The 72,089-nt window shown below is 44.8% G+C and overlaps 2 protein-coding genes and 1 long non-coding RNA gene across 3 annotated transcripts in view; 2 read left to right on the top strand and 1 right to left on the bottom strand.

The window, feature by feature from the left end:
- The window catches only part of LOC141121604 (von Willebrand factor A domain-containing protein 5A-like), a 116,657-nt gene extending 93,794 nt beyond the window's left edge, over positions 1 to 22,863 (top strand). Inside the window, exons 16-20 of the mRNA XM_073611257.1 lie at positions 2,545 to 2,595; positions 3,475 to 3,525; positions 6,277 to 6,404; positions 9,234 to 9,360; positions 20,939 to 22,863. Of these exons, the coding sequence (XP_073467358.1) occupies positions 2,545 to 2,595; positions 3,475 to 3,525; positions 6,277 to 6,404; positions 9,234 to 9,360; positions 20,939 to 21,018 (437 nt within the window). The 3' untranslated portion in view covers positions 21,019 to 22,863. The remainder of the gene's footprint in view (positions 1 to 2,544; positions 2,596 to 3,474; positions 3,526 to 6,276; positions 6,405 to 9,233; positions 9,361 to 20,938) is intronic.
- A 3,867-nt stretch (positions 22,864 to 26,730) lies between these two features.
- LOC141121610 (uncharacterized) lies at positions 26,731 to 45,749 on the bottom strand. Its single transcript, XR_012240583.1, has 3 exons — positions 45,334 to 45,749; positions 27,808 to 27,937; positions 26,731 to 27,598 (listed from the first exon to the last, which is right to left on the bottom strand). It is a non-coding gene; the product is annotated as an uncharacterized lncRNA (long non-coding RNA).
- Positions 45,750 to 46,509: 760 nt separating this feature from the next.
- Positions 46,510 to 64,135, top strand: LOC141128281 (uncharacterized). The gene is made up of 5 exons (XM_073615488.1): positions 46,510 to 46,630; positions 52,566 to 52,865; positions 54,932 to 55,246; positions 57,632 to 57,730; positions 64,113 to 64,135. Exons 1-5 carry the CDS (start codon positions 46,510 to 46,512, stop codon positions 64,133 to 64,135), a joined length of 858 nt encoding a protein of 285 aa, XP_073471589.1.
- The last annotated feature ends 7,954 nt before the right edge of the window (positions 64,136 to 72,089 follow it).

Below are 72,089 nucleotides of genomic sequence, written 5' to 3'. Positions count from 1 at the left end.
CCAGTCCATTACCAGGCCCTTTGGGTCTGGTATGAATATTAAGGGGAACCCCGAACTAAAATTTTTTTTTTAAAATTGCGTGGGGGTCCCCCCAAATTCCATACCAGGCCCTTCAGGTCGTTTTTAAAACTTTTTTTTTGCATTGATACATGTCCCCTGGGGCAGGACCCAGGTCCCCAAACACTTTTTATGACAATAACTTGTATATTAGCCTTTAAAATCAGCACTTTTGTTTTCTCCCATAGACTTTTAAAGGGTGTTCTGGGGCTCTCGAATTTGCCGCGAACACCCCAAATTGTTCACTATTTAGTGAACAGGCGAACACCTGATGTTCGAGTCGAACTTATGTTCAACTCGAACATCGGGCTCATCCCTAGCTGTCACTTTAGAAAACTCAGCATGCTCTGGGAATTCTCTCTTGTATTTGTAAGATAAAAAGTGTGTGTGTGTGTGTGTGTGTGTGTGTGTGTGTGTGTGTGTGTATATATATATATATATATATATATATATATATATATATATATATATATATATATATATATATATATATATATATATATATATATATATATATATATATATATAAACAGTGTACATTTGCTGCAAGAGAGGGTGGCTACATTCACTGTGGGACCAGTCCTGTGTCAGCTTGCAGTCGGCTGGTGTTTTTTTTTTGGGGGGGTCGCAAACAGGATCCTTTTTTTGAACCGGATCAAATTTGCACCGCATATATGCGAACGGCCTTCATTGGAACTAATGTTTTTTTAAACGACATGCGAATCTATGCATTTCCGGAACGCATTTGATCCGTATAGAATTCACATAAGTGTGAATCGGGGCTGAAGGAGCTCACACAACAGGCTGACAATGTTTCTGCTAATTACAAGGCAGTGGCTAAGTGTTGTCAGCCTGTAACAGGAAGTTACAGGACCACTTTCTGACTGGGAATATACGTCATTACTTTGATGTTAAATACCAGGGTTATGTCAGCAGCTAGATACCATAACCTGGTATTTTCTTTTCCTGGAGGCAGCCGGCTTTCAGATAAAAGTGATCCCTTCCGATTCGCCATGGGATAATTTTTAGAAGTGCCGGGAGAAGTTGCATTACCAATTGATGAGCCCGGGAACCATCTGAAGTTGGCAGTCTTTTCGCATAGAGATAAGTGAGGGCGAAATGGCCACCGCTCATCTCTATGCCCTTGGAGGACTAGAGCAACGACACGACCTCATGTTTGGTTCTCGGGCCATGTAAACATGATTTTTTTTTTTTTTACTTTTCATAAAGCAAAAGATTACATTTTTTTTTTTTTTTTATAAAGGTAAAGGAGAGATTTGGGGTCTTTTAGACTCCAGATCCCTCCATAAAGAGGATCTGTCTTGCTGTATTGTTATCGCAAGGGACGTTTTACATTAAAAAGTGATCAAAAAAAATAAACCAAAAATTAAAGGGACAGTATAAAAATGAAAACAATGTAAAGAAGTAATAATACTTTTCTTTTTAAACTGCCCCCGTGTTCGTGCGCAGTAGTGAACGCACGCATAGGTCACACCCACGTATGTAAACAGTGCTCAAAGCACACATGTGAGGTATCACCGCAAATGTCTGAGCGAGGGCAATAATTTTAGCACTAGACCTCCTCTGTAACTCCAAACTGGTAACCTGTAGAAATGTTTAAAGCGTTGCCTATGGAGATTTTTAAGTGCCGTAGTTTGCCACCATTCATGACAAAATGTGCTTGAAAAACTGCTGTGCACAAACCGTGTGACTTAAATTGCGACAACTGCCATTTTATTCTCTATGCTAAAAAAAAGTATATAATGTTTGGGGGTTCAAAGTAATTTTCTTGCTTAAAATACAGATTTTTACTTAACAACAAATGTCAGAAAAACGGCTTGGTACTTAAAGTGTTACTAAGCCCAGGATCCTGCAGTCACTATATCTGGTCTCCCACAGTACACAGAACATGGAAATACAATTATTTTAGTAAATATAAACTGCTAAATACCTTTTTTATATATATATATATATATATATATATATATATATATATAGCAGTCTTGTGACTTCTATCAGTGTCTGGTTAAGCTTGTAGGAGGAGTTTTCATACTGCACTGAGTTGTCCTATCAGGATGCAGGACCCCTGACCCTCTGTCTGGACAGTGCTGATTGGCCCTATGCGAATCTTATGCACCCTCCCAAGAAAAAAAAACTCTCTAGCAATACACACCATACTGAGCATGTACAGCTTGACTCCTAATGCTCTGTCTTATCCGAACCTGTTCTGGAGTCAGTGGAAGAAGAGGAGGATCTGTGCACACAGGATCAAACAGCCTTATTACACAATACAGAGGATTAGGCTCCACAGTAAATATAACCAGCATGCTTTACTGCATATACAGACTGATTTTACTGTTGTGGGTTTAGTAACCCTTTTAAGTGGTTAAGAAACTTTCTACTGAAAAACAGATATTGACTTTACATAAATGGTGCTATAAAGCATGGTCCTTCTTTATGTTTATGAAGCTTTTCTTTAATGTACAGATGCAGCACCACTAAAGCTGGTTGGTTGGTTTAAGAAAATGACATCATCAGGTATGTGATTGTACACTCCCAAGGGGCCTGTCACATGTTCTTAAAGTTGGCGCCATTGCTCTGTGCCCTGTGATGTTCCCTACCAAAAAGCCTTCATCAGCTGATTTCTTCAGGCACACTCACCAAACCGTAAGCTGTAACAGCTACAGCAGACACAGCATGTTTCCCAGACACAAATCCTCCCCAGGTATATGTACTGGGTCAGTGTCAGTAGGAGGACATATGCCCAATTGTTGGTGTCAGTAGGAGGACATATGCCCAATTGTTGGTGTCAGTGGGAGGACATATGCCCAATTGTTGGTGTCAGTGGGAGAAATAGTACCCCATTGTTGGTGTCACTGTGAAGAATTGTGCCCCATTGTTGGTGTCATTGGGAGGAATTGTGACCCTTCATCGGTGTCAGTGGGAGAACACATGCCCAATTGTTGGTGTCAGTAGATGGAATAGTACTCCAAGGGCTGGTGAAAAGCGAGCAAAGGGCCGCAGTTTGGAGAGCACTGCTCTAGATAAAGGAGTGCATTACTTTCCCCTGGTAAACATCTAAGAGGATTACGATGCCATGGGATTACCATAAAACAGTATCAGGAATTGTATTAAGTTGTTATAATAAAGGGTTATCCTACATGGATAGACTGTCTGGGAGACCCTGGGATAAGACTAGGTGTTTAACCACATTCCACATCAAGACAACTGATTTCAGAATTGGCATCTGATGTTCGTGAAGGAATGATTTGGAGACATCTAGAAAGATCAATAATTGTCCAGTCTCCATGACATGTGACAGTGGGAAATTTACCGGGTACATAGGGAACAAGTAGGGAAATCTATATGAGATTGAAGGAAAAAGGACAAAACTAATATTATTTTTCTCTTTTTTAGCGGCAAATTTGTTTAGGAGGTCTGTAGAACTACCTAAAGAGGATACTGAAGGTTGAACAGTCATCTTTATTTTTTCAATCACAATGTCATATTTAAAGTTTGTCTAAGAGAATATCTCTGCATTGCATGCATGTTTCCCCATGTTTTAGCCATTTCCCCATGTTTTATGCAAGAACAGAAAAACAGATCCATACCGTGGTTTACTTTCCAGCAAAACAATGCCATTGCCTTGACTTGAAGTCCCAAGAGCTAGTTCAAACAGTGTGTGGGGAAAGGGCTCTTGGGAGATGTAGTTCTGGGGGTGTGCTTACCTCAATCACGACTGAGTTCCCAGCAGCTGGCCCTGCAAGAACTGGTCTGGTGATGTCACAGAGAGTAATTAGACTTGTTAAATTTAAAATAAGTTATAATTTAGTTAAAATAAAAAATAAATGCTGGGATATGCTTTAGGGCTAGTTTACACTTGCTTCAAAACATGACTTTGGACAGGCTTTGTTAAAGCTCTCTGAACGCCAATCAAAGCCCCTGTCACTAAATAAAATGATTAGGTTACAGTCCTGTTTACACCTTGTTTTTGCTTGGTGCTTCGATGGGGCTTCGATGAGGCTTTGGTGAGCTTCGATGGGCCTTTAGTGGGGCTTTGGTGGGGCTTCACGCAAGCTTTGCCATAGACTTCTATGGGGGCTTTGAAAATGCTTTGAAGCACCACTAAAGCTGCATGGGGTATGATTTATGAAGCAAAAGCAAGGTGTCAACAGGACGGTAAGCTAACCATTTTATTTATTGACAGGAGCTTTGACTGGCGTTCAGAGAGCTTTAACAAAGCATGTCTGAAGCCTTGTTTTGAAGCAAGTGTAAACTAGCCGTTCATTTGTGTTGAAGCCGACGCAAGTGTAAATGAGCTCTTAGAGGAGGAGAGGGAGGTTTGGGGTTAGATTTAGGAAATACTTGGACTGGAGATCCTCTTTAATGTCCCATGCTGTGAGTTGGCTCTCGGCTTATCCATTTGGCTTTTCCCTGATCATCTCCGATCTTTGACTGTTCTACGTGTTCTGCTGGCTGTCCTGTCATATTAGAGTTTGGTACCACAGCCGGGGGCAGTGATTTGCCAGCACAAGACTTTCATGGCAGGAACCAAATCAAAGAAAAAACACTGCCGCTCATGTATCCTGGCAGAACTGTGTGTGTGTCCAGCCTGGATCACCGCAGCTAGATTCTTGCCACTGGAATTCGGATCATGGCTAAATGCTTGTGTGAATGCATCCCAACTCTTACCTTGCCAGCTCAGGCGATCCATGGCCACACCTTAGTTTCTTAGCATGGGGCTCATCAGAGTTTCTGTGGTTGCTTCAGACATGTAGCACCCTTCTAGGTAGGTGCTAGGATAGATAGATAAATGTTAGTGTTTGTTTTTGATAGGTAAATTTAGATGTAAGCTAGAGTCAGTGTGGTTGTAATGTTGGTTTAGGTAAAAGAATAGTTTGGCTCACTGTACTCAGTAAGCTGCAATAGCTTAGTCAGGCCTGGTTCTGTGTGCTCTGCTGCTGCCAGTCTGCTGGATACCTCCCTCTGTATCAAGGCAACCTGAGACGTTTCTGAATGATAGGTGTGGAGCTATGCAGGTAGCAGCATGAATATTGACACAGCCCAGCCTATCCCAAAGAGGCAGGCTCTGAAGGCATGCTGGGAGACAGTATTTATTATGAGAGCACACAGAGCTCTGGATCTTTTGCCAAAGTGGAGGAGTCCAGCCTTAGGAGGGATGCTGCCCTCTCAGGTACAGGCTGCCATGAGGAGGCCTCAGGTGGTCAACCTGTGGGGAAGAATGCTGAGACCCAGGTGCTTAGAAGAATCTGACTGAGGAGAGCTGTCTGCCATAGATCCATCTGGTATCACTGGAGAGCATCGCTTGGATTGTTGGAAGGATGCTCCATCTGTCCTTGGGTGTCAGTGCAGACATTACTGGATCTTAGGGACCTTGTTCTCTAGCTTCCCCTCTGGTGCCTAGTTATAGTCAGCTGCGGGTCTATTAAAGGGGATATTTTACTACTTAAAGGGGCTTTGCTCTACTGGCTGTTGCAGACTAGATCCTTTAGGTGAAGTCTTGAGGTCTCAGAGATATTTTCAGGTGTAGGCCCCTTGGCTCTTCCACAGCTGGAACCTCAGTGAACATTACCTTGAGTCGGTAGAACTGTTGTGTGCAGGGGGTAGCCACCCCCACCCAGATGGGTGGAATCCCTTAAACAGGAAGACCCTACTGTTCTAAAGCTTAGGCTTATTTATGTGGTCCTTAGCCACCTTCTGGGCCCACCACCCTAGGCATTGGCTGCAGTACAAGAAATAGTTATACTGCCCATTTGCCTTGCCCCACCTCCTATACTCTAGAAAGCTCTAGAAGTAAGGGGAGAGCAATCAGATCTTCAGCCTGTGAAATCCAGAACAGCCAAAGGAAATCACCAACCGCTCCAATGATTACAGAGGAGCCAAAAAAACCTACATTTACCCATCATCCTTTCAGCCTATCTAGGAGGGTGCTACAGGTTTAAAAAAAATAACCCTTTGCCTTTACAACTATTTTAAAAATAGTTCATGTTGAGCAAGATTTTAGTTCCACTTTAAGAGTAGATAAATTTTGTGGTGGCTTGGGCAACTACAAAAGGAATCTCTACTGTGCTCTCCAGACACCAATTTTAATACATAATATATAATCTCATATTTCATCTTTTTGTTATTTTATTATTTAGAATGTCTTACATTGTCATCTTCGCCATCACCCCCCCCCCCCCCCTCCTTATGTTCTAGTGGAGACCCCCCCTTTCCTGAGGCTGATCTCCCTGCAGAACGCGGACGGATCCTGGAATCTGACCCCCAAAATCTCTGCTGTCCTGGGAATATCTGAGACAGACATAAAGACCGGGAACCCCGACCAGGTATTGTGTTACCGATCATATCTGCTCTCTGGGTATGAAGACTTTATACTGCTGGCAGAAAATAAGGATGTATGATAATAATATGCAATATTTTATTTTAACCTGAAAAAAATATTTGTTTTAAATAATAATATGTTTTTCTTGATCATAATAAATAAATACCTAAATAAAAAATAATTTAACCAGTAATAATATATTTAATAAATATGCTGTTCGCTATAAATTAGGGTACACTTCTATTGGTCTGATGCTTTCATGCGCCCACCTCAAACCATTTGCCAAATGAAATCCATTGAAGCACAACTTTCAGTTTGAGCCCTGATTCACATTGATGCGATTTGGCATGCTTTTTGACATGTTAAATCGCATGCCAAATCGGCGGCAATTGCCGGCAATGGCAGTGTCCGAATCGGTGCGATGCTGGATTTGCGGCGCCACACCAATTTCCAAAAGTAGTTCCTGTACTACTTTTAGAGATTTCGGGGTGTGATTTCGGGGTGTGCAGAAACCCACACAGATGTCTCTGAAATCGCCCCCAAAGTCGGGACTGACATGCGGGAATGAAATTGTGCGAGTTCAGCTGAACACGCATGATTCAATTCCCGCAGTCAGTGTGAACCTAGGCTAAATCAGCTGAATACATTCCAGGGGGTATCAAAACAAAAGGTGCGTAACATCTTGCAGTTGGTTTTCTTAAGAAAGCAGCCACAGCCTGAGTAGAAATGCCTGTCACCTGCCAGCATGCGGCAGAGAAGGACCCTTGCTCTCTGCGTAGAAGCAGTGGTCTCTCTGCAGACGTACAACACTCCTCCTGCTGAGCCAGAGCTTGAGGTTCCCAGTTAGCAGGGATCATGAGCATTGCTGATTGCAGAGTTATTGGTTTGTCTCAGCGGATAAAATGTTTAACCTCTGCGGGGAGGGCATGTGCTGTAAAAAATGAGGCTGAGGATCCATATAATGATCATAAAGGTGTACTAAGTCAATCCCTTCTCCTCAAACCTTCTAATTCATTTTCTTCAGAGGAGGCTGTGCTTCTCAGTTTCCTCCCAAAGTTTGAAGGCATCTCAAAAGCACCAAGTCATTTCTGGTCTGGATGATCACATCATTCAGAAACTTTCCCCTTGGCTTAGCTGTCAGGGACACTCCTTTTGTGTTCCTCTAGGAGCAATCATTATGCTGCTCTTGTCATTTGTAGATATTACTAGCTGCTGGGGGGGATGCAAGGATTAGGAAAGAGGATTGGATGACAGGAAGTGGGCATTACTAGATGGTCCACATTAGCATGCAATGCCAGTCACTTGGTCCTCTTTCTTAGCCCTGATTACTCCTCCCACCAGCTAAACATTTAGAAATACAGCAAAGAAACCTATGATGATGTCACAAGTATATAAAGAGCACATTTTTTTTTTTAAATGCAGATGTCACATGACTTGTTGGGTTACCATTTAGTGTGGCAAGCATATTAAAATCACACACAGAGCCAAGACAGGGGGTGGGCAGGAGGGGAAGCCTCACATGGCCACATCATACTATCCCAGTAGACATGTGCACTGCCAAAAAATGTGTTTGTTTTAGTTTCATTCGTGTTTTTTTTTTTTTTTTTTGGGTCATTTGTTATGATAGCAATTCGTAAATTCCAAAAATAGTAAATTCATATATTCGAAAATCAGAAAATAAGAAAATCCAAAAGAACGAAAATCCGAAAACTCGAAATAATAAATTACTAATTAACTAATAATAACTAACTATTAAATTATAGGTATTGGAATTTCCTTTCAAATTTGGCTGTTAGTGAACGTAACGAATTTATCCAAAGTAATTATTCCACATAACGAATGCCGCATCTAAACAAATGGAACGGAACAAATTAATAATAAATAATAATAAAACGTTTTTAATATTATTAGTGTTATTTTTATTAATTCGTTACGTTCCATTCGTTTAGATACGGCATTCGTTATTTTGGATAATTCCTAACTTCAGATAATTTGTATTCGTTACGTTCACTAACAGCCAAATTTGAAAGGAAGTTCCAATACCTATAATTTAATTGTTATTATTTTAATCGGATTTTGAATATGAATATTCGGAAAAATGTGTTAAAAGAGTTTGCAAATTCGTTAAAAAACGAATTTGGATCAAAACGAATTGCACATGTTCATATCCTGGGATATGAACATCTATATTTTTTCCTTTTATACCAGTGAAGTAATTGGTATTGGTGGAGGAGGGTTACACCAGCTCCCACTGTAGGATTTTTTACATTATCAGGAAGGGTTTATATAGGGAGGGAAGTAGCTGGTTAGGGTTGCTGTGTGTAGTGGAATCTATATGGGAGGTATTCTCTAGGGAGATCTTTGGGTTTTGATGCTGACTGCTGTATTTTTGCATTTTTACATACTAACAAACTTTTGAAGAGCTACTGTAACTCTAATAGGGTGTGTTTATCTTTTCTTTTTTCTGATCTCAACATCCTTATAGTTGCTAGGAAGCAAGCGATTGGTCACGCATGTGCAGTGCACTGTTCGTGTCAACCATGGGCAGCTGGAGCAAGAAGGCAGATAACGAGGGCAGGGGGAGGTACACCCACTCTACAGCATGCATTAGCGGGGGGGGGGGGGAGCAATGTTGCATTCTTGCCCTGGGCGCTGGACGAACCTGTCCCAATACTGATCACACATATGTCTCTTGCAAATCCAAATTGGTTCCTGCGTTCATATCTGGGTGATGTCTGGCCTGCCAAATGCGCAGGAATCTAGAACCCAGAATTATACAGATATGTAACATTTCAGGTCTTGTATAATGAACTCCTCCTTCCCTCCTCTGCAGAACGTGGAGGTGTCGGTGTGGGTGACGGTCCTGGCGGTGATCTGGCTTCACACCACCTGTGTGGATCAGAGAGAGGAGTGGGAACTGCTGGAGAAAAAAGCCGTCTCCTGGATCAGGGCTAAAGCAGGTAAGTGCTAAGTGCAAACTGCAGTGCCCCCTCTAACCAATCAGAGTCCATATTCTATGATATAACGTCCATGCAGCATATTCTTCTCCTACAATGACATCATTTTCTAATTGGTTAATAATCCTGTAAGAATTGTTGTCCCTATAAAATGGCTTTTGTTTCTGAAATTGCACTGGAAGCAGTTTAGATGTAAATGCTTCTTTATCTCCCCTAAGGCCAGGAGCAACATTTCGTAGTACAACCCTGCTAACAAAATTGCTAGCAATTAATCGCTAAAGGTAGCAAGCTATCGCTACACTTTTGGAACAAATGGCTCCCAATGGAGTGCTGGACACAAGTATTATGTATGAATCGCTAATAACTAAACAATGCTTATAATGTGTAGTATTAAATGTTGCTGCATACTATACCTACCTACATACTAAATAAACCTTTAGAACGTTGTATATTGTATAAAACATCTTGATGATGTCTCTAATACCATCAATATAATTATATAGTTGCTGTTCACAAACCTTCCCCCAATGTGAGAACCTTCATGAGGACCGGATGTCAAATTGCCAAATGAAGTTACTTCTTATGACCTCTTCACAAATAGCAGTGCACTTCCTGTGCCTAGACCCCGGGGGTCTTGCGGTTGGTTGGTCATCCAGCACTTACCTCATCTAGGTTCCGGGCAGGCAGCACTGCGACGGGAAGTGGGTTTCTCTTCCTCCTCTGCATCACGGCGGCTTCTGCCGTGCGTCTCCTCCCTCCCAGGCGTCCAAAAGGACCGCCTGTTCTTTCAGTCAATCAGGTGACGGGTCTCAGGACCCGCTTCCAGATTGGCCAGGAGGAAGATTAGTGAGAGAATGTGAGAATATTTATTCTCTATTGTCACACGACTGGGTGGGTGCAGAGCACAGTGCTCTGTGCCCTGCGCCCACCCTTTTTTAAAGCCTATTAAAGCCTCTGGCTCTAATCACGTGCTTCAAACCACCCCATTGAGAAACCATGCATCTGGCACCATGTAGATTAGGGGGCCAAGCGCATGTTTGGGGGTGCTGTGCCAGTGTGCCCCTAATGGATGGGCCGCCACTGGTGTCTAGGCACTCCTGTTCTGTAGCCTCATAGCTGCATCTCTGCAGTGTAGGCACTGCTGCCCCTGACTGCTAGTTTCAGGAGATTTGATGATGTCAATATTCTGCACCTCACTGTTCTCCTTGCTGGAGAGGAAGCTGCACCTGAGAACCTGCAGTGGAAGGATCTCCCTGCATCTGCTTTATTCATTTTGTAGCTCTGTGATTCCTCCACCTGCTGTTTTTTTTAATCCTTTCCTCATCGATCCCCAAATCACCAGTCATCAGGGATCAGGTGGGGGCTGACGTGAGGAAGCATAGTCCTGCCCCCGCTAAGATGGCCAACCCCATACAGAGACACAGTGCAAAACAAGACATGGTAACACTGTATTGGAAATCGATCAGCTGCACTGAGACCACAGGTGTAACGTACTTGGTGATGGAGCCCCAGGTGCAGAAGAAGGCCTCTTTCACAGCTCAGGACTCAGGATCCCTGGTAGTGTAACAGGGAACGTCAGAGCACAGAGGGGCACGACTGCTGATTAGACTTCTGCGGGAGGATGCTGATGTGCGTCTGGATGTGCAGGAGCAGCTGGCTTGTAGCATGCAGGCAGAAGAGCAGGAGCTGATGACAGACACAGCTACGTCTGGATCGAGTGCAGGGAGAAGATCCAAGACCAGGCCAGACAGTCCAGGTCAGCAACTGGCAGGCAGATCAGACACAGACGGCAGGAAGAAGAGTAGTCAGAAGTAGTAGTTCGGTAACAACAAGGCAGATAAGCAGAAGGATAAGGCAGAAGAATAGTCCATGAATGAGTTCAGGCAAAGTCAGGAGCAACGGGTGAGCAATGCAGGAACAGATGCACAGACGCTTCAGAAACATAATAGACCAAATTGCACTGACACAAGGCACTAGTGCATTTTAAATAGCCCGCCTGGCACCAATGTTCACTCACGCATGCGCACGCTTGTGAACCTGTGTGCACAATTACAAACACGCGCCCCGCTAAAAGGCCGCGTATGTGGCTAACAGGAATCCTGCGCCTGTGCACGTGCATGCGTCTTCCCTAACAGCAGGCAACACTGGTGACTAGTCCTTTGTCTTCTGTGAGCCTTTTAGTTTGACACAGCCGCACACAATGGCCTGTACACACGATCAGAAAATCGGACGATCACAACCCTTTATCCGATATTATCCAATCGGACAAGCACGAACATTTTTCTTATACAATACCAGATCGTACGATTTTCATTTAATCAGTACAGTCGTCGTCCAAACATACAATACAAATACATTCCAACACATGACACCACTTCCGTTTTTTTTCATTCTGTCGTACGAGAATTTTTGTAACTTTAGTAAACTCTTCATTTTTGATATGCTACTAGCATGCAACAAAAAAAAGTATGATCTGTTGTTTGATTTTCGGACAGGGGTGGATCCACAGGGGGGCAACAGGGCAATTGCACCCCCCGAAAATATCACTGACTGCAGTGCAGTCCCGACTCCCGAGTCTCTCTCTCAGTATCATCACCAGCCGATCAGCGGCACAGAGAGAGAGAGACTCTGTGTAATAATTATGCCGCTGCACTGAGAAGGTGGGTGGAGCCGCGCCTGCTGGCTTGGCCTCTGTATTTCCTACACTGGTTGCTAGTGCCTAGCAACCAGTGACGTAAGTGAGTCACGTTGCCGCTGCTAAGGAGGAAAGCGAGAGAGAGCATTCAAAGTGGAGTCTTCTTCTGACCAACTCCGTCCCTGAGTGAGAGTGTTGGCTCCACCCCCTCGGCTCCTCCTCCCTCCATCTTCTGCACAATCCATACTGCAGGCCTCCGCCCCTGAATGGGTGTTGGCTCCACCCACCTCCTCACTCTATCTTCTCCAAACTGCAGTGCAGAGCGGTGTGAACCCGGGACATCTAATGTCATCAACTGCTGCCTGTGGAGTGCAGACAGACTAGTGCAATTACCAGATCCCGCTCATCTCATTGCTCATCTCATTGCTCCTGTGACCTGCATGCAGGGCCAGATTAAGAGCATCATGGGCCTGGTGCTGAGAATTTCGGTGGGCCTTTTTATGGAAACAAAATGAAAATGCAAACAATTTTTCGCTAAAACGAATTAAATATACTCTCACCAGTAATACCAGCCGTGCAGCCTCTGAGCAGCAGCAACACCACCAATACCACCTGCTATGCGGTCTCTCACCAGCAGCAACATAGGGAGACCACATTTCCAAACTGTCATTTAGGGACATCCCCCTTTTCCCAAAAAAAAGATGAGGGTGGAGGATGTAGTCTCGGGGTTGGCAGGGAAATCGGCAGTGGAGGTGATTTGTCAGGCAAATGGCTGGTGTTAGTACTTAAAATCAATCATCCTGACACCATGCTTGATATGGTGTCAGGATGATCAAATTCCATTATTTCAGTTACTACATTGTAATATATAGTGAAATAGTTCAACTCACCATCGTGCAGAATTAGTGGGACCTGAGCTTGTCACTTGCCACCAGATGCAGCTTGTCACTTGCCACCCATAGCCTGCCACCAGATGTAGCGTATCACTTTCCACAGTTGCCTGCCGCTAGATGCAGCATGTCACTTGCCACCAGCAGCCTGCCACCAGATACAGTGTGCCACTTGCCACCAGATACAGTGTGCCACTTGCAACCAGATACAGTGTGCCACTTGCTACCCACAGCCTGCCACCAGATACAATGTGCCAATTGCCACCAGCAGCCTGCCACCAGATACAGTGTGCCACTTGCCACTAGCAGCCAGCCACCAGATACAGTGTGCCACTTGCCAACAGCAGCCTTTCACCAGATACAGTGCGCCACTTGCCAACCACAGCCTGTCACCAGATACAGTGTACCACTTGCTACCGACAGCCTGTCACCAGATACAGTGTGCCACTTGCCACCAGCAGCCTGCCACTAGATACAGTGTGCCACTTGCCACCAGATACATTGTGCCACTTGCCACCAGATACAGTGTGCCACTTGCCACCAGCAGCCTGCCACCAGATACAGTGTGCCACTTGCCACCAGCAGCCTGCCACTAGATACAGTGTGCCACTTGCCACCAGATACATTGTGCCACTTGCCACCAGATACAGTGTGCCACTTGCCACCAGCAGCCTGCCACCAGATACAGTGTGTCACTTGCCACCAGCAGCCTGTCACCAGATACATTGTGCCACTTGCCACCAGATACATTGTGCCAATTGCCACCAGATACAGTGTGCCACTTGCCACCAGCAGCCTGCCACCAGATACAGTGTGTCACTTGCCACCAGCAGCCTGTCACCAGATACATTGTGCCACTTGCCACCAGATACAGTGTACCACTTGCCACCAGCAGCCTGCCACCAGATACATTGTGCCACTTGCCACCAGATACAGTGTGCCACTTGCCACCAGCTCCCTGCCACCAGATACAGTGTGCCACTTGCAACCAGATACAGTGTGCCACTTGCTACCCACAGCCTGCCACCAGATACAATGTGCCAATTGCCACCAGCAGCCTGCCACCAGATACAGTGTGCCACTTGCCACTAGCAGCCAGCCACCAGATACAGTGTGCCACTTGCCAACAGCAGCCTTTCACCAGATACAGTGCGCCACTTGCCAACCACAGCCTGTCACCAGATACAGTGTACCACTTGCTACCGACAGCCTGTCACCAGATACAGTGTGCCACTTGCCACCAGCAGCCTGCCACTAGATACAGTGTGCCACTTGCCACCAGATACATTGTGCCACTTGCCACCAGATACAGTGTGCCACTTGCCACCAGCAGCCTGCCACCAGATACAGTGTGTCACTTGCCACCAGCAGCCTGTCACCAGATACATTGTGCCACTTGCCACCAGATACATTGTGCCAATTGCCACCAGATACAGTGTGCCACTTGCCACCAGCAGCCTGCCACCAGATACAGTGTGTCACTTGCCACCAGCAGCCTGTCACCAGATACATTGTGCCACTTGCCACCAGATACAGTGTACCACTTGCCACCAGCAGCCTGCCACCAGATACATTGTGCCACTTGCCACCAGATACAGTGTGCCACTTGCCACCAGCTCCCTGCCACCAGATACAGTGTGCCACTTGCCACCAGCTCCCTGCCACCAGATACAGTGTGCCACTTGCCACCAGCAGCCTTCCATCAGATACAGTGTGCCACTTGCCAACCACAGCCTACCACCAGATACAGTGTGTCACTTACCACCAGCAGCCTTCCACCAGATAGTGTGCCACTTGCCACCAGCAGCCTGCCATCAGATACAGTGTGCCACTTGCCACCAGCAGCCTACCACCAGATACATTGTGCCACTTGCCAACCACAGCCTACCACCAGATACAGTGTGCCACTTGCCACCGGCAGCCTGCCACCAGATACAGTGTGCCACTTGCCACCAGCAGCCTGCCACCAGATACAGTGTGCCACTTGCCAACCACAGCCTACCACCAGATACAGTGTGTCACCTACCACCAGCAGCCTTCCACCAGATAGTGTGCCACTTGCCACCAGCAGCCTGCCACCAGATACAGTGTGCCACTTGCCAACCACAGCCTACCACCAGATACAGTGTGTCACTTACCACCAGCAGCCTTCCACCAGATAGTGTGCCACTTGCCACCAGCAGCTTGCCACCAGATACAGTGTGCCACTTGCCACCAGCAGCCTGCCACCAGATACAGTGTGCCTCTTGCCACCAGCAGCCTGCCACCAGATACAGTGTGCCACTTGCCACTAGAAGCCTGCCACCAGATACAGTGTGCCACTTGCCACCAGCAGCCTGCCACCAGATACAGTGTGCCACTTGCCAACCACAGCCTACCACCAGATACAGTGTGCCACTTGCCACCAGCAGCCTGTCACCAGATACAGTGTGCCACTTGCCAACCACAGCCTACCACCAGATACAGTGTGTCACTTACCAACAGCAGCCTTCCACCAGATACAGTGTGCCACTTGCCACCAGCAGCTTGCCACCAGATACAGTGTGCCACTTGCCACCAGCAGCCTGCCACCAGATACAGTGTGCCACTTGCCACCAGATACAGTGTGCCACTTGCCACCAGCAGCCTGCCACCAGATACAGTGTGCCACTTGCCACCAGCAGCCTTTCACCAGATACAGTGTGCCACTTGCCAACAGCAGCCTGCCACCAGATACAGTGTGCCACTTGCCACCAGCAGCCTGCCACCAGATACAGTGTGCCACTTGCCAACCACAGCCTACCACCAGATACAGTGTGTCACTTACCACCAGCAGCCTTCCACCAGATAGTGTGCCACTTGCCACCAGCAGCTTGCCACCAGATACAGTGTGCCACTTGCCACCAGCAGCCTGCCACCAGATACAGTGTGCCACTTGCCACCAGATACAGTGTGCTACTTGCCACCAGCAGCCTGCCACCAGATAGTGTTCCACTTGCCAACCACAGCCTACCACCAGATACAGTGTGCCACTTGCCACCAGCAGCCTGCCACCAGATACAGTGTGCCACTTGCCACCAGCAGCCTGCCACCAGATACAGTGTGCCACTTGCCACTAGAAGCCTGCCACCAGATACAGTGTGCCACTTGCCACCAGCAGCCTGCCACCAGATACAGTGTGCCACTTGCCAACCACCAGATACAGTGTGCCACTTGCCACCAGCAGCCTGCCACCAGATACAGTGTGCCACTTGCCACCAGCAGCCTGTCACCAGATACAGTGTGCCACTTGCCAACCACAGCCTACCACCAGATACAGTGTGTCACTTACCACCAGCAGCCTTCCACCAGATAGTGTGCCACTTGCCACCAGCAGCTTGCCACCAGATACAGTGTGCCACTTGCCACCAGCAGCCTGCCACCAGATACAGTGTGCCACTTGCCACCAGATACAGTGTGCCACTTGCCACCAGCAGCCTTTCACCAGATATAGTGTGCCACTTGCCACCAGCAGCCTGCCACCAGATACAGTGTGCCACTTGCCAACCACAGCCTACCACCAGATACAGTGTGTCACTTACCACCAGCAGCCTTCCACCAGATAGTGTGCCACTTGCCACCAGCAGCTTGCCACCAGATACAGTGTGCCACTTGCCACCAGCAGCCTGCCACCAGATACAGTGTGCCACTTGCCACCAGATACAGTGTGCTACTTGCCACCAGCAGCCTGCCACCAGATAGTGTTCCACTTGCCAACCACAGCCTACCACCAGATACAGTGTGCCACTTGCCACCAGCAGCCTGCCACCAGATACAGTGTGCCACTTGCCACCAGCAGCCTGCCACCAGATACAGTGTGCCACTTGCCACTAGAAGCCTGCCACCAGATACAGTGTGCCACTTGCCACCAGCAGCCTGCCACCAGATACAGTGTGCCACTTGCCAACCACCAGATACAGTGTGCCACTTGCCACCAGCAGCCTGCCACCAGATACAGTGTGCCACTTGCCACCAGCAGCCTGTCACCAGATACAGTGTGCCACTTGCCAACCACAGCCTACCACCAGATACAGTGTGTCACTTACCACCAGCAGCCTTCCACCAGATAGTGTGCCACTTGCCACCAGCAGCTTGCCACCAGATACAGTGTGCCACTTGCCACCAGCAGCCTGCCACCAGATACAGTGTGCCACTTGCCACCAGATACAGTGTGCCACTTGCCACCAGCAGCCTTTCACCAGATATAGAGTGCCACTTGCCACCAGCAGCCTGCCACTTCCTCCAGGACTCTTCCAGGATGGGTAGAAGGGACAGGGCCTGCATAGTCAAACAAATCCCTGAAGCCCCCACCCCTGCTGATCTGGGATGGTATGGTTGTGTGTAAAATGAATGCCAGGAGTATTGATCAGACCAAGTTCTATAGAGGGGGGTGTGTGCAAGCCTTTGGGCTCACACTGGTTTGCTGCAGTTTGGGCGCACTGCTTGTGTATCTGCAGTTTTAGCTTGCAGTCCTATTGATTTTGGTGCGCTTTCAGAAAAAACATGCAACCTAATAGAAATCAATAGGACTGTGGGTAAAACGCAGGAAAACTGTGGATACACCAAGCAAAGCAGTGTGAACCCACCTAAAAGCACAAGGAGCCGAGTCTACATATTGACTGCAGTTATAACAGCCATTGCTGAAGATAAAGGTAAAAGAGGGGGAGAGAAGGGAGATAAGAGTCCAGTCACTGAGCTCACACTTGGATGGGAAGCTTATCACTCAGATATCTGTTCACCTTCTATCTGCCGGCTGCGTTGTTCATAATTTCCCAGCCCACACGGCTCCTTCACTGCACACAGAGAGAAAGGGGAGAGGGGAGGGGGAAGGCAGAGCCATTTGTGTAGGGGGGGAACTGTGCACTTTGACACTATAATAAACACAGTGAGCCAACACAGATGCAGCCAGACACCCCTCCATTTACACACAGCTTCTCCTGTCCCATAGAAGTTTATGGAAAGGAGAAATCAGGCTTATACTGCTGACTGGGAGGGCCGATTTTAAGGCAGGGGCCTGGAGCTGCAGCTCCATCAGCCCCTATGTTAATCCGGCCCTGCCTGCATGGGAGCCCCTCCCACCACCAGAGGTCCAGAGCACCAAAATATTTTACTAAAAGTGAGTAAAAGAATAAATGAATATGTCAAATCGCAAAATAGATGTGTGCATAACTGTCATTATGTATGAAAAATTGAAAACAAAATGCTCTTAAAACTTGTTCAATGTTAACCCCTTCAGCTCCGGAAAGTTTTACCCCCCTTCATGAACAGGCCATTTTTTGTAATACTGCGCTGCGTTACTTTAACTAACTGACAATTGCGCGGTCGTGCGGCGCTGTACCCAAACAAAACTGATGTCCTTAGAGCTTTCTTTTGGTCTTTTGGTGGTATTTGATCACCTCTGGTTTTTATTTTCTGCAAAATAAACAAAAAAAGACCAACAAATTTGAAAAAAAAAAACAATATTTTTAACTTTTTGGTATAAAAAAAAATTCTTCATCAGTTTAGGCCAATGTGTATTCTGCTACATATTTTTGGTAACCCCCCCCCCCCCAAATAAGTGTATATTGATTGGTTTGCACAAAAGTTATAGCGTCTACAAAATAGGGGATAGATTTATGGCATTTTTATTTATTTATTTTTTACCAGTAATGGCAGCGATCAGCGATTGTTAAGTAAGCAACACCTAATTTTCTGGCAGTGCCCCTCCCGAGACTAGACTCTGGATCTGCCCCTGTTTTCGGATCGTGTCTACGGGCCATAAGGCAGCTCATTAAAGTGATTCTTAAAGCGGGGGTCCACCTATCTATCGTTTTTTTTTTTTTTGAGTTCATTCACAAACTTTTCTTCTCAGCATTACATACTCACATATTGTGTGTAATATGTCCGCCTGTGTCAGATTTTGTCGGAAAGAATAACTTATATTATTCACTGCAGGCGGTTTCCATCTTCACTGTGGGCATTTGAAGCCCACAAGCATTTATTTCCTGGATGTGGTGAATGCTGTGCTCCCAGCATTCACTGCTCGTTCCCGCACATGTTCAGTGGCATCCTGGGAAGCCTGAGACTAGCTCCCAGGAGTCTGGGAGAGGCTAGAAACACGCCTACTCCCACGGGAGGAGAACCAGGAAGTGCAAAGAAGAATAGAAAAATAAAAGGTAATTACGGCAATTTAAATTTTTTTAAACGGCATGTCAGCATCTAGGCAAGGAAGAGAATACATACAGATATTGTTCAAAATTTGGGTGGAACCCCGCTTTAACAAACATGTTATACTTACCAATACTGTGCAACAGTTTTGCACGGAGCAGCCCTGATCCTCCTCTTCTTGAGTCCCACATTGGTGCTCCTGGCCCCTCTCTCCTGCTAAGTGCCCCCATAGCAAGCTTGCTCCCTGAGCCAGCTCTGTTTATCTGTCTTCCCCACTCCCCCGCTCCCTCCTCACTGTTTGTGATTGACAGCAGCAGGAGCTCCCGCTGCTGTTTCTGAGCCACTGGGGAGGGAACCGAGAGAGACGATGCATTTGTGCACAATACTGGATCAGGTTCAGATAAGTATTTGGGGGGGGGGGGGGTGTGCAGAAGGTGTTTTACCTTAAAGCAGAGTTCCACCCAAAAATGGAACTTCCGCTGTCTGGATTCCCCCCCCCCCCCCCAGTGTCACATTTGGCACCTTTCAGGGGGGAGCAGATACATGTCTAATCCAGGTATTTGCTCCCACTTCCGGTGAAAGATCGCCTCAGTATCCGCGGCGTTCTACGACATGTCCGGCCCCTCCAACCCCCCCCCCCTTTCTTCTGGAGACACACAGGTCCCGGAAGACAGCAGTGACCCCTCAGTGAGCGCAGCGCAACTCGCGCATGCGCAGCAGGGAACCAGGCTGTGAAGCCGCAAAGCTTCACTTCCTGATTCCCTTACTTAACCCTTAATCAGTGCATTTTTATAGCACTGATCACTGTATAAATGTCACCCGTCCCAAAATAGTGTCAAAAGTGTCCGATGTGTCCAGCAGTCACAATAGAAATTGCAGATCGCCGCCATTACTAATAAAAAAAAAATTGTAACAATAAAAATGCCATAAATCTATTCCCTATTTTGTAGACGCTATAAGTTTTGCACAAACCAATCAATATACGCTTCTTGCGTTTTTTTTTTTTTTTTACCAAAAATATGCAGAAGAATACATATCGGCCTAAACTGAGAAAGAAATTAGGTTTTTTTATATATATTTTTTGGGGGATATATATTATAGCAAAAAGTAAAAAATATTGCTTTTTTTTTTTCAAAACTGACTCTCTTTTTTTTTGTTTATAGCGCAAAAAAAAAAAAAAAAAACGCAGAGGTGATCAAATACCACCAAAAGAAAGCTCTATTTGTGGGAAAAAAGGACATTAATTTTGTTTGGGTGCAATGTCGCACGACCGCGCAATTGTTAGTTAAAGCAAAGCAGTGCCGAATCGCAAAAAGTGCTGTGGTCAGGAAGGAGGTAACTCCTTCCAGGGCTGAAGTAGTAAAGATGCAGACGCCTCCAACCGGGGCCAAGGGACTTTTGCGGGTGAGGACATGGCGGGCGCCCTGGACATGTAAGTGTCCTTATTTTAAAAGCCAGCAGCTGCAGTATTTGTAGCTGCTGACTTTTATTTTATTTTTTTAGGCGCAACTCTGCTTTAATGCAGAGAATGGGTTATGGGTAAAAACCTTCTGCCTTTAGAACCACTTTAATTTGGATTTGGTCTATCAAGGCATCAAAAGCTTCATTGCAGCAGAATATTGTGCTGCTTCTCCCATTCCGAGTCTGAGTTCTACTGTACAGGGATGGCAAGAGGACCCAATACCAAGTTAGATTTGGCTTCTTACACTGCTTGTATTTAAAAAATACATTTGCTTATATATTAATAAAGGGCTGCATTAAATTGTGTATATTATATGTGCACGAGGTTCAGCTAAATAATTCCCAGAAGATCATTTAAATCCGATATGAAATTTATCCCCTATTATTCTGCATCCAGAATAAATAAAAGTGACATTTGATGTGTCCTCAGGTTCCTCTCTTGGTGAGATTGTCAGAGCCGGGAATGAGCTGCTGAAATCCTCCGTGGACCCCAAAGTGTTCGGCCTTTAAGAGGAGACGTCTGGAGGACCCAAGATGGCGGAAGGATTCTCCTGATGGATTCTGGAATGTCGCTGCATTTCATTTTGTGCCTAAACAGTTGTGTGCCTTTGTACTCCGCTCCTGTATCTGTGAGCGATACCAAAGTTAGATGTGCTGAGTTTACTATTAAGAGTAGAAAAACCATTTGCACCATTTACAGGCCATTGTTCTTTACTATTCTGTTTAGTTTGCAATGTTCAGTCGCAGAGAAATATGTTGTTTCAGTAATGTTTAAAGGAATAAACCACTTTTTCTGTAGATCCATAAAACTTTAAGGGGGGTTCCTCTTTAAACTAAAAAAAGTTCTCAGTAATAGAGGCCCAGGCCTTCGATGTTCCTCACAGTCTCCCTATTATTCATAGATGTGTCCTTGTCCCACTGAGTGTTCTTTCAGATATAACATTGCTCATAGAGAGCTGGTATAGCTGTATGGGTAAGGTGCCATTCTAGATTGTACCTGCAGGGGGCACTGTTAAATTTCGCCTCCCAGTTTCTGCATTGTGGAGAAGCTGCTTTGTATTTGGTTTAGTGTGAGAACCTCATCCAAGTCCTGATCTGCCAATTAGAGGAACACAGACATTAGCCAGCACTTAGGGAAATACTTATATAAAGAGGAAATAACATAAAAAGGGAACGAGGCTCTATATTGCTGCTTAGAGAGGCCACATCCCTAGTATGAATAGAGAAAGAAATCTCCCCTCAGAAAATCTGGACTTTATAGGCTCAAGGAATGTACAAAGGTCAAATATACCTATTTTTGAATATATTTTAGTTTATTAGTATCAAAAAAGTATTAAAGTTTATGCAATAAAACATGTACATACTAAAAATATGTGGTCTGTAGCCACAAGGCAAAAAAGACCACTAGATATCAAGTACAAAAATTGTATATGAACCAATTGCCAACGCGTTTCAGAGTCCTTAAAGATCCTTCTTCAGGGAGGGTTTTAACAATCGTAGTACATACAGAAAGTAGCAGCGCTATAAAAAACATAAATTAAAAAATAAAATAGTCCAAAACAGTGAATGTGTGTGAACTAATATACACAAACAACGTAAGTGATAGCAATAAATGAACAGTCCATGAATAGCACATAAGTGTGGTTTCTTGTGATATGACACCTCTTGACGACAGTGCACCTCCACCACATAGATTGTGTTCTTACCAGAGGGCAAGCTTTTAGGAGCCTGCGGCTAAATACCCAGCCAGGGCCTTTATCCAAAAGGAAGATGGTTATCCACAGATAGTAGTGGGAAGGGGCTTGGACTAAGCACCAAATAGTCTGGGAGACTCGAACATCAACCACCAAGGGAAGAGGTCAGGTGTTACCCAAAAAATATAAAGAAATGCTCCATAGTGTAAAACGTGGCAAAAGGATTTAATGGGTTTAAAGGATTACACTTACAAATTGGAAGATAAAAACGATCATAAAACACAGCCGGCCAGCAAGCGAACACCCGTCCACTGAGTACAGAGCGATGGCTTCAGCACATCAACCTCCCTATGCGCGTTTCGTCATGATCTGACGTCGTCTCGGGGAACCTGCAGGGTAATCGTAGTACATATGGTCTAAAAAACAAAACGTACTTTAGAGCATTCACCACCATTCACAGATGCATAACATAATCCAAAGGAGGCAAGGATGAGAGTACTTACAATGCCTTGATGAAAAAATGGTGACGCACAGCCAGCAGTGGAATAAAAACAATGAGTAGTAAAAGCCAGTCAATGAAAAAATAGTTTTTTAGACCATATCTACTACGATTGTGAAAACCTCGCCCTGAAGAAGGAGCTTTAAGGAGTCTGAAACGCGTTGGAGATTGGTTCATATACAATTCCTGTACTTGATATCTAGTGGTCTTTTTTGCCTTGTGGCTACAGACCACATATTTTTCATGTCTTTTTTTGTATGTACGTTTTATTGCATAAACTTTTTTAATACTTCTAATACTAATACTAATATCTTACTAGTAGGTGGAGCCTCTAAAGTAATCTTCTACCATGCCTGGACTGTGCAAAATGACCAAAATCTTTTTTTTGGCTTCACAAGGAGATTACACTTTTCACAGTATATTGTATTCTTTTTTGATGTATTTATCTATTTTATTCAGCATTGACATTACAAGGTTATTTTTTTCATGTTTGGTAGGAATAGATTACTTTACCAATAAACTTAGTATCTGCTGGAAACTTAGTGTGTGCGGGTCTATCCATACATAGGAGGTCTTAAAGGGTACAAGGCTATAACATACCTATATCAGCCTCCTATATAATCAGGGCTGCTGATAAGGCGGTAAAGCCAGCCCTCCTGCACTGGGCCCGGGCCTCATCAGTTCAAAATGGGGGCCCGAGCACCTGCTAAGCAGGAGGGCCGGCAGTACTGCCTTATTGCTGGCACTTTCTACTTTTTTTTCTCCCAGTTCTAGTATATGCACTCAGGGCTGCTGTTAGAAATCATGGGGCCCCATACATCTTCCCTGACGGGCAGCCCCCCCCCCCCCGGGGTACAGTGGAACAGATGCACTGAATTCATCCACCTACAGCCCGAAAAATTTAAAAAGTCCCTCTTCTGTTTCTATGTCCTGGGCCCCTCTATTAACTTGATGGGGCCCAGGGAAATGTAATGTAAGCTCTGGTAAGCAAGTAGGAGTGGGGGTGTGGTCTAGTAAAATCCATTTATTAATTTAGGCAGAAATTAACAAAAAGCTGCCCTGGGCCCCCCCCTTCTTTAGCTGATGGGGCCTGGGCCCAGTACTACAGGACCGGTTGTACTGCCTTATCAGCGGCCCTGTCTGCGCTCCCTGCTGTCTGGGACCCCTGTGTCCCTCTATCCCCGCATTACTGACAGTTTCACACAGGGGGGGTTAATTCAGGAAGGGGGCTCACCATTCTGAACAAACACACCATCCTCAATGAACACAGTGAGCGATCGGTACTGATCACTCACTGTGGGGAGGCAGATGTTGCCTCTGTGCCACCATTCATTTGAATGGGTCTTATTCAACTTGTTCGGGGTATAATTTCTTCCGTGGCTGCAAAGCATAGCATCACAGCCGTTGCATTTTAGCAAAAATATCATTTGATATTTTCAGAGTAGGGGGGGCCCTGTCAGGTAAGCTGTACGGGGCCCCCCGTGATTTCTATCAGCACCTCTGTATATAATGCAGCACTGAGAGATATGGTGAGCTGAGACAGCTGGTCCATGGTTAAAGTGATATTAACCCCAAAAAGTTAACATTTATTACATTGCTATATAAGGGAAAGAATCTGCGCTGCCTCCAACTATCCAATAATCAGCAAAAACTAAGTAAAAAAAAGCCCCATCAGATTACATACAGTGAGAATCTCCTGTTTACTTGGTGGCCTCTGTAATAGGAAGTCCCGTCTCCTGGGCCGCCATTGGACCACTGTTCTGTCTATCATAGGAGATTTTCACTGTATGTAATCTGTCGGCGCTCGTCCCGCCCCCCTCCTTGTCCCCTCTAGGCTGTAGATGGGCATCGATCAGGCTGCACTGATGGCAATGGTGAGGCTGCTGCATTGAAGGCAATGGTGAGGCTGCTGCACTGATGGCAATGGTGAGGCTGCTGCATTGAAGGCAATGGTGAGGCTGCTGCACTGATGGCAATGGTGAGGCTGCTGCATTGATGGCAATGGTGAGGCTGCTGCATTGATGGCAATGGTGAGGCTGCTGCATTGATGGCAATGGCGAGGCTGCTGCACTGATGGCAATGGTGAGGCTGCTGCATTGAAGGCAATGGTGAAGCTGCTGCATTGATGGCAATGGTGAGGCTGCTGCATTGATGGCAATGGTGAGGCTGCTGCACTGATGGCAATGGTGAGGCTGCTGCATTGATGGCTATGGTGAGGCTGCTGCATTAATGGCAATGGTGAGGCTGCTGCATTGATGGCAATGGCAAGGCTGCTGCACTGATGGCAATGGTGAGGCTGCTGCATTAATTGCAATGGTGAGGCTGCTGCATTGAAGGCAATGGTGAGGCTGCAGATAGGCACTGACCCTTATATTGCTTCAAAGTTCCTTTATTTGTTTTTGCCTGAAACTTCCCTCCTAAAATGAATGTGCGTGTTATACGCCTGTGCGTGTTATATGCCAATAAATACGGTATATAAATATATATAAAACCCTTATTCTAAAAGGAAAAAAAACTGCTGTAACTGATTATAAAGTGTGAGATGGAGTTTGGCTTCAATTTGTTATGCCGCGTACGCACGAGCGGAATGTCCGACAGAAAAAGTCCGACGGAAGCTTTTCATCGTATATACCGATCGTGTGTAGGCCTCATCGGACTTTCTTTTTTTCGAAAAATCTGATGGACCTAGAAATGGAACATGTTCTAAGTCTTTCCGACTGACCCAATTCCTATCGGGAAAAACGATCGTCTGTATGCGGGATCTTTCCGACGGACCAAAAACGACGCATGCTCTGAAGCAAGCATGAGACAGAAGCTACTGGCTATTGAACTTCCTTTTTCTAGTCCCGTCGTACGTGCTGTACGTCACCGCATTCTGGACGGTCGGACTTTAAGTTGATCGTGTGTAGGCAAGACTGCTTGAATGGAATTCCGTCTGAGTTTAGTCAGAGAAACCGTCGGCTAAACCGATCGTGTGTACGCAGTATTATGCCGCGTACACACGGTCGGACTTTACGGCGGACTTTGCCCGGCGGATTTTTCGACGTACTTTCCGACGGACTTTGTGAATGAACGGACTTGCCTACACACAATCCACCAAAGTCCGTCGAATTCGTACGTGATGACGTACGACCGGACTAAAACAAGGAAGTTCATAGCCAGTAGCCAATAGCTGCCCTAGCGTGCCTTTTTGTCCGTCGAACTAGCATACAGACGAGCGGACTTTTCGACCGGACTCGATTTCAACGGATAAATTTTAAACAAGTTTAAAATCTAATGCCGCGTACACACGAGCGGACTTTACGGCGGACTTTGCCCGGCGGACTGGATTTCGTCGGACAATTCGATGTGTGTGGGCTCCAGCGGACTTTGTTTTCTCAAAAGTTGGACGGACTTAGATTTTAAACTTGTTTAAAATTTATCCGTTGAAATCGAGTCCGGTCGAAAAGTCCGCTCGTCTGTATGCTAGTTCGACGGACAAAAAGCCACGCTAGGGCAGCTATTGGCTACTGGCTATGAACTTCCTTGTTTTAGTCCGGTCATACGTCATCACGTACGAATTCGACGGACTTTGGTGGATTGTGTGTAGGCAAGTCCGTTCATTCACAAAGTCCGTCGGAAAGTACGTCGAAAAATCCGCCGGGCAAAGTCCGCCGTAAAGTCCGACCGTGTGTACGTGGCATTAGTCCGTCCAACTTTTGAGAAAACAAAGTCCGCTGGAGCCCACACACATCGAATTGTCCGACGAAATCCAGTCCGCCGGGCAAAGTCCGCCGTAAAGTCCGCTCGTGTGTACGCGGCATTAGTTTATCTAAATCTGCTAGCACATCTAACAATCCTGTCAGGGAATGTCTGAACGATTCATTTAGACAGCTATACTTATGGTTTAATCGATCGATCACCCACAATGCCTCCAATACAAAATTAATTCATAGAAATGAATTAAGCTGAGTTTATTAAGTATTCCTGAGTTATTTTACTTTGCAGAAACTCTTTGAATAACACAATAAGTATAGACTGCAGACTATGAAAAATAAATGAATATTTATTTTACAGAACACCATATAAAAGTCGGATTAAGAGGTCGACAACTTGACACAGACACTAATGCCACGTACACACGATCGGACTTCTCGTCGGAAAAATATATGACGGCTTTTCCGACGGGATTCCACTCAAGCTTGGCTTACATACACACAGTCACACAAGAGTTCTCTGAACGTTCGACCCTCAAGAACGCGGTGATGTACAACACTATGACGAGCCAAGAAAATGAAGTTCAATGCTTCCGAGCATGCGTCGAATTGTTTCCAAGCATGGGTAGGAATTTTGCGCGTCGGAATTGCTACACACGATCGCATTTTCGGAGAGGAACTTTTTCCGACCGAAAAATTGAGAACCTGCTCTCAATCTTTTGCTGGCTGGAATTCGGACAGCAAAAGTCCGATGGAGCATACACACGGTCGCATTTTCCATCCAAAAGCTCTCATCGATATTTTGCTGGCTGAATTTCCGATTGTGTGTACGCGGCATAAGACTTTGCAATAAATTTCTTAAATTATCCGTTACAGCAGAGTATATACTGTATGTAATGTTCTTTTTTTTTTTCCATTCTTCCATTCACATTGATCGATGAGGAATATATATAGAGAGAACTCGAAAAGGGGGGATTTTTATGGTGCCACAAATATAACAACAAAAACAATATTTTATTAATAGAAAAGTATAAAAGGGGAGTAAACAAATGCTGACTCTCATATATGGACAAACATATATAAAAATATCACAGCATAACAACAAATATAGTGCATATAGAGCTGATAAAGCTAAATAATTGCCTGTTGGCTCAACATGTTTCGCCGATTGCTTCTTCAGGAGTTTTAAGTCAATACATTGGCTACAGAGAAATACAAAAGACAAACTATAAGATATCAAATGACAGCAACAATTTATTTAAATTTAGAATATGCAAATAAGTTTTAATAAGAAACTAAAAATTAGACATTTACATGATACATGATATATAGGGTATATAACATCCTAATTAGTGGGCTATGGCAATAGTTGAACTCACATGTAGCGATGTGCAATTATGGTGAAACTCACCTATCTTGTATATGATACACAGATTGATCAAAATCCTGTTTGTTCAACAAAAATGAAGCAGAGAGGGGAGCATCAAGTCCAGCAAAGGGGATCGCAGGGTGGGCATTGATCGATGAGGATTAAGGAATCTCTGCCAGAAAAAAGTGTGTGATATGCCCACCATTAGAATATAATTATAATAAAGAACTTGTGCGCTGCTTATGAAAAAATTAATCCATGTGAACAAAAAAAAACAGCTACCACCATTCAACAAGTGAACTCACACTCATAGAAATATTCAAATAATGGTGCGCTTATTCAGCAATGTAAATAAATCCTATAAAATGCCCATCTTCACAACTAAAACAGAAAAATTAAAATACAGAAGTGAAAACCATCAAAAAAATCATCAAAAAAAGTCCAAATAATGAAAAAAAAAAAGTCCAACTCTTGTGATGATTCTGAAATGAGTGGATGTCCCTGACACTTGCAAGTATGCAATACAATTTGTGCCACAAGTTAATCGATGTACAAACACCACCACCACCATCCACCTTTGAGTGAATTGGCCGCTCACCTCAAAAGAAGACCCATATAGGTCTAATGAAGCCTTGTATATAAATAAAGGGGATCTTCAATCATCAAGAATACCAACTCCAGTAATTAAGGACACACACTTTCTTTGGAAATCGGTTCTCAGATGTTGCTCAAAATATATAAAAAAAGAGTTAACTGCGCAATACCATTTAAAAAAGATTTATGAAAACATAAGGATTGTGCACTCACAATTTCCACATCTTGTATAGAATGCAAGTAAAATTTCCAGGCTGGGAGCTCCTCGCCTCCTCGCTGCTAATTCCGATGCGCGAGACCCCGGAAATGACGTTACCAGCTCCACCCAACACGTTGCGTCACTTGTCACGTGACTTCTTTAAAGGGATAGAGCTTTTTTTGATGATTTTTGATGGTTTTCACTTTTTGTGTTTTAATATTTCTGTTTTAGTTGTGAAGATAGAAATTTTATGGGATTTATTTACACTGCTGAATAAGCGCACCATTATTTGCACATTTACACTTTTAGAATATACCACCCTGCATACACCCACTTCTAATAATGGGCATACATGCAATGTTTTTTTGTTTTTGTTCAGCCCATGGGCCGAATGAAAAAAAAGAATCTAACAGATTCCTTCAATCACATCGATCGATGTGAATGAAGAAATCTCTGCCAAAAAAAAAAATGAAAAAAATACGCCTGGGCATATACATTCTTTTTTTTTAACTGTAGATGAGAAATCTCCTCCTAAAGCGTTGCAATCACTGACATATGTATTCTGAAAGCACACCCCACTGCTGTCAGATTAAACATATCAATGCTGCAGCTGAATGGCATTCCTGCAAAGCAAACAATGGTAACAATAAAACACAGTAACAATAGAACATTAACTCAATAAAACAACTTTTTTTTTTATTGCAATCTGTGGCAAAAAAAAAAAATGCCAAAGCATAGGAGTGATCTGCCCACTGATCACCCCAGTCTCCCATGCTTGGGCATATGTGTTTTTTTTTTCTTAACTGTGGATGAGAAATCTTCTCCAGCAGTGCTGCAGGCACTGACATATATATTCTAAGAGCAACAACATGTTGCTGTCAGACTAAACAGATCAGTGCTGCAGCTAAATGGCGTTCCTACAAAGCAAACAACAGTTACCAATAAAACACAGTAACAACAGAACATTAACTCAATAAAACAACAACTATTTCTGATTTTTTTTTACTTTTTTTGTAAACTTTCTAGACTAGGGTCTCTCAAAATGCGATAGCCAGATTCATGACTATGTAACATATTTGGAGACCCTGTGTGAATGTGTACCATAGACTGTGCCCCGCTGTACCCTATACTAATACTCCACTAGCGCGTGGTAAGGATGGAAGCAGTCCTTGAAGCAGATACCAGGTCAGCCAGGAAAGGAGGGACAAAAATAGCGGGTATCATGCCTAATTTCACATCTTTTTTGGGGTGATCTTTAGGCAGGGGTACCAGGGAGGACATGCGGAAAATGCCTCTCATGCAGCCGATTCACTGCATCTGGATTGGGAAATTGGGCCACAGCACTTTCTGGATACAAAAGGGCTGCGATGATCTCTTCCGGGAATTTTAGAAAGGATCCACTTCTTCCTGATGCTTTGTATAGTACAAATGCGTTGAACAGAGCCAATTGGAATAAATATACAGACACCTTTTTGTACCAGCATCTGGCTTCACGGGAAAATAAGTACGGCCCCATCATCTGATCCATGAAGTCCACCCCTCCCATGTTTAGATTGCAGTCGTGGACACAGAGGGGCTTCTCAATAACACCGGTCGCCGTTGTAATTTGGACTGTCTTGTCTGCGTGAATGGAAGACAGAACAAAACTGTTCCGTTTGTTCTTCCACCTCACTGCGTGCAATTCATCATTTCTTAAGCAGGCTCTCTCCCCCCCCGTCTAAGTCCGGTATTTACAAGCCGTTGGAGGAAGTCCCGGCGATTAGATTGCACGGTGCCACATGAGCCAATTTCAAGTCTAATGCCACGTACACACGGTCGGACTTTTCGGCTACAAAAGTCCGACGGACGCCGACGGACTAAGTCAGGCGGACAATCCGATCGTGTGTGGGCTTCCCCGGACTTTCAGCGGACTTTTCCAGCCGCAAATCTGACGGACTTTAGATTTGGAACATGCTTCAAATCTTTACGTCGTAACTCCGCTGGACCCAGAAATCCGCTCGTCCGTATGCTAGTCCGACGGACAAAAACCCACGCTAGGGCAGCTATTGGCTACTGGCTATCAACTTCCTTATTTTAGTCCGGTGTATGTCATCACGTACGAATCCATTGGACTTTTGTGTGATCGTGTGTAGGCAAGTCCGGTCGTTAGAAAGTCTGTTGAAAGTATGCCAAAAGTCCGTCGAAAGTCTGACGAAAGTCTGTCGGACGGGCTGTCGGACTTTTGTAGCTGAAAAGTCCGACTGTGTGTACGCGGCATAAAAAGTGGCACGCTCATATAATAATTTTCCATGTACAAGTGGCACCCATTTTGGAATAAGGGTGACACCAAGTCCAATGCTATCTTGCCACTGCTCCCTATGTAGCCTGGGCAGTCGGGGGGCTTCACACTGCTATCTTCTCCTTCGTAAATCTTTTTTTTTTTTTTTTTATCAAAAGTTTTTATTGCGCACAGAGTCAAAATGTATACATTACATCTGATAATGACGTGACATACAAATCATAATAGAGGCGTACATTGAACAAATTTAACCTTCATTAGTAAAAAAATTTCCATGCTCATACATGTAGATTCCTGAGTTCGCCGTCCTTATCACTCAATCAGTATATGTGCATTTTTTAAACCAGAACAAAAAATAAAAACAACCAGCATATTACACCCAGCAACTTCTCCCCTCCCTCCCTCACCCACCCATAAGTCTGTCTTTGGTAGAATGGCCCACGAAGTAAAGCGAACCAGAAAAAAAAGAAACAACCACCCTCTCATCAGCCCAAATAGAAAAATTGCGCTCACTATCATCCGTCCTTTGCCTATTCACTTTCCTGAAATAGGTAAAAAAATCAAAAAAACATCCTCCCCGCAAAATATTTATCCCTCGCCTTCCAGGGTATCAGCAGAGTCAACCCATCTAAACCATACTTTTTGAAATTTTTTTGAGGCCCCCCTAGCTTCATAAGTCATTTTATACATCAAGACATCAGAGTTAATTACTTTTTTCCACATCCCCAGTGTCAGCGGTTCATCATGTATCCATCTTCTGGCAATAAGCTTTCGTACTCCAAAAAATAAAATTCTCAGAAATAATTTTGTGTGTGTACTCATTTGTTCTTGTCCAAACACCCCTAGGAGGCACCTTAAGGGAGAGCAAATATTTGGCAAATCAAACTGTTCCGAAATGAATTCTGTCACCTGCGACCATAATGGTCTTACCTTTACACATTCCCAAGTCATGTGTAAGAAAGTACCCTCCGCCCTCCCACACTTATGACAAATGGCTGATTCCCGTCTATGCATTCGATACAATCTAGTAGGTGTATAGTACTGTTGATGTAGGTACCGGAATTGAATCATTTTATCCGTGGAAGAGACTACTGATATTAGATATGTATCCAGCACCTCCTGCCACATTTCTTCCGACAGCTCAGGGACAATCGTGACCCAACGTTCCATAGATCTAGAGGTTGTAGTCCCCACCCCTGGGCCCACCGCCCCATAATATCTAGAAATTCTTTTTTTCGGGTCCGGATCCATCAGAATCCTCTCTAAGTCAGTATTCTGAACTATAATTTCATCAGCGCCAAACTGCGCAAGCGCAGCATGGTGTAGTTGGAAATACCGAAAGTACCAGTTCCTCGGTATTTCAAAATTCTCTCTCAGCTGTGCAAATGTACAGAAGCGATTGTCCTGATATATATGATGTAAGTATTTTATGCCATGTCTAGCCCATGAGTTATGTCCGTCAGTTAATTTCAAAAACTCTGCAAGTGTCTTATTATACCATAGGGGATTGTTCGGTGACAACCACAATGGATCATCCTTCCTACGTCTGGAGCATATATAGAACACTTTCCCCGGTAGTGTCATTACGGATCCCACCTCTCTCCCTGGTATCCCCTTCCTATACAGCATATTTTGAAGTGCTTCCTGCGAGGAGGCAACAGCAGCCTCCAACAGGGCAGTAGCATTGGGTGTTAAAGGGAAAAATCGCCAGTGCAGAAAGGATAATTGCGACGCCAGAAAGTAAGACCTCAAATCTGGTAACGCCATTCCACCCTTTGTAACTGGCAGTTTTAAAATCGCCAAGGAGACTCTGGGTGCTTTAGCCTTCGTAAATCTTTAAACTACGTGTATAGCCTGTTTCCCTGTCACAGAGCTTATACATTTTGACCCCATATCTGGCTCGCTTGCTGGGGAGAAACTGTTTGAAAGCAAGGTGGCCAGAAAACGTAATCATGGACTCATCTACGCAGACATCTTGTTGGGGTTGTATACAAGGCTGCAAGTTTCTGGTTAAAGTGATTTACGAGGGGCCAGATTTTGTGGAGCCGATCATATCCAGGGTCACCCCGAGAGTCTATTGTTGTTGAAATGCAAAACCGCATTATATTTTCACATCTACGCCTGGCCATGGCTGCAGAGAACACGGGCCTATGATGAATAGAGTCTGTGGACAAATATAACCGCAACTTTTTTGTAATGCCCATGTTGAGGGTTGGGCCCAAAAAAGTTTTAAACTCAGAAACTGTGATACGTTTCCATTCGAACTGTATGGCAAGGAACGGATTTGGATTGGCTGTGATGAACTGCTCAGCATTTAAATTGATACAGATCTTCCATGAAAAATGTCTAAAAAAAATCCAGGAGAGTAGTTAAATTTACTGTTTCCACCTGAATTCCGGGTTGGCTAGTGAATAGGGGAAGTATGAGTGCTGCAGAATCTGTGGGCTGTCAAACAGGACTTCAGGAAGGGCACTATGGGCTCTAGTGGCCTGTCTTCTAATTCTTGGTGTCTGCGGGACACTACTGGTGCTAGCCACCGCACAAGCTTGAACTGCACTTAATGGGACTCTCCACATCACCATGAGATACTGCAAGTGCTTGTATGTATAAGACCAGAATGTACTAGGCCGCTTGTGCTCGCCAGTTCACAAAAGGGTAGTGCGGCACTAGTACTGGCACTCTGCTGTATACGAAAATCATCATGCGATTGTACTACCTCAGCAACCTGGGCATGGGGTTGTGTATGCCTACTGTCTACTCTGTCATCAGAGCTATCTGTCAGGGTGCCGCTGTTCTGTACAGTGTCATATACTGAGCCTGATTCTGTCAGTAAGGTCTCCCCATCGCTCTCATGTCATGCTCAGAATCCTGTAGGCATCTTCACTAGTGTACCTTTCGTTGGACATTTTGGCCACTAAATTTACAGGTCCCTAGTGTGACTCATGGCAAAAAGAGCACCTGTCTGTCAGTGATTTTGTCTGTTTTTTTTTTTTTTTCTCTAAAAATAACAAACATGTTATACTTACTTCCTCTGTGTAATGCTTTTGCACAGAGCAGCCCATATCCCCCTCTTTGCTGCTTCTGGCCCCTCCCTCCTGTTGAGTGTCCCCACAGCAAACAGCTTTCTATGGGGGCACCCGAGCTGAGTCACAGCTCTGTGTGTCCATTCAGAAACAGAGCTGCGGTTTGGCCCCCTGTCCCTCTCTCTCCTGATTGGCTAACTGACTTGGATTGACAGCAGCGGGAGCCAATGGCCCCGCTGCTGTGTCCAAGGCCAATCAGGAGGAGAGTCCCGGACGACCGAAGAAATCGTGGACATCGCTGGAGAGAGATGAGCTCAGGTAAGTTTTAGGGCGGCTGCTGCAATCAGAAGGTTTTCTTTATCTTAATGCAAAGAATGCATTAAGATAAAAAAAAAAAAAACTTCTGACTTTACAACCACTTTAAACCACTACAAATAAAACTTACCTGCTAGTGCTAGCAGACGATCAGGCCTGATCTTGCTAACACTGTGGTTTTGTGTGCAATGTATCAGAGGTAACAGTGACCTACTGACATTGCACTTGTTTGGGGGGGGGGGGGGGGGCTGAGGGGCTAAACGCAGGTGCTGGCAGGTGTCGGGGCTGATCCTGCCAAATCTGCATTTTTGGGGACACTATACTATTGGGGACACTAGTATAGTTCGGATCTGATTAAAGATATTGATCCGTACAGACACTATGCTAGTAATGGAGGTTTATAGTGTGTCTGTGATAGTGTTGCTGACAATCAAAGAGTTAAATGTGATAATGAATATGTGGCAGGCAACTGGCGCTATCTGGGGTTGATGCTATCTGGCGTCACCATGATACTAATACAGTGATCAGTAACAAAATCTGTACACTGTACTAATGACACTGTGACAAGACAGTGAAAAAGATAACTGGGGGGGGGGGGGGGCATCAGGGGGTTAAAGAGGAAGTAAAGCCTCTGAAAAAAAAATACACCCTGCAAGACAAAGGCATAATGAGCTAGTATGCATAACATACTAGCTCATTATGAATTACTTACCTGAGATCGAAGCCCCCGCATCAGCCCTCGCTCGCCTCCTCCGATGCCACCATCTATCACGGAGTGACTTCCGGGAGCCGCGATGACATCACTCCCACACATGCGCGCTGGTGCCACCACTAACGGCATGATCTCCGCTAGAACTGGCGCGCTCAGTGCGCCTGCGCCCGATGTCTACAGCGCATGCGCCGTAGACATCGGTGCCGCTATTTCTGCAAATATCTCCTAAACCATTTAGGTTTGGGAGATATTTCTTGCACCTACAGGTAAGCCTTAATCTAGGCTTACCTGTAGGTTAAAGTGGTTGTAATGGGTTTACAACCACTTTAAATGTGTCTAACTATGTGACTGTGTGCTGCTTTTACTCACTGTGTGATGTGCTCTCTTCTCTCTCTGGAACCAAAAAGGACTCCAGGAGAGAAGAGATCGTCATTTCCTCTGCCTATGTTTTGTAAACACAGGCACATGCTGTTCTGTGATTCGCCAGAGCCGATCAGCAGGTCCAGGTCAAAAATCATTGGGGCATGAAAGACTGGGCATGCTACACGTCTTGTTTACTTTGAGGGCTCTTTTTTTTTTTTGGACATGCGTAGTACATCCAATGTCTTCTACTGAATATATATTGCAAGGACTGTAATGTCGCGTACACACGATCGGACATTCCGACAACAAAATCCATGGATTTTTTTCCGACGGATGTTGGCTAAAACTTGTCTTGCATACACACGGTCACACAAATCTTCCGAACGCCAAGAACGCGGTGACGTACAACACGTACGTCGAGCCAAGAAAAATGAAGTTCAATAGCCAGTGCGGCTCTTCTGCTTGATTCCGAGCATGCGTGGAACTTTGTGCGTCGGAATTGTGTACACACGATCAGAATTTACGACAACGGATTTTGTTTTAGGAAAATTTGAGATCCAGGTCTCAAATTTTGTTTGTCGGAAATTCCAACGGAAAATGTCCGATGGAGCCTACACACGGTCGGAATTTCCGACAACGAGCTCCCATCGAACATTTACCGTCGGAAAATCTGACCGTGTGTACGGGGCATAACAATGTTGTTCCTGGGACTTACCTGCTCCTGTAACTAGGTCCTGGTTGTGCAGCTGCTGAAATATAAAAAAATGAGCGTGGATTGGAAGATCCCACACAAACACCCAATTCCAGAGTTGTATGAAATACTGCAGCCTTGGCACCCCCAGAGATGTCCACATCTGGTTGACGTATATATAAAAATTTACTGCAGATTTCATTCACATCACAAGGTATGCTGGGGATACCATATTTTACTGAACAGGCTGCATGCACTGTGACTGCCTGGCCGGGGTGGAGGTATTCTGGGAAATCCTGGCTACAAGTCAAATTTTTATTTTTTTGCCCGATATTGAACACATGAAACAGTAAGACAGTTAAACAATGTCTCTAGGGTCAACTCCCTACTCCCAGCCTGTGACTGGACATTACCCACCCAGTCCCAACGCCCAATGTTTCACAGGCTTACTGTTCTTGCCGACGAGCAGGGAAAATGATCCGACGGTTCGCGTGGCTGGTTACAGAGGTCAACAGAGACCAGATCTGATTACCTTTATGATCTAGGACCAGAGAGACGTGATGACGTCACTTCCGGTCTAGCGGAAGTAAATTTGTTTTTCTTTTTTAAGGCTTCATGTACACTGCTGCTGATTAATGGACGTTTTAGGAACAGTTGGGCATTTTTTTTTTCAGCTGCTCCTGAACTCTCCTATATGTTATCTTATCAGTACACGTACACGGGGACGTTTATAGTCATTTCTAGGCAGTTTACGTAAGCACTTTTTGGAAAGCAAAAAAAAAAATGCGTTCAGGACAGATGTTCAGAGGCATTTGAAACGCCTGTAACAGTTTGTAAATGCGGTAACTCACGTTTAGCCGCATTTCGTTTTCAGGCGTTTTTAATGGAGATACATTTTTGACTATACGAGAAAAAAAAACGCTTCTGAACAGCGAAACGCGGCATTTAAACGCAGCAAAACGGACGTTACAATCTGTCAAGGAGAGGATTTAAAACGTCCCGTGTACATTAAGCCTTAAAGCGAAAGATCAAATGTTTTAAAAATCTTTTTCTTTCAGAGGTAAAGGAAAAATTTGGGGTTTTATAGACCCCAGAGCTCTCCATAAAGAGGACCTGTCATCCCTTATTTCTATTACAAGGGATGTTTACATCCCTTGTAATAGAAATAAAAAGTGATAAAAAAAAAAAATGAAAGGGACAGTGTAAAAATAAAAAATAAATACATAAAAAAAAAAAAAAAGTAAAGCAAACCTCCATTCCTCTGTGCTCGCATGCAGAAGCGAATGCATACGTAGTCGCGTACGCGTATGTAAACAGTGTTCGCACCACACAAATTGAGTTATTGCCACGAACGTAAGAGCAATAATTCTAGCACTAGACCCCCTCTGTAACTCTAAACAGGTAACCTGTAAAATTTTTTAAAGTGTCTATGGAGATTTTTAGGTATCTTAGTTTGTCTCCATTCCACGAGCGTTCGCAATTTTAAAGGATGACATGCTGGTATCTATTTTCTCGGCGTAACATCATCTTTTATATTTTACCAAAAAAAATGGGTCATAGTTTGTTTTTGCATTAAAATTCATACAAGTGGTTGTAAAGCCTAAACATTTTTCACCTTAAGGCGGAACTTCAGTAATTTTTTCATCTTTCCATCTATTAAATCCTCTGCCCTTGTTGTTGTTTTAACTTTGGATAGTAAAACATTTTTTTTCTGCCAGTAAATTCCTTATACAGCCCACTTCCTGTTTCTTGTCTGGTCATTATCCTAGGTTTATGACATCATGCACAGCTCTCTCTGTCACTCTCGTGAGTTTGCCAGGAAGGGAGGGGGGATGAAACATAAGAGGGCCAATGAGAGCTGCAGAGCTGGAGGTGTGTCTGTGTAAATCCAGGAAGTGAACAGGCAGCAGCTTCAGCTACCCACAGTTAAAATGGATGCAGCCAGACTCAGTAGAGGGAGATTTCTGCAGCAAATTTGGCAAGTACAGAATTGCAGTATAAATAAAATTATAGACGGAACATAAAAAAAAGAAAAAGAAAAACATGTTTCATAGTTTGTTATAAACTTTTGCAAATAGGTAATATTCTCCTTCATTGATATGCGCTGATGAGGCGGCACTGGTGGGCACTGATAGGCTGCACTGATAGGCACAGATAAGGCGGCACTGATAGACACAGATAAGGTGGCACTGATGGGGACAGATAAGGCGGTACTGATGGGCACAGATAAGATGCCACTGATGGGCCCTGATGGGTGGCACTGATGGGCACTGATAGGTGTTACTGATAGGTACCACTGATAGATGACACCTATTGGCACTGGTAGGTGACACTGATGGGCAGCACTGTTGATGAGGCACTGATTGGTGACACTGATAGGTGGTACTATGGGCACTGATAGGTGGCACTGTGGGCACTGATGGGTGGCACTGTGGGCACTGGTAGGTGTCACTGGTGGGCACTGGCAGGTGGCACTGGCAGGTGGCACAGGTGGGCACAGATGAGCTGGCGGCTGCTCTCCTTGATCAGGACCGATGTCCCTCTGACAGCCACCAGTGATCGGCTTTTTTTTCTCCTCACGCTATCAGCGCGAGGAAAAAAAATGGCCAATTACCGACTCTGTTTACGTCACATGATCAGCTGTCATTTGCTGACAGCTGATCACGTGGTAAGGGATCGGGGTCGACCCCTTACTCCGATCTGTGATCCAGCGAGTCTCATAGACTCGCTGATCACAGGGCGCGCAGGACGCTCGAGCACAGGACGACATATATTGACGCCCTCCCAGCAAAGTAGGTCCGCGCTGTAGCTGTCATTCGGCTATAGCACTGATCTGAAGCGGTTAAAGTGAATTTTTTCCCAAAAAATTGTGTTTGAAAAACCGGTGCGCAAATACCGCGTGACGTATAAAATTGCAACAATGGCCATTTTATTCTCTAGCGTCTCTGCTAAAAAAAAAATACGTACTGCATATATAATGTTTGGGGGTTCTGAATAATTTTCTAGCAAAAAATACCTTTTTACCTGCCAGAAAAGGCCTGGAGCTGAAGTGGTTATCGTTAAATTACTACGTTCGTGTACAAGAGGCCTTAGTGTGGTGTATAAAAGCAGCGTACGAACAGTTTCATGTGAAGAAACCACATAAAAAGACATACAAAATGGCGCATAGGGATGTTCCTTTGTTATCAGAGAGACATGGCAGTGAAGGAGGTGTGTATTTCTGATTTGGCAGATCTCCATTTGTTGCAGCAGGTCAGGTGCCTTCAGGAAACGCCTAAAACAAGACCACACACTCATTCTGGGGTCCTTCAAGAATTGCACAAAGGAATCCCACTAACTCTTGGATAGTCCAAAAACACAACTGCTGCTGTGTTTTCCAGGATTTTAATTGTGTCATTATGTGGTGTAAAATATACCTCATAGTAGTCATGGCGTCAGGTAAGTCTTATACTTTTTTATTGCCTATTGTACTGTACATTTATCCATTTTATTATACAAAATGTATTCCGGTCGCTACTTTTCCTATGCTACCGTCTTTATTTCCTTTATAAGTGCGAATTTGCAGTTTTTATATGTTTTTAATCATATTTATAATCTGCCGTATTCCTGCCTAGATGTTTTACACATACCGCAGAAAGTACGTTTTATGTGGTTCAAGGCGTGTTTATATAATCCTTTACTGAATTTACTATTACGAGTTGTAGGCTGTAAATAAATCATATACAAAATAGATATTATTAAGTATATTTAGACAACTAAAAGCATACTAGATTGTTTGGAGAACATGTAAAGACAAAAGACGGTTGGTAGTAATATATGTGCCTGCATCATGGCGTACTTGAAATTAGGTGACTCTATTCCCACAACAGCTTCATGGTCACTTTCCTATCAAAAACCATGGCAAAACCTCTTTTTTTTTAAGGTGACCCCATACTGACAATAGCCTCCAACAATCTCTTTCCCGTCAATAACCCTGGCAAAAGTAACATTTTTATTGTGTGACTCCATTACTACAACATCACAATCTCTTTCCCATCAATAACAATGGCAAAAACTAAATTTTTATTACGTTTCTCTAATCCTACAACAGCCTCATGATCTCTTTCTGTAACAATGGCAAAAATTCCATTTTTAGTAGGCGACCACATTCCTACAACAGCTTCATGGTCACTTTCCTATCAATAATGGCAAAAACTAAATTTTTTTTTAGGTGACCCCATTCCTACAACAGCCTCCTACAATCTCTTTCCCATCAATAACCCTGGCAAAAATGCCATTTTTATTGTGTGACTCCTTTCCTACAACCTCATAATCTCTCTCCCATCGATAACCCTGGCAAAAGCTACATTTTTATCATGTGACTCTACTCCTACAACAGCCTCACAATCTCTTTCTGATCAGTAATGCCCCGTACACACGGTCGGATTTTCCGATGGACAATGTCCGATCGGAGCGTGTTGTCGGAAATTCCGACCGTGTGTGGGCGCCATCGGACATTTTCCATCGGATTTTCCGACACACAAAGTTGGAGAGCAGGAGATAAAATTTTCCGACAACAAAATCCGTTGTTGGAAATTCCGATCGTGTGTACACAAATCCGACGGACAAAGTGCCACGCATGCTCAGAATATATAAAGAGATGAAAGCTATTGGCCACTGCCCCGTTTATAGTCCCGACGTATGTGTTTTACGTCACCGCGTTTAGAACGATCGGATTTTCCGACAACTTTGTGCGACCGTGTGTAGACAAAACAAGTTTGAGCCAACATCCGTCGGAAAAAATCCTAGGATTTTGTTGTCGGAATGTCCGAACAAAGTCCAACCGTGTGTACGCCCTATAACAATGGCAAAAATTCTACTTTTATTAGGTGACAGCTTCATGGTGACTTTCCTATCAATAACAATGGCAAAAACGACATTTTTTATTACGATTCTCCATTCCTACAACAGCTTCATGGTGACTTTCCTATCATAAACAATGGAAAAAACTAAATTTTTTTTTAGGTGACCCTATTCCTACAACAGCGTTATGAGCTTTTTCCCTTCCATAACCCTGGCAAAAGCTACATTTTTTTTTTATCACGTGACTCCATTCCTACAACAGTCTCACAATCTCGTTCCAATCAGTAACAATGGCAAAAATTCTACTTTTATTAGGTGGCCCCATTCCTACAACAGCTTCATGGTCACTTTCCTATCAATAACAATGGCAAAAATTCTACTTTTATTAGGTGACCCTATTCCTACAACAGCTTCATGATCTCTTTCTGATCAATAACAATGGCAAAAATTCTATTTTTAGTAGGTGACCACATTCCTACAAAAGCTTCATGGTCACTTTCCTATCAATAATGATGGCAAAAACGCAATTTTTCTTAGGTAACCCCATTCCTACAACAGCCTCCTACAATCTCTTTCCCATCAATAACCCTGGCAAAAAAACAACATTTTTATTGTGTGACTCCATTCCTACAACCTCAAAATCTCTTTCCCATCACCCATCGATAACCCTGGCAAAAGCTACATTTTTATCAGGTGACTCCATTCCTACAACAGCCTCACGATCTCTTTCCGATCAGTAACAATGGCAAAAATTCTACTTTTAATAGGTGACCCCAGGGGTGTTGCTAGGTCTACAAAAGATCTGGGGCTAGAGCCCATAGCAGCGTAGTAAAGAAAGTCATACACCTGGGCGGGCATACACATGTATATACAGATATATACGTGTGTGTGTATATATCCCCAGAGAGCCCCCCACTTACATCGGGGTCCCCAGAGAGTCCCCCCTTACATCAGGGTCTCCAGAGAGCCCCCCCTTACATCAGGGTCCCTAGAGAGCCTCCTCCTTACATCAGAGTCCTCAGAGAGCCTCCCACTTTCATCAGGGTACCCAGAGGGCCCCCCATTTACATCAGGGTTCCCAGAGAGCCTCCCCTCCCCTTTGGGGACCCCTGCAGAGACTCGGGGCTATTGGCCCCAGATTCGGGGGTATAGCCCCAAAAGCCACCCCCTAGCAACGCCCCTGGGTGACCCCATTCTTACAACAGCTTCATGGTAACTTTCCTATCAATAACAATGGCAAAAACTACATTTTTATTAAGTTTCTCCATTCCTACAACAGCCTCATGATCTCTTTCTGATCAATAACATTTTTTAGTAGTAAATTTTTAGTAGGTGACCCCATTCCTACAACAGCTTCATGGTCACTTTCCTATCATAAACAATGGCAAAAACTATTTTTTTTTAGGTGACCCTATTTTTAGGTGACCCTTCGGTAACCCTGGCAAAAGCTACATTTTTTTATGACGTGACTCCATTCCTACAACAGCCTCACAATCTCTTTCCTATTGATAACACCAGCAAAAATACATTTTTTATTAGGAGACCCCATTCCTATAAAAGCCTCACGATCTTTTTCCTATCGATAATATTCTCAAAAAATTTCATTTTTACAACCCAACTAAAACTGGGGGGGAACTTGGAAACTTTGCCTTTGAAAAAGGGAAATATTGTACACCGAGTTCTAGATTACTATATAGAACAAAAAAAAAATAACTGATACAATTTGATCTTTTTGATTCTAGATAGCTTTCTTCTTTTAAATATACTACAGATACAGGCTAATGTCTTGGTATAAAAACCACATAAATTGATGATCCTTGATTCTTTGCAGATCATAAAAACCTACACAGAAAGATTCAAGGTTATTAAAAAGGGGACTCAATTATTCGAACCAGAGGACATCCCTATTGCTGTCTACTGTTGATGTGAAAGCTCTCATGTGATCCTACGCGGATTCACGGCGGCCTTCCAACGTATGAGGGTGAACCTCCATGAACAGGATCAGTCAGTAACTCATGGAAACAGAGAGTTGTGCTCATTAAAAAGCTCTTAACCATGTCAATGCAGACAAAGGAGCCAACAAGGGGGGTCTTGAGGGCCACAATAGTAACTGAGACAGCCTGGTGGGTTTTCGCCCGTATAAGAAATGTCCTGGGCTTGCTTAGGAATGCAAGTGAGGGTGGCTTCACCCACTGCCATCAGGAAAGGGAAAATAATTGTGAGCACCAGTCAAGGCCACAAATAGGTAACTCTGAACTAGCACTGGTTTTTAATGGTAATTTTACACAGACGATTATGGTCTGACGCTCCAAAAAATCTGAGACCTAATCCTGCCCAAAAGCTGAACTACATAATAGGAGAATGCCATCATAGATGCTTAAGGGTCCCCGTTCAGGCTGTCGAGGTCCGATGAGTTGAATGCTGCTGACTAATGAGGGTGCAGGCTAAGGACGGGTCCGTCCAAACCCAGAGCATACTGCAGAAATAGAAAGAGATAGCCTGGCCTCCACACACCTCACCCAGCCCGAGTGATTAGCAGGTAAAAGCAGATTCAGCTCGATTCATCCAGAACACAACTCCAACATGTTTCGCCCCACCCCCCGGCGCTTAATCATGGAGATCAATATCTCAATCAATAATGTAAAAAGTGTACCTATAGCTTTGTGGCCAGTTTTATTGACAACTGCATCAGCATTCAACTACACTAAAATCTGTGGACACCTGACCATCACACCTACCTATATGGCCACCAAATGATTGTTTCTGGTGAGGGGTACTGTTATGCCCTGTACACACGGTCGGACATTGATCGAACATTCCGACAACAAAATCCATGGATTTTTTCAGACGGATGTTGGCTCAAACTTGTCTTGCATACACACGGTCACACAAAGTTGTTTGAAAATCCGATCGTTCTGAACGCGGTGACGTATAACACGTATGTCGGGACTATAAACGGGGCAGTAGCCAATAGCTTTCGTCTCTTAATTTATTCTGAGCAACGATTGGAATTTCCGACAACGGATTATGTTGTCGGAAAATTTTATAGCAAGCTCTCAAATTTTGTGTGTCGGAAATTCCGATGGAAAATGTGTGATGGAGCTCCCACACGGTCGGAATTTCCGACAACAAGGTCCTATCACACATTTTCCATCGGAAAATCCTATCGTGTGTACAGGGCATTGAAGTGTAAAGGCAAAGTGTTTTTTTTAGCTTTGAAAAGAGCTAAGAGAGATTAGAAGGCCTGTCAGGTTTTTACTGTTCTCTGTGGCCCTGTTAGGGAGATTCCCCCTCTCTATTTGTCCTGTTTACCATTATCATGGAAAGTGAAAGTAAAAGAAAATCCCAAATTTTATGTTGACATCAGAACAGTAATTGAGGGGAGATTTTCCAATGGAGAAACTAGTTCTGGTGACACACTGGGAATTCCTTGCTTTGGAGGGATTTTCTGTCACTTCCTGTTTTGGCTAGGGGACAGGAAGTGAACAAAAATCACCCCAATGGGACACAGATGGCAAAAAAAACTGATTGGGGGTTATAAACCTCACTTATGCTATTCAAAATCCAAAAAAAGCTTTGCCTTTAGTTACACTTATTGCTATAGCATACAAGGAAATTTTAAACAATTGCTCTTCCACCCTTATGGTAACAGTTTGGGAAGGCCATTTTCTATTCCAGCATGACTGTGCCCCTGTGCACAAAGCCAGCTCCATAAAGACATGGTTTGACCCAATTGCTGCGGAGAAACTCAAGTGATCTGCAAAGAGCCCTGACTTCACCCCTACTGAACACAGAGCCCTGACTTCAAACCTACTGAACACAGAGCTCTGACCTCAACCCCACTGAACACAGAGCTCTGACCTCAACCCCACTGAACACAGAGCCCTGACCTCATCCTCACTGACCACAGAGCCCTGACCTCAACTCTACTGTACACAGAGCCCTGACCTCAACCATACTGAACACAGAGCCAAGACCTCATCCCTACTGAACACAGAGCCCTGACCTCATCCCTACTGAACACCTTTGCGATAAATTGGAATGCCGCTTGTGGACTAGGTCTTCTCTTTCAACATCGGTACCTGACCTCACAAATGTTTTTTTGGCTGAATAGGTACAATTTCCCATAGTCACTCCCCAAAATCTTGTTAAAAATCTTCCCAGAAGAATGGAGGCTGTTATAGCCACAAAGCATTGGGTAGATGGGTCAACATCATCTTGGCTGTGCTTTTGGAATAGGATGTCCAACCAGCTAATATAGGTATAGCGGTTAGGTGTTCACAACATTTGGCCATATAGTGCTCAATTCCTGGGACCCATTCACACCAGTGTGCACACATTACTGTGCGCAAATTGCAGACGTGCTGTGTAGAAAACAGTTATGTTTTTGATGACCTTGCATTGAGCCTGCATTGATCAAGGAAGGTCAATGCAGCCGATACACTTGGTGTGAATGAACCATTGTTCTCTATCCAACAATATGATTGTGTCTCTTCTCAATATAGATATACATACAAATACAATGATACATTTTTAGAAATCGTCTCTTACCCTTTCAGTAGCAATGGCTTCTTTCATAAATCAAAATGATTAAAACATTCAGGAATTTTCTCCGTTACTGTAACAAACCAATGGTAAGTTTTAAGCAGACAAGAGGAAAATACATCCATATTTTTTTCTTTTAAAGAAGGAGATGATTTGTAAGTAGGTCTTAACCACCTGAGAAGACTGCATCACGCCATCACGCCTGAAGCTACAGAGGCAATATAAGTTCCAGCATGCCACGGCCATGTGTTGTCCACACTTGGGGCAAAATGTATGTTCCCGAAAATATAAGGTCCAGGTTGTCGTCAATGAAAGGTTGAGATAAAAAATTGATGCAGTAAAATGTTCACAAGCAAAGTCTGTTATACAGAGGCATACACCCAAAGGTCTACAGAACTTGCACGAGTGTAAGAACTGATGAAGTGCGTGCTTGCGTTTAAACATTTCAGCACTTCCTTCCTCCCCACATGTGGTTTCTTCTACACCTTGTATGCTCATAAGAGAGGTGAGAAGTTTTGTATTGTTCTTTTGCCAAAAATGTGTTTTTTTCAACCCAATGCAATATAGCTGCTCAAAGGCACAATGACCTCCACCCAATCCGGTATGTCTGCCTAGATAGAAACAGTTGCATAAAATAAATCTTATTTCTGCCACTGACAGCAAGGTTGCTTTAAACATAAACATATATTTGAGGGAATTCTAACAAGTATTTAAAGTGGAACTTTAGTCAGAAAATTAAGTCCTGCTAGATCACTTCAGGCTCGCCCCTTTTGCAGGTATAGCTATGTAAAACAATAAAAATAAGTGTCTGTACTGTGTAAAATCCAGTAATACACTGTCTCATCCTGCTCTGCACATGCTCAGTTGCTCTCCATTTTTAGGCATTTTTAAGCAAATTTTGTAGAGGCCGATCTGCTGACAGCCTTAAATTGGCATTAACTGATCCTTTTTTTTTTTTACAGCCAAGAAAGCTGCTTCTGTTTGATCTGCAACTGCCATGGTGCTGCACATGTAATCAATTATGACATCATCCATTTGATGGTTTGACAGTTTGTTTAAGGAAACAAGCAAATGTGACAGTTAGCAATCCCGGTGTTCTGTCAATTTCTCCAACCTATCAGAAACCCCAGCCACGTCACTTTCGGTTTATTTAAACCGTTAGCAATTGGAGATTTTGACGAAATGGTGGCTGGACACAACACCGGCAACCGAATACAGTCCGGAACAGGAAGGTTGAGCTGTTTTGACAGCACAGCAGCTAACGAGGACAAAGTTGTCGCTGCCGCGGCTATTTTGTTGGCTAGTATCGGAACGGAGTAAGAATCTCCGCTCATAATATTTTGCACCGGACTCTATTTGGTTGCTGGTGTTGTGTCCAACCACCAATTCGTCAAAAACTCCAATTACTGCTGGTGTAAAGAAACCGGAAGTTAGGTAGTTGGAGTTTCTAAAGGGTTAGAGAATTTGACTGAACACCAGCAATCGGCATTCCAGGAATGTAACTGTTTTAAAACTGTTATATTAATGGGTTTAGTTTCACTTTATGATTTACTGCTGTTCAAGGGTTCTGGGCTTCAGCAAAATGGCAGCCTCCAGCAAGAAGAAACAGGGGCAATGCTGGAGGCAATTTAAAGCACTCACTCATTTTGGTAGTGTAGCAAGGTCCCAGGCCTCCTTCAGTCTAATGAGAACCTCCAGAGCCAAGAGCTGCTAACATCCTTCCATATAGAGTGGGTTGCAAGGCATAGTGGGTGTAGTATAAGGTAGATTCATGGGCGCCAGACACTTCTTGAATGCAAAGAGATTTTATTTCTCTTGAACTGAACTGTGGGAGAGAGGGTTTAGGGCCAGGACACCCTTAATTAGTTGCAATGTTAATTGGCAGACTCCGAGACTTCTATAGGCAGACAGCCATGCAGGGAAAAACATTCAGCAAGACACCACATCTGCATGTGTAGGAGCGCTGTCTCCTATGGCACCAGTCTTAAAACACTTCTTAACACAAGTTGAAATGAACTCCTTTACTTTCTACAACCACTTCTTGTAGGTTCTCACTCCACTGAGCTCCCAGTCTCTCTCACTAGACTTGATAATTCACTGCAACTGAATCCTTTGAGTTCTTCCCATCTTCACTTTAGTATCTTCCTCCAGATACTTCTCAAGCTTCACCCCACTGGCTGGGTCCCCGGCTTGACACCTGCTGAAGTTTCCTGATTCTTCACCGTCCCCGGTTAGTGAGAATACTGCTCTGGTACTTGCTTCAGCTACTCACTGTATTCCCTGGTAATAAGGTGGTTGGCCCCTTAGTGGCGACACCTTCCCCTCTACCTCCGACCACAGGTTCTCCGGCCAGCAGAACCGTCATTTCTGGTTGGACTACAAGCCGCAATCCCAACCCTATGCTGCTCTCATGCTTTTGGATAGGCCCTCAGACAGCCTAGCAGCCAGATGTGCCCGGGATAGACCCAATCTCCAGCCTAGCAGCCCAGGCAATACAACATAACTCCACCCAGACAGCCGTCCAGATGGCACAGAACACTGATCACCTGACTCCACCCAAATATACAGGTTCTCCTAGCAGACCAAGGGGTTTAAGAAAACCCCTTCCCATTGTCTGAGATACCCCATATACTCCTAATCTGTCCTTGCTTTGCCCTTGTCTTATCTAATGTCACCAGGTACCCAGCCACCTAGTGGCAAAAGAGAAAAGTGCGGCAATTCCAGACTTAGGGTGAAATCAATTGATCCCTAAGAATGAGCCAAGGTAACTACACCTGGCAGGTAAATTTAGAAGCAACCCTGCCTAAACATCAGAGTGCTACAGTAGCATAATTATTAATGTGGAATGTATGTTCCTTGCTAAAGAAGTTCATTTTTTATCAAGTTGTTATAGGTAAAGTTCTTCTTTAAGATACTTTTCTAGCTGTATTGGCCTTTTAATACATCCTGCATCAAATTCATGAAAGCTTTGCAATAGTTTCCGTAACAGTTTACACATGTTCCACAGATACATGTAGTTCTTATATGCATCACTTTTTACGATGTGTGGTTGTGGCTGCAACAAATTCAAAAAATATTAGTTCATAGATAACGAAACTGAAGGTAATTAACCACTTTCCACCCGTAGGACATCTTATGACATCCTGGACCTGAGATGGAGATATCTGGATGCCATTTTGTTTCCCCTGGAAAGCAGAGAGCGTTGTTTTTTTGATCTCATGCTTTCCAGGGTAATGGAATAAAAGCGATCCCAAAAAATCTAAAGGCAGAATGTAAAAATAAAAATAAAATAGACAATTATTTTTTTTTGTTTTAAAGTCCCCACATCCCCTCTTGCTTGCACGCAGAAGCGAATACATATGTAGGTCACAGCCGTATATGTAAACGCCATTCACAACACACATGTGAGGCATTGCCGTGAACGTTATAGGGAGTACAATAATTCTAGCACTAGACCTCTTCTGTAACTCTAAACTGGTAACCTGTAAGCATTTTTAAAACGCCTATGGAGATTTTTAAGTACAATAGTTTGGTGCCATTCCACAAGTGTGCACAATTTTAAAGCCGGACATGTTAGGTATCTGTTTCTGTTTCAGTCATAATGGATGGGTTATATGCTGCATCTTCTTGCAGTTGGATACCAGCAAAGCCACTCAAAGCTTTAAACACTTCTTCACATTTTTTTTGCTAGTGTCCTCAGATGATGGACGCATCTCTGTAGAGAGAGGATAGATTTGGGAATCTCTTTTTTTCAATACTACTAAAAACTGCACCAAGCCACTGCGGAAGAAGATGTCAATACTCTGGATCAGTACCTCTTGGCTTCATACTGCGAGGACTCTACTCAGACCCTGCGTCAAGATAGAAGTGGAGCTGGCTTGTAAGCTAAAACTGCACTGGATACTGTACTCAGGCGATTCACCTATGTACATCATGGGTCACCACCGGGTGCTATACAGAGCCACAGCAGTGGGCTGCCTGTGGGGAAATTCAGTCTGCCTAAAATAGAAGACACTCTGAGGGTCCTGTTGGACCAACTACCAGAGAATGCTGAGTGGGTACTGGCTCTTTAAAAGTGGACCTGAACGGCACCAGTTTGGGTAGTTGGAGACTTTGTTCCCCTTTCTGTCTCCCCAACTAATTGACCATGAGGCCTGACCCATTTTACAATAATTTTATATAGTGTGTGCAGACACCCACCGCCATCTTGCCCCTCCTATGTACACAGGACATATGTGCGGGTACCACCTAGGTGCTCCCACAGGCCCTCATGGCGCATGTGTGATCGCCATCTTACTTCAGCTGTGCACACATGCAGATGTAGGTGCCATTTTAGCTCCTGGCATATGGACTCTGGCAACATTCTGTACTTGGAACTACCAGAGTATCAAAGTGACAAAGGGTAAGAGAGCAGCGCTTCGAGGGCTCACAGACAGTAGTTCACCTGCAGGATGTGCAAACTCACCATCCACCAGAAGATAAAGGCAACATGGCAGATCATAAACACAGGGGAGGGGAGATTTGAAGTAGCACAAGCTATATCCGGTCTCTTCCTACAACCTCAGGCATAGTGCTGTTTCCCATAGGGGCACAAGGAACAGGGATTTCCCCTCCTATCAGACAGTCAGAGCATCCCCATCTTCAGACTGCATTATCTGTGGTGCCATATTCTTCGTAAAAAAGTAAAACGGCTAGGACCTGTATACTCGGTTTCCTCTCAACACTCTGACTCAGAATCCTCTGAATCATCAGATTTAGAGGAGGATGACGTAATCAGGGCAGACTCTTGCTTTGACTGAGATGACACATCTGTGAAAGAAGGCCCTTCCACTGCAATGTTACCAAAACTATCAGTTTACTGCTTACAGAGGGGGTTCGCAAATGTCTTAAGCATAGGTGTGCGCAGCCTAATGCACTAGGGTGTGCACCCTTAAGCTCAAACATACATGCATGTGTATGTATCTACATATATATGACCCCGGCACATTGATCTCCCTGCTGGCACAGTTAAAGAGAAAAGGATAAACATTTCTCTTATGGCAGAGCCGGTAAGAGGGAGATCTTTCCCATGTTCCTGTTGCTACACAGAACGATAACACTAATGCGCATGGGGGATTAGGGCATGCCTGGGCACAACCGGCACACCCTGTGTGCACGCCTATGGTCTTAAGCTAGACTCTGTGGTACCTTAGGGCCCCAATGTGATAAGCATAGGCTCTAGGAATAAGAAAAAAACTTGAATGCTTTTCCTGTTCATGCTTTAGTCAAGGATGTATTGTACTGTATGAAGATTGGAAACATCTATAAAAGGTTTACGCTCCTTCTAAGCGTTTTGCACAACGATACCCCATAAAGCAGGAATTATAATAAAACAAATGTAGTTATTCCTGAAGTAGACCCAGCCTTAATAAATTTCTCATGGTTTTGTTGGTTGAGTACTTGCCTATTTTTAGGTACCCCGTAGATAAATGCTTTAAGGATCTTCTCAAGGTTTCATTTTCACTATCTGAACCATCAGCATAGCCTTTGGTGGTTGCTATGGCAGTGTGTCAGACACTGAGGGTATGGTCAGGCATCTGACTAGGAACTGGGCCAATCCATTCTTCAACTGAACTGGATAGGTCTTACCATGCTTGCCAGCCTGTTGAGCTGGGGAGGAGAACTGGGGACAACCTCGACTTTGGACTCCGAAGGAGGTTTGTTTTCCATGGACCACTTGGCATCAGGTTCAACAAGAAACAGGACTTTATGTCCAGAATTAGGGAACCCCTGGTAGACACTCTGGTGACTCTGTGGAATTAATCCCATCTGATTTATACATTCCGTCCGCTGTATTGCCACGTCTACTTCACAAGGTGGAAAGAGCAAATTGACCATGAAGGGCTTGGTTCTCAGGCATATTTTGCATGTTAGTTGAAGTGCACTGGCCTCTTCCAGATCGTCCATAGCTTCTGTCACAAAGTCCTATTTACCTTTCTTAATGCTGGGCAGTTGAGGTTCAGGTCCCAAGGGAAAGTGGCATTTCAGAATCTCCAGTTCTCCTCCCCAGCCCATCGCTTCTTAAAGCAAGAAAGACTACTTCTTATAAGGTATACCATTGTACCTGGAAGGCATATTTCTATTAGTGTGGACAGATGAACTGCCACCCGTGCCAATACTCTATGGGTGGCTTGCTTGCCTTTCTTCAGTCAGGCCTAGATCAGTAATTGGCCTTGAATACTCTAAAAGGTCAAGTTTCAGCATTGATCGCTCTGTTCCAAAGGGTTCAAAGTGGTGCAAACTGTGTGAGGGTGTACATTGCAGCCATGGCCTCAATCAGAAAATCTGACTCACTCTTTGCCAGATGAGGCCAAAAAGGGTTCTTCTGCATCCCTATCCACAATTGCAAGGTAGATTTGCCAGATAATTTCTCAAGTCTATTCTCTCAAAGGTAGGCAGCATCCCTTCCTGACTAAGGCTAATTCTACTAGATCTGGTGGCACGTCTTGGTTTGGTGGGAAAGGTTATCTGACAGAGTGATTAAACCTTTAAGTGGCTTTGTCAGTGTCCAATCACCTGAAGGTGCAGCATATAACCCATCTATTATGATTGAAGAGTTGTGTCCTGTACTGTACATCAATAAACTGATTTTATAGGTACTTAAGAAATCCAATTTTATTTGTGTTTTTTGTTTATTTTATTGGCTGCTAGGACGCCAGTGATGTGGGGGCACACTGACTGTAGGTGGAGCCTAATGGGTAACTAATGGGTAACTCTGAGTGACTAGTCCCCCATCAGATCTGTTTGATTGACAGTGGACAACCTAAGATGGATTCCATAGCCATTATTCAATCCAATAGTGTCTTTGAAATCCATCCACTGCCATCTACTGTCAATCACAAGGCAGATTAACCTGACAGAGAACTATGCTCAATGTTCCTCATCAGAATCTGCCCACCCAAATACTCAATTTCACTGCACCTGTTGGGTGGGTGGAGCCTGATGGGGAACTCTGAGAGACTAGTTCCCTATCAGATCCGCTTTTCCTATGATTGACAGCAGATGACAGTGGGAGGATTCTATAGCTGCTATTGGTCTGATTAATGACAATAATAACATACGGCATCAACTTTTTTTTACTCCCATTTTAATTCTCCATTTTTCTTTATATTACCAAAAGTAAATATGTCACAGTATTATAGTTTAGATGGGTCCACCAAATTATTTTCAATTGTTTCCTTTTTGTTGTTCCTCTCTAGGTTTTGCTGCTGAAGATCAGGTGCTCCCCAAACTTTACATCCCGATGCCAGAGTTATATTCTATCAGCCCTGGAATGGTTATTGACATCTTTGCTGGTAATGAACAAATTGGAAAGTATGACAATTCTTTACAAGGCCTCAATGGATATCACAACCGCCTCCAGCTTGACCGCGAGATCAGAGCCATCGTTGTGAAGAATTGGTCACAGGTGGATGGCCTAAGCTTCAGAATCACCATAAAAACTCCTGAAAACAGTAACATTTCTTCATACGATGTGTACTACAATGTCACCATGAACGGTGAGTTAGTTATGATGGCTCGATTTCAAGACCAACTCCCACTCAAAGCAATTTCACTTTTGCATAGGCAATGGTGGAATGATTGACCTACTAGCTTCCAAAGTCTCTTGGAGACTCCCAAGAATCATTAAAAAAAGTTTCACTCCCACCTAGTTGGACTCCACCATGATTTGACTTCTCCCACTGTGCCCCCAGAGCAGTGGTTTTCAACCTTCTTTCAGCCAAGGCAGCCTTTAGAATCGCAAACAATCCTGGGGCCCACCAGTCTGAGGGCTTGTTTACACCAAGAGGTGTACCCGAGTGCAAGCGCTTTTTTGCACGTTCCCCTCCTAGCACAATCCCACCAAATCCTCCCTCCCAGCACAACCCCACCAACCCCCCCCTTAGTAAAACCCCTCCACCCAAATCACCCTCCCAAGACAAACCCCCCTCCTAGCACAACCCCACCAAACCTTCCCACCCTAGCAAACCCCCCCACCCTACCCAAATCACCTTCCCAGCACTAACCTACACTCCTAGCACAACCCTCAAATCCCCCCTCCTAGCACAACCCCATTAAAACCCCCCTCCTAGAACACGTACAGTGGTTTACTGTAGGGATGAGGGTGCCTTCCTTCTGTTACAAAGCTGACAGGTGTAGTGACTGCTGAGTGTAGGATCCCCTAAGCTTGCATATCATGAACGGGGGAGAGGGATGCGGTTTGCAGTGCTGGGACAAGGTCATCCAGCACCCAGGGCAAATATCCCAAACTGCGCCCCCCTCCTCCCGCTCATGATGTGCAAGCTTAGGGGATCCTACACCCATCAGTCACTCGCTTGTCAAAACGACTGCCTCTGTCACTACTCCTGTCAGCCTTGCAACAGAAGAAAGGTGCCCACCCAGTAAACTATGGCGCCCAGGGCAGTCGTCCCTCCCTCCCGCCCACCCCTTGTCCTGGCCCTGGCGGTTCTGCATCTTTTCCCTGGGCGCTGGATGACCTTGTCCCGGCACTGATTACATTCTCCATGTTGTTGCACTCTGTAGACTGTGCTGTAAAATATCTACTCCACAACACTACACTCTGTACCCTACGTTATATGTTGCATTCCATGCTGTTCCATGCACTCTCTACCCTGTGCTGTATTGCATATGTGACAGGCCACTACTGCACTCTATACACTGTGCTATTCATTATATACTACATAGTGCTGTATGTAATGTTGTACACTATATACCGTATGCCAGGGGCGTCGCTAGGGGGTGGCTTTTGGGGCTATAGCCCCGAATCTGGGGCCAATAGCCCAGAGTCTCTGCAGGGGTCCCCAAAGGGGAGGGGAGTCTCTCTAGGGATCCTTATGTAAGTGGGGGGCTCTCTGGGGACCCTGAAGCAAGGGAGAAGCTCTCTGGGGACCCTGATTTTAAGGCAGAGGCTATCTAAGGACCCAGATTTAAGGGGGAGGCTCTCTGGGGACCCTAATATAAGGTGGGCTCTCTGGGAACCCTGATGTAAATGGGGGGCCCTCTGGGTACCCTGATGAAAGGGGGGCTCTCTGAGGACTCTGATGTAAGGAGGAGGCTCTCTGGGGACCCTGATGTAAGGGGGGCTCTCTGGGGACCCTGATGTAAGGGGGGACTCTCTGGGGACCCTGATGTAAGGGGGCTCTCTGGGGACCCTGATGTAAGTGGGGGGCTCTCTGGGGATATATACACCTCTCTGGGGACCCTGATGTAAGGGGGGACTCTCTGGGGACCCTGATGTAAGGGGGCTCTCTGGGGACCCTGATGTAAGTGGGGGGCTCTCTGGAGATATATACACACACACGTATATTACTGTATATACATGTGTATGCCCGCCCAAGTGTATGACTTTCTTTACTACGCTGCTATGGGCTCTAGCCCCAGAGGTTTTGTAGACCTAGCAACACCCCTGCCGTATGCTAATAATATAACCAGTACTGCAATATTAATTGGCAACACCACCTAGCACTACACTTAGTTTTCCAACTAGTCCAAAAAAATGTGTAAAATCATAACGGTGTTAGAACCAAGAGTCCTCTCAGTTTTCTGACTTAGTTTTCCTCTGCAGGTGAGGTTGCTTCACGTAGACGGGTTATCACTGGTAGGAACGGATCCGATCTTCACATCCCAGTGCCAGAATTATGCAGCTCCAGTCACACAATATTTATTGACCTCTTCACTGCTGGAAAAATAATAGGAAACTATCACGGTTCACTAGAGGGCCTCAAAGAATACCAAAATCGCCTCCTTTATGACAAGACCTGTGTGTTCATCCTGAAGAACTGGACCCCAGTGGATGGCCTAATCTTCAAAGCTCATATCCGAATCTTTGAAAATAGTCAAACAGCTGAATATGATGTGTATTACAATGTGTCCATCAATGGTGAGTCAAGACAGGATCTTAATCTGCTCCTTTCATTTTTTAGGTGATCACTTATTGGCTTGTAGGCAGGTGCAGTCTACTTTCTCCACTGCAGTTGGTGAGGGAGTCAAGAGGAACACAGTTCTTCTGTGGTCTCTTGGGTCACTGGGGAAGCATCCAGTTGCATGCTGCCACCCCATGTGACTCTGGCAGCCATCTTGGGTCAGGCAGAGCCTATTTAAGGCCCTGGCTCCCAGGTTTGGCACCCCTTTGCGAGTTGGTAGAGTAGGGACAAATATCCCACCTGGTAGGGACAGAACTAGCAGCATGGAAATTTTCCAGACGAGAAGGGAAAGTTTAGGGCTTGCAACTTCTCTGGACACTGCCTGTTGGGCACAAGAAGGCAAGGCCACTTTCTTCCCCTTCTCTACAGATGCTGACAGTTCGGTTGCATTCTGCTCTCTAACTGCTATTGGAACCGTGAGTGTTCCCAGTTGGGATGCCTTCCCACCAGGTTATTTGTGAACTGTTTCAGCATTATTTCAATACAGGTTCTTTCATTACACTGGGACTAAGTGTGTTATTGCACCGCACAACGCTGCACCCCACCTACAGGCTGATTGTCCTAAAAGATTCCTATATCTCTTGCAGGCCAAAGTGGTGAGATTTCCCTACAGTTGTTTGTGCCTCTGCCCCTCCCACAACATCTAAACAAGAGGGAATCTATTTGGAGTTGAGGGAAGGGTGACTCTAATACTTATCTTTGTGCACATTGCTGTGTTGTGAGTGGGCTGTCATCATGGGTATCCATGTGGGAACCGCTTGCCACCAATTTCATGTAGTTCCTTTCACCAAGTATTAGCCTGATAGTATTGCTCTCTTTTATGTGAGTTATGCCCTTTTGTGGCCGGAGGCCTTACTACTGCACCGGAATGATAACATCGTTTCACCTGTTCCAGCACTAACTAGAAGGTAATTAGGGGGAAAATTGCATGAAAGCCTTGTAGGCAGGTGCAGTCTACTTTCTCCATTGCAGGTGGCGCTGTCCACAGTGGCACTGAAGTTGGAGAGGAAGTCAGGAGGAACATGGTTTCTAAACGGTTTCCTGGGTCAATGGGGAAGTGATCCAATTGGGGTATTAGGGTATTTATGCTGTTTATCTTCAGCTATTGCTCAATAAATTTGTAGTACACTCATTTTGGTGTGTAGTGTCTTCTTGCTTTTTATTTTTCCTATCCCTTAGCAATTATCTTAAGACAACACCCCCCTCATTTATAGGGTAAGTATTACCTTTTTCCATTAGTGGGATTCACATTTTTTCATTTTTGGTACCCACTCTGAATAAGGCCTAACAGTTAAGGATTCGCCATTTGCTGGCAGAGGTCTGCAGTCCCCTTTGGTGTAGCAAGTGAAAAGAGTCTTTTTGTGCTAGCTGTGTTTTAGGTGGACTACTGGTCCCAGTCAGTCCTGTGCAGACTCTGCCAACCCTCCTGGCTGTCACTCACCGAACCACTGAAGGATCCCTCCTGATGGTTTGCCCGGCAGTGTTCCCCACTGTCCTCTCTTGCTCCTGTTTGGGTTGTATGGAGGGGTTCCTTGTCAGCTCTCCGAGCCCCAGCTCAAGGTCACCCCCCCCAGATAGGGGGCTCCCTCAAAGGCCCTGACAGCCTAATACTCCATCACTCAGTTCTTCCACCCGACAGCTCCTCCCCCAGCAGGCTGACCCTGGGTATATATAGGAGGCCTGCCCCCTGCCAATCCTAGTTGGGGATTGGTCAGGGCTCCCAGATACACCCCATGCCACTCCAATCCTCTTTCCCCACCTCTTTTGCAGAACCTTATGGAAACCAGAGGGTGGCGGCAGAAAGATGAAGCCATGTCAGTCACCTGCTGCTGCTCTCAAACCACTCTCAGCCCCCAGATCAAAAACAGCTAGGCCTGCCTAAATTTACCTGCACTGGCTGCAACAAAAAACTAACACTAGCACCTACTTACCTAAGGTAGAGGGTGGTGCTTTACAGGCGCTATTTTTAGCGCTAAAGAGCCTGAAAAATGCCTTCAGTGTGAAAGGAGTCTTAGATTATCAAAAAAAAATTGCATAGAGGATGGGCAGATGAATGAAAGGTCCGCCTCCACCATTTATAGAGCACCTTTCAGCACTGTAAGCTTTAGTACAGTTTCTCTGAATGGAGGAGGGGGGCAGAAAGTACAGGCATAGTCAGCACTCTTGATGAGTACCTATGATAGTTCCAGTGGCTGTATTAACCCCCGCAGCACCAGAAGATTACCAATGCAGGGTTAATGTGGGGGAGAGCAGAAGATAAGAGAAAAGCCACCAGCACAATGGACACCTCTCTTTTACTAGAAGTACCTTCCCTTGTGCTTATTTAAAATTTTGTTTTCCAGGAGACGCCAAAAGAAGTATTTCCAGTACAACTAACCTCACCCTTCCATCTGTTGTCTTGCTGAGTGCTGCAGTCCTGTTCTACTCTTGTCTCTACTACTGTAAGTATAATATATATATATATATATATATATATATATATATATATATATATATATATATATACATTTTTTTATATATACTAAAGGGCCAATGTTTGTGGATTTTTCCAGCAACGCTTATAAGGAAAAAGGAATTCTGGTTTGCCTGGCAACCAAGATGGTGACACTAGGGACATGGCGCATTGGGGAGGGGGCCTTTACACCAAACATGTTGATAGTTTGACCCAATGAGAATGACTTTCCATCAGCAATAACATTGTCATATGGGCTAACCAGCAACCCAAGGATCAGCAGAATATCGGAGCACTCTGCTTATAGGCCGTTGTGAGTGTATGGGGTTTTACCATGTAATGACCCCTAGCGCCAGTTGGTAAGCCAGTTCCCTAGCTATGGAGCCTACTGTAGAGTGTGGAACATAAGAGGTTGGGCTAACACTACTCTCGTGCTGCTGGGGGATTCTTTATCATATTGTGATCATACATAGCCCATTGGGAATGCAACCTCTTAGTCCATGGGTGGCTGAACAGAGACTTAAATGACATATCACTTCCTGAACCAATCTTAAATTTCAAAACAGTAGTGGAATCCTTCTATCTTAGAGGGCCACAGAAAAAAACAAGCTGGACACCTCCCCTGACTGTGTATTAGGCCCTCCAGAGTGTAAGAACCCTCCATGCAATATTAGGCATTACATACTGTAAATCCCAGTGCACCCATTCATGGAATATCCAGTCAGGAAAATTGCTTGTACTTGATAACAACTGAGATGACAAAGTCCAAATAATTAACAGAACAGTCCTTTCCATTAAACACCTGGTCCTGCATTGAGGTATTGGTTGCCAATATTTAAGTTTCTGTATAGGTTACTCTCACAGTCCATAACCTGGACATTGCTGAACCAGGTCTGAGCTCGGGTAAGTATGTAGATATCTTACCACCACCATGAATGAGTTTCGTTCGGCGGCCATACTGCTTGTTAAGCACTACGGGGGGGGGGGATAATTTTTTCTGCACCCACTAATCAAAGCATTATGTCCATGGCATGTGTAAATTGCCATCTGGCTACCTTTGCAGCTTAAGGAGGGGGCAGTTTAGGGGTGGAAAAACATGGCTTAACTGCCTGTCTTTTCCCAACCATAAGTGTAAATGAGCCCTAATGGATATCTGTATGGCTAGCTTTTTCCATGCACCACCCTACCAAGCTCCTGCCCCTATTATATACTCCCTGGAGACAAGGTGGAGACCACCCCAAAAAGGACACTAACTCCCTCTTGCAACCAAACTTTGGAAAGACTTCTCCCGCTTCCTCAGTGACGTCACTAGGTTTGGTTATCACCTGGTGTGATAAAACATCACCCACCCCCCATCGGGCTCTCTCTTATCCAGCCTAACAACCCCCCCCCCATGGGGCTCCCTCCTGTCTAGCCTGCCCAACGCCCTGGCTCAGGATGGATGTGGATAACACCATTGTGGATGGATATCACTTTCTACTTAATGGTGTCACCCCTCTGGCGGGTATCACCCAGGTGCGGACCACACCCTCCATAGCGATGCCATCATGCCACTGCACTACCTGTCATGTCTGTGGTACAGGAAGTGGAAGAAGATATTTCCATTGAGGAAACCACCAGTCATAGAACCCCACAGAGATGTCTAAGGTTCATGGCGCGGGGGGGCAGCTAGCATTGTGATCAAATCAAATTATATTGTGCTGTACCGTGCTGTCATCCTAACATGTTTTGGGTGCTGGGGGGGTGATAAGAAAATTGTTCAGACACTGCAAACTGCAGGTGTTTGGGCAACTTGCAGCAGGAGGAGAATACAGGGAACATGGCCATTCAACCTTCCAGATGGTTGTCACAAGAAGTCATAGAGATGAAGTAGGGAATAACATGGCAGGATTATCTCAATCATATTCAGCAAGCTGAAGTGGGCCAGTGACCAAACTGTATTGTATTATCTGAGTGCAATCGGGCGGTCTGTCAATTAAACCCCCCCCCGTTTGGTTGGTCCATCAATCAAAGTCCGCCCCCCCACCACCACTGGGTAAATTGGCAAACCACCCACCTCCCCCCGTCGCTCGCCTGTCCATCTGTCCACTGGCCCCGCACTTACCCCATCTAGGTCGCGGGCAGCAGTGGCGGCTTCCCCCTGCGTCTCCTACTCAGCGGCTCCCTCCCTGTGTCTCCTCCTCGGCAGCCAATATGGTCGCTTCTCCTCTCGGCCAATTGGGTCTTAAGACCCGCTTCCTGATTGGCTGGGGAGGAGAATCAGGAAGGCAATAGCGAATATTAATTCGCTATTGTCACATAACTGGGTGGGCTCGGGGCACAGTGCTCTGCGCCCCGAGCCCAGCCTTTTTTGAAGCTATTTAGAGCCTCAGGCTCTAATCCTATGCTTTGGAAAAAACAAAAACCCCGTTGGAATCCATGGGTCCGGCGCCCCACATGTAGATTTGGAGGCCGGGCGCATAGATTAGGGGGGCTGCGCCCGTGCGCCCCTAATGGAGTGGCTGCCACTGCCCCTTAGAGTATATTAATTTACACTGTGCAATTTTGCAGGGCCCATGTAACATCTGTTGAATTTTATTCTTTGTAGGACATAAACCAAATCGGGAAGAAGGTATCTTGGCTTCGTCTTCATGGCTGAATTGTTTCCAACTCTCTCCATCTCTTTCCATCAACTCTGCAGAAGCTCCACAATCAAAAATACTTAAATATTATTCACACTCAGGGGCAAGAAGAAGGTCTTGCATTTTTTAATTTATTTTTGGACAGCTCATATATTGTCCTAGGTGGAAATCCTTTGAAAGACAAAGGGAACACGTAGCCATAATACCATGAAGGCGGCAACAAGAGCTTTCAACTTATTCTTGAATTGAAAGCAGAACTTCATATTGTTATTCCCCAACTCCACTTTGGCACCACCTTCTTAAAGTGGAACTTTATTTGAAAAAATTAAGTTCTGCTAGATATCTTCAGGCTGGTCCCTTTTGCAGGTATAGCTATGTAAAACAAAATAAGCACCTATACCAGTGATGGCGAACCTTGGCACCCCAGATGTTTTGGAACTACATTTCCTATGATGCTCATGCACTCTGCAGTGTAGTTGAGCATCATGGGGAATGTAGTTCCAAAACATCTGGGGTGTCAAGCAGTGGCGTCGGGAGGGGGGCTGAGGGTGGCTGGATCTCAGGAAAGGTTCCACCCGCTGGTAATGCTATCTGATATTTGCAGTACTGATGTCCACCAGCAGGTGTCTCCTGGCAGTTTGAAACTGTCAGGAGAGCTTTCCCCTGCTGGTGTTATGTGATCTTTGGGCCGCAGTACTGGCGTCCACCAGCAGGTGGATCCTGGCAGTATGGAGCAGATACAGTCAGGTCTATAAATATTGGGACATCGACACAATTCTAATCTTTTTGGCTCTATACACCACCACAATGGATTTGAAATGAAACGAACAAGATGTGCTTTAACTGCAGACTTTCAGCTTTAATTTGAGGGTATTTACATCCAAATCAGGTGAACGGTGTAGGAATTACAACAGTTTGTATATGTGCCTCCCACTTTTTAAGGGACCAAAAGTAATGGGACAATTGGCTGCTCAGCTGTTCCATGGCCAGGTGTGTGTTATTCCCTCATTATCCCATTTACAAGGAGCAGATAAAAGGTCCAGAGTTAATTTCAAGTGTGCTATTTGCATTTGGAACCTGTGGCTGTCAACTCTCAATATGAGATCCAAAGAGCTGTCACTATCAGTGAAGAAAGCCATCATTGGGCTGAAAAACCCATCAGAGAGATAGCAAAACATTAGGTTTGATGTTGGTTTGTTGTGCACTGTGTGATATTGAAGGTGGTTGCATTTATATATTATTCACGTTTCTTAACCACTTCACCCCCGGAAGAATTTACCCCTTTCCTGACCAGTGCGTTTTTTGCGATTCGGCACTGCGTCGCTTTAACTGACAATTGCGCGGTTGTGCGGCGTGGCTCCCAAACAAAATTGACGTCCTTTTTTTCCCACAAATAGAGCTTTTTTTTGGTGGTATTTGATCATCTCTGCTGTTTTTATTTTTGCGCTATAAACAAAAAAATAGCGACAGTTTTGAAAAAAAAACACATTTTTTTTTTTACTTTTTGCTATAATAAATATCCCCAAAAAATATTTTAAAAAAACATTTTTTTTTTCCTCAGTTTAGGCCGATACATATTTTTCTACATATTTTTGGTAGAAAAAATTCACAATATGCGTTTATTGATTGGTTTGCGCAAAAGTTATAGTGTTCACAAAACAGTTTTATGGCATTTTTATTATTTATTTTTTTTTTTTTACTAGTAATGGCGGCGATCAGCGATTTTTATCATGACTGCGACATTATGGCGGACACATCGGACATTTTTGACACATTTTTGGGACCATTGTCATTTATACAGCAATCAGTGCTATACAAACGCACTGATTCCTGTGTAAATGACACTGGTAGTGAAGGGGTTAACCACTAGGGGGCTAGGGAGGGGTTAAGTCTGTCCTAGGGATGTGTTACTAACTGTGGGGGGGCGTGGCTACATGTGACACGTCACTGATCTCTTCTCCCAATCACAGGGAGCAGAGATCAGTGACACTGTTACTAGGCAGAACGGGGAGATGCTTGTTTACATTAGCATCTCCCCGTTCGTCCCCTCTGTGAGGCGATCGCGGGTATCCCCGCGGCGATCGAGTCCAATTCCGGGACCGCAGGACCTGTGACGTCCATCATAGGCACTGCAGGCTCCAGAAGGTGGGAATTACAATGCGGCCGCTGCACCATTGTGAGAAAATCCCCACTCAGCACTCGGGCGGGCAGCTCTCCTCTCCTGTCCTGTCATGGCTCTGGCTCTGGCTGCCTGAAGTGCCTGCTGTCTACTCTACTGTGATGGGTGTGCTGAACACTACGGCTGAGCTGCAGGAGGAGGTCAGGTCACCTGAAGTCTGGTCAGGTAGGTCAGTGTATGTCAGATAGGTCAGTGTGTGTTGTGTGTGTCAGGTAGGTGAGTGTATGTCAGGTAGGTCAGTGTGTATCAGGTAGGTCAGTGTGTGTCAGGTAGGTCAGTGTAGGTCAGTGTGTATCAGGTAGGTCAGCGTGTATCAGGTAGGTCAGTGTGTGTCAGGTAGGTCAGTGTATGTCAGGTAGGTGAGTGTAATGGTCAGTGTATGTTAGGTAGGTCAGTGTATGTCAGGTAGGTCAGTGTATGTCAGGTAGGTCAGTGTATGTCAGGTAGGTGAGTGTAATGGTCAGTGTATGTTAGGTAGGTCAGTGTATGTCAGGTAGGTGAGTGTAATGGTCAGTGTATGTCAGGTAGATCAGTGTATGTCAGGTAGGTCAGTGTATGTCAGGTAGGTGAGTGTAATGGTCAGTGTATGTCAGGTAGGTGAGTGTAATGGTCAGTGTATGTCAGGTAGGTCAGTGTATGTCAGGTAGGTCAGTGTATGTCAGGTAGGTGAGTGTAATGGTCAGTGTATGTCAGGTAGGTGAGTGTAATAGTCAGTGTATGTTAGGTAGGTCAGTGTATGTCAGGTAGGTCAGTGTATGTCAGGTAGGTGAGTGTAATGGTCAGTGTATATCAGGTAGGTGAGTGTAATAGTCAGTGTATGTCAGGTAGGTCAGTGTATGTCAGGTAGGTCAGTGTATGTCAGGTAGGTGAGTGTAATAGTCAGTGTATGTCAGGTAGGTCAGTGTATGTCAGGTAGGTGAGTGTAATGGTCAGTGTGTGTCAAGTTTCTCTTGGTGGTATCAAGTTGATCATCTGATTAGTCTATATTCTATTGTTTCAGATACCCTTTAGCATCCGCCCCTAAGGAAGTGTTTTCAAAAGAAACGCGTCGGGCATCAAGGATGTAGCTATATGCGCTAATAGGATCCCTATCTGACATACCTTTTATATAACACTTCAATGTTTTACTCATGATATTACTTGTTATGTGCTGCTCAGCCCCTTGTGTTCATACACACTATTTTACTTTGAATTTAATAATGTATTGCTATGTGTCATTGTATCAGCATTGTTTATGTATGCTACTTGGTTATGCTATGTGCTATGTAAATGATACCTGTATTTATGATATTTACTACTCAATACACATATGCAAAATTACTTGTTCAATTAATTTTTTTACCCCAACCATTCCACCGCTTCATCTAAAGTCCCAATGTCCTTTCTCTAGCTGTGCCCCTGGTGCCAAGGTTTGCCATCACTGACCTATACTGTTTGAAATGCAGTAATACTCTGTCTCACCTTGCTCTGCACATGCTCAGTTGCCTTCCATTTTTAGGTAATGCTAAATTTGTAGAGGCCGATCTGCTGACAGTCTTAAAGCGGGATTAAACCCTTTTTGTCCTTTACAGCCAAGGAAGCTGCTTCTTTTTGATCTGCATGTCGCTGCACATTTGATCAGTTATGACACCAGCCATTTGATGGTTTCTCAGTCTGGTTGAGGACACAAGTGTAGCGCTTACTCCCATAGGAGCCGCTGGAAAATTGCCCAGGTTCTTCCCCTGTGGATTGCCCCGCAGCGGGGCACACAATCTCAGCCACAGTTTTCCTCAATAACTAGTCTAGGAGTGCTGTTTTTTGCTGTTTTTATTTTTGGGGAACTTGAATAGGGTTGTGGGATACTCCAAAAACAGAAACTATGTACAAGTTAAGGACAATTAAGGACTCCTTTCTGTAAAGCTGAAGCAAAAGTCCTTGCATATCCAGTTTAGCTCTTTGGACATACTATGTACATCCAAAGCAGTGGCGGCTGGTGCTCAGTATTTTTTTTGGGGGGGAAAACAAATCTCTCTCCCCCCCACTCTCACCACGCCTGTCCTCTCTCAGCCCGCTGCCTTCTAGACATGTGCACTGTGATGGAAGGGGGCGTGGCCTAGCGCGGCATGTGAACAGACCTGTTCACCGGAGCTCCCGCTGTAGATCCTTCAGTTGATCCTCTCCTCGCCACTTCCGACGCCCGAAAACAAAAGGCTCTGACGCCCACTGCTCCCCTGACACCCCAGGACCCAGCAGCAGCTGAAAATACGGGCATGATGACCCGCGGGAACCGGGTAGAAGCTGCGGCCTCGGCCGCTCCGGAAATTCAAGATGGCGCCTGGCTCTCTCAACCCCAGACAATGCCATGAGGCCAGGACAAGAAAACGGAGCAGGGGGGTAAGTCACGAAAACCCCCTAAGCATAAAGATCAGCATAAAGATCAGCCTAGAGACATGCTATACTACGCACAGAAGCTAGCATGTTCTGCACAGCACCCTGCAGTGTCCTGGAGGACACTGAATCTATGGAGTCTGTCCCTGATCCCATGCCAGGCTTGTTTGATATGCCAGCGGAGGATAGCCCTCAACCCACATTAAGTGAAATATTACACGCTGTCCACAGGTGCACCACTTCGGTGGACGACCTCAAGGAAAAATATGGTGGGCTGAAGGAGACTGTTTCTCTCCTCCGCCAGGACATTAAAAAAATCAGGGAGAGAACCACAGCAGTGGAGGGGAGAGTAAGTGATATAGAAGATCAGATGCCCCACCTGAACCAGGACATGAGGGAGGATGCTCAGCATGCACACCAGGCCTTCGAAAAGGCTGACGACATCGAGAACCGTCTGAGACGCAACAATGTCCGTATAGTGGGGCTCCCGGAGAAGGCGGAGGGCAGGGACTCCACTGTATTCGTTGAAGGCTGGTTGCAGGAAATATTTGGCAAGGAGGCCTTCTCTCCCCTGTACGCAGTGGAGCGGGCACATCGGGTGCCGCCGAGACCTCTCCCACCGGGAAACCCCCCAAGAGCGATGCTGGCCAGACTCCTGAACTACTGGGATCGTGAAGTTGTGCTGCGACTTGCCAGAGAGAAGGGGGCTGTGCAATACAACGGCACCAGAATCCACTTTTACCCTGACTTCTCAGCAGAAGTGCAACGCAGCAGATCCAAGTTTGCAGACGTCAAAAAGCGGCTACAACGACTACAGCTAAAATACGTTATGCTGTTTCCAGCCAGGCTACGAATAACAGCCGGAGACCAAAACCACTTTTTTGAAAACGCACAAGATGCTGCAGGTTGGCTGGATCAGAACGAACAAGACCTCCGTCGCCGGAGACGCGAAAATGGAGAAGGCTGACGCTGCCTAAAACATCTTCAGCAGGCATAAAGTGCGCCCACGTACTAATGCAGTTACTGTATCATCGAAAGAGGACCATCACTTAATACCCATTATCAGCAAGTGAATTTCAACCTACTACTTGCTTTTCTCAGTTTTTGTTTAAACATCCAGGCGGAATGCGATTATGTTCCACACCTGAACCTTACCTGTTGCCATTGTTGATATGGCTTGAGTTTTTGTGCCCTGTAGGCACGTTTGGGACCTACAGAGCCCCACACCCTTGAATACCACCCCCAGACATGCCACCCAGTTCGCCTTGTTTCACAATTGCGACTGATGCCCCCTCACAGTTTTTTGTTGCATCTCTGCTGTATAAGCTGCTTCATCGATACCTCTCATGAGCCACACTGCCTGATGACCCTCCCGGACTGTACACGGGCCGCCTGTTGGTGGTCTACGGGAACAACACCTAGTCCTGCAGGACTTCCTCATAAGTACAGAAGCTTGGGTAACTATTCGCTATGTCTGCTACACCCATAGTGTCCTGGAATGTCCGAGGTGTGAATAACCCATTGAAAAGATCTATGATATCAGCTGGTATTCGTAAGATCCACCCGGCCATAATCGGCCTGCAGGAGACTCACCTGCAGGTTGATACGGTCAGTTTCTTGCAATACGCCTGGGTTGGTAAGGCCTATCACTCCACCTACTCTGCTTTTTCTCATGGAGTAAGTGTATTGATCCATAAAGCACTAGCTTATCAGGAGCTGGACTCCCTGATTGACATATTTGGTAGATTTGTATTTTTGTATTGTAAACTGCATTACCTTGATTTTAGCCTTTGTGTACATACCCCCTCCATTCTCCAGGGAGTTGCTGCAGCTGTTACTGTCCTATCTGGCTAATAAACCGGATACCCTGGTCTTAATAATGGGAGACTTTAACTGCTACTTAGACCCTAAACTAGACAGACACCCACCTATATGACCCCCTAGAGGCGGTTGAGGCACTGCTCTTCGCTGCCCAATGGTGGAGGTGGGATGGATTAACATATGGCGTACCCGCAATCCAGATAGTAAACAAGGTCTTCTCCAAGACCCACGGCTCACTGTCCCGCATTGACTTATGCGTGGGCACCCCAAATATGATTGGTAACACCTCTAAAGTGGAGTACTTCCCACGGGGAGTGTCGGACCACTCCGTACTAGCTCTATGGTTAATTACTCAACCCCCCAGTTCCCTACCCAGGGCCCCGTGGAAGTTAAATGCCTTCTGGCTTAAGTTTTTCACCTCACAGGTAAGGATAGCCTCTCAGATTCAGGTCTTTTTCCGGTCACACCAACAACACACTGACAACTTAATGAAATGGGAAACCTTTAAAGCTTATTTAAGGGGGGTATTCATACAAGAAATACAAATGGTTAAACACAACTCCTCTACTCTGTTAGAACAGATGGGAGACCTGGTGAGACAATTGGAACTAACATATGTAACTGATCCCACTGACTCTGCAAGGGAGGCATGGATGTCGGCCCAGGATTCCTTGGACCATCTTAGATCCTCCACTGCAGAGAGTAAGAGGTTTTTCACAAAGCTGGTGTTTTATGAAGAGGGGGAAAAGACGGGCCACCTACTTGCTAAAATCGCAAGATCCCAACAACAGTCACCGGCTATCGGTGCTATTCATGCTGCAAATGGCAAAGTGGTCAACTCTCTAGAGGATATTATATTCGCGCTGGCGTCCTTTTATAGAGACCTGTATAGGTCGCGGGAAGCCTACACGGATGCAGATCTGACCACATATATGTCCAATGTTGATTTGCCTTTACTGTCTACGGAGGCTAAACAACAATTAGATTCTCTTCTTCATCTTCATCTTCTTCATGCATTCCCCATGACGCCACAGGGAAGTCCCGTCAAGTCACCGTGCGTCAGAGGGGGGCGGGGTCACCAGGTGCCCCCCCCCCCCCCGTTATTTAAGAACCGTCAGAAGAGGAGAAGCGTCACACAGCGGGAGCTTCCCTCCATGCCACCATGGATGCAGAGCGGCCCGGAGAAGAAGATGAAGAAGAGAAGAAGATGAAGAAGAGAAGAAGATGAAGAGAAGAGTGGGAGCCTCCCTCCATGCCATGGATGCGGAGCGGCCCGAGGAGAAGAAGGGAAGAAGACGCCGCAGAGGAGATGCTGGACGAGAACACTGGAGGAAGAACCAGAAGAGCCAGAAGACCCAGAAGAAGAAGATGGAGGAAGAAACCGAAGGAAGATAGAAGAAAGAAGAAGCATTTTGTCAAAAACTGTCTCTTGTCATTTTTTACATTTTTGACAGTTTTTTAGTGAAATGGTAGGGGTACTTTTGTACCCCCTTACCATTTCACACAGGGTGGAGGGCCAGAATCTGGGGGTCCAATTGTTAAAGGGGGCTTCCAGATTCCAATAAGCCCCCCCGCCCGCAGACCCCCACAACCACCGGCCAGGGTTGTGGGGATGAGGCCCTTGTCCTCATCAACATGGGGACAAGGTGTTTTGGGGGGCTACCCCAAAGCACCCTCCCAATGTTGAGGGCATGTGGCCTGGTACGGTTCAGGAGGGGGGGCGCTCTCTCGTCCCCCCCTCTTTTCCTGTGGCCTGTCAGGTTGCGTCGGATAAGGGTCTGGTATGGATTTTTGGGGGGACCACACGCCGTTTTTTTTTTTTAATTTTGGTGCGTGGTTCCCCTTAAAATCTATACCAGACCTGAAGGGCCTGGTATGGAATTTAGGGGGGCCCCCCACGTCATTTTTTTTTTAAATTTTGGTTCGGGGTTCCCCTGTGGGGAAATCCAATGCCGTTTTTATCAATGAACTTCTATGTGTATTGTCGGACCGGCAATGCAATAGCCGCAAGTAGTTTTAAATGACTTTTTTTCCTTTGAAATGTCATTTTGCTGTCAGACTGTTCTAAACACGGGAAACATGCGCCCCTTTACAGGCATACTATAGACACCCCCCAGGTACGAAATTTAAAGGGATATTACACTTTTATTGGGTTACTTTAAGCATTATTAAAATCACTGCTCCCGAAAAAAACGTCCGTTTTTAAAACTTTTTTTTGCATTGATCCATGTCCCCTGGGGCAGGACCCAGGTCCCCAAACACTTTTTATGACAATAACTTGCATATAAGCCTTTAAAATTATCACTTTTGATTATTCATGTTCATGTCCCATAGACTTTAACGGTGTTCGCGTGTTCGAACAAATTTTTTACCTGTTCGCATGTTCTAGTGCGAACCGAACAGGGGGGTGTTCGGCTCATCCCTACTACCAACATAGGGGATGCCCGGGCAGGTTTGAACGTATTTGGTCACGATGGTTAGACACACCAGGTTTAAGTCCAAAAGAACTTGTGATGTCCAGACTTCTGCAGTGCCCTTAGAAAGGATGGGGGGAAAAGATACTGCATATATAATATGTATGAAATAGGTAGCGGTGGTGGAACATGGGAGAGGTGAGATACAGCTGTTTGGAGTAATGCGTTGAGTTGTAATGCCAATTGTAGCAAACCTGTATATATTCTACTGAACAAAAAGAACGTATATATGTACCTGTGCATTGGTCGTTGTAAAAAATCATACAATTGTTTAATAAAAACTTTTCTGATTTAAAAAAAAAAGACATGTGCACTGTCGAAAAATTTGTTTGTTTTTGTTTCATTCGTTTCTTGTTTTTGTAGTAAATTTTTAAATTCGTAAATTTGAAAATTCGGAATTCGTAATATTAGGAAATTCGGAAATCTGAAAATTCGGAAATTCGAAAATCTGAAAATTTGATAAATCCAAAAATAAGAGAGAAAATCAGAAAATTTGAAAGAACGAAAATCAGAAAATCAGAAAATTCCAAATAACTAACTAACTAATTATAACTAACTATTAAATTATAGTTATTGGAATTTTCTTTCAAATTTGGCTGTTAGTGAACATAACAAATTTATCTGAAGTTACGAATTATCCGAAATAACGAATGCCGTATCTAAACAAATGGAACGGAACAAATTAATAATAAATAATAACAATAAAAAGTTTTTATTATTATTAATATTGTTATTTATTATTATTCATTTGTTACGTTCCAATCCAATTCGGATAATTCGTGACTTCGGATAAATTCTTATTCGTTATGTTCACTTAACAGCTATATTATTTCAGATTTTTGAATTTTCTGTCCTATTTTCGGATTTTCGTTCTTTTGAATTTTCTAATTTTCATTCTTATTTTCGGATTTACAAATTTACGAACTTTCGAGTTTCGAATTTCCAAATTTTTAAATTTCCAAATTTTCGAATTTACGAAATTTTGAATTTGGAAATTCAAAAATTCGGATATTTCCGTGTTAACAAATTTGTCTTAATTCGTTAAAAAAATTAATTCAGAATGAAACTAATTGCACATGTCTACTGCCTTCCATACCAAGAAATCCCCGCCATGAGACATATCTTCCCCGATTAGTGCGATGTGTGCTCCGATCACAGCTGCTCCTACCTCCACCGATCCGATTCTCTGAGAAGTCCCAGCACACCTCTCACCGCACACCGCTGCCAAGCTTGCACCCCGTCGTTCTTGCTCTGCTCGTAGCCATCCTTGTCTCCCCGGTCTGCTCTAAGACTCCTGGCCAATCGGTTCTCAGGACCTGCTTCCTGATTGGCCGGGAGAAGAAACAGGAAGAAACAGGAAGACAATAGCGAATATTAGTAATGTAACCCCTTGTGATAGCAATTAAGTAAAAATAAAGAAAAAAAGAAAAGAAAAAAGAAAAAAAAAATGAATAAAATTTATTAAAATAAAATTTAAAAATATCTCCGTAACCCTGTTGCCCTGCACACCTGTGCAAAAGCAAGCCCAGGGTATGCATGCGTATGTAAACCATGGTGGAACCAGACGTGTGACATACATCTGCAAACATCAGAGTGAGAACAACAATTCTAGCACAAGAGCTCATCGTTAACTCTAAATTGATGAGCTGTAAAGGCTTTTGAAGCGTCACCTATGGTGGTTTTTGGGCACCATCTTTTTTTGTCGAGATCGCGGGCGCACGCAATTTTAAGACTTGGAATGTAATTATCTATTTACTCGATGCAACCTCAACTTTTATATGTTAACTAAAAATGGGTATTATATGGTGTGTTTTTGCACTGAAATGTATTTTATTATGTTCTTACATGAAAATTTGTGTTTAAAGCGGAGTTCCACCCAAAAGTGGAACTTCCGCTCATTTGTCTCCTCTCCCCCACAATCGGCACCTTTCGGGAGGGAGGGGGGGACAGGATACCTGTCTTTTACAGGTATCCCGTTCCCACATCCAGGAATCCGCGCCGCGGCCCATGACGTCACCGCGGGGCTCTCTCCTCCTTCCTCATCCTCCTCTCCCTGTTGCTGGGTCAGTAGAAGAGAGGAGCGGGGCCTCGCGCATGGGCAGTAGGGTTCCCGGCGTGAAGCCTTGTTGATGTCAGAGGAGAATGGGCAGACTGGTTCCAGATGATAGAAAGGCAACAGTAACTCAAATACCCCACTCCTTACATCCAAGGTATGCAGAGTACCATCTCTGGAACCTTGAAGCAGATGGTCTACAGCAGCAGAAGACCACACCGGGTGCCACTCCTATCAGCTAAGAACAGGAAACTGGCGGAAATTGGACAATAGAAGATTGGAAAAACGTTGTCTGGTTTGATGAGTCTGGATTTCAGCTGCGACATTCAGATGGTAGGGTCAGGATTTGCGGTTAACATGAAAGCATGGATCCATCCTGCCTTGTATCACCGGTTCAGGCTGGTGGTGTAATGGTGGGGGGGATATTTTCTTGGCACACTTTGGGCCCCTTAGTACAAATTGAGCATCATTTAATCGCCACAGCTCCCCTGAGTATTGTTGCTGACCATGTCCATCCCTTTATGACTACAGTGTCCCCATCTTCTGATGGCTCCTTCCAGAAGGATAATGTACCATGTCACAAAGATCAAATCATCTCACCACTGGTTTCTTGAACATGACCATGAGGTCCCTGTACTCCAATGGCCTCCACAGTCACCAGATCTCATCCAATACAGCACCTTTGGGATGTGGTGGAACGGGAGATTCGCATCATGGATGTGCAGTCGACAAATCTGCAGCAACTGCAGGATGCCATCATGTCACTATGGAGCAAAATCTCTGAGGAATGTTTCCAACACCTTGTTGAATCTATGCCATGAAGAATAAAGGCA

Source organism: Aquarana catesbeiana, linkage group LG01 (genome assembly GCF_042186555.1).
Source record: "Aquarana catesbeiana isolate 2022-GZ linkage group LG01, ASM4218655v1, whole genome shotgun sequence".
NCBI classification, from domain to species: Eukaryota; Metazoa; Chordata; class Amphibia; order Anura; family Ranidae; genus Aquarana; species Aquarana catesbeiana.
The sequence above is the reverse complement of the archived record's forward strand: the minus strand, read 5'-3'. Positions and strand labels throughout refer to the sequence as shown.

Bases quoted from the DNA above. Each gene is read 5' to 3' on its own strand.
- LOC141128281 (XM_073615488.1), top strand. From the start codon at position 46,510: ATGGTGGCTGGACACAACACCGGCAACCGAATACAGTCCGGAACAGGA. The intron at 52,866-54,931 runs GTGAGTTAGTTA...TTTCCTCTGCAG, and splicing joins CTACAATGTCACCATGAACG to GTGAGGTTGCTTCACGTAGA. The intron at 57,731-64,112 runs GTAAGTATAATA...TGTCCTTTACAG, and splicing joins CTACTCTTGTCTCTACTACT to CCAAGGAAGCTGCTTCTTTT.